The 60,948-nt window shown below is 45.8% G+C and overlaps 4 protein-coding genes across 4 annotated transcripts; all 4 read left to right on the forward strand.

The window, feature by feature from the left end:
- Nucleotides 1-4,910: 4,910 nt before the first annotated feature.
- LOC133442082 (P2Y purinoceptor 14-like) lies at nucleotides 4,911-27,113 on the forward strand. Its single transcript, XM_061719995.1, has 3 exons — nucleotides 4,911-4,965; nucleotides 25,940-26,255; nucleotides 26,346-27,113. Exons 2-3 carry the CDS (start codon nucleotides 25,942-25,944, stop codon nucleotides 27,004-27,006), a joined length of 975 nt encoding a protein of 324 aa, XP_061575979.1. The 5' UTR covers nucleotides 4,911-4,965; nucleotides 25,940-25,941; the 3' UTR covers nucleotides 27,007-27,113.
- A 5,338-nt stretch (nucleotides 27,114-32,451) lies between these two features.
- On the forward strand, nucleotides 32,452-34,466 carry LOC133442582 (uncharacterized protein K02A2.6-like). Its single transcript, XM_061720590.1, has 3 exons — nucleotides 32,452-32,711; nucleotides 33,060-33,971; nucleotides 34,079-34,466. The coding sequence occupies exons 1-3, from the start codon at nucleotides 32,452-32,454 to the stop codon at nucleotides 34,464-34,466; spliced, it is 1,560 nt and encodes a 519-aa protein (XP_061576574.1).
- Nucleotides 34,467-39,897: 5,431 nt separating this feature from the next.
- Nucleotides 39,898-51,923, forward strand: LOC133442079 (P2Y purinoceptor 14-like). Its single transcript, XM_061719993.1, has 2 exons — nucleotides 39,898-39,931; nucleotides 50,566-51,923. The coding sequence occupies exon 2, from the start codon at nucleotides 50,568-50,570 to the stop codon at nucleotides 51,633-51,635; it is 1,068 nt and encodes a 355-aa protein (XP_061575977.1). The 5' UTR covers nucleotides 39,898-39,931; nucleotides 50,566-50,567; the 3' UTR covers nucleotides 51,636-51,923.
- A 7,568-nt stretch (nucleotides 51,924-59,491) lies between these two features.
- Nucleotides 59,492-60,490, forward strand: LOC133442584 (P2Y purinoceptor 14-like). Its single transcript, XM_061720591.1, has one exon. It carries the CDS (start codon nucleotides 59,492-59,494, stop codon nucleotides 60,488-60,490), a length of 999 nt encoding a protein of 332 aa, XP_061576575.1.
- Nucleotides 60,491-60,948: the final 458 nt, after the last annotated feature.

Consider the following 60,948-nt stretch of genomic DNA (forward strand, 5'->3'; position numbering starts at 1 on the left):
GCTCCACCAGCTCCTGTTCCACCAGCTCCTGCTCCACCAGCTCCTGCTCCACCACCTTCTGCTCCACCAGCTCCTGCTCCAGCACCTCCTGTTCCACCACCTCCTGCTCCACCAGCTCCTGCTCCAGCACCTTCTGCTCCACCACCTTCTGCTCCACCAGCTCCTGCTCCAGCACCTCCTGCTCCACCACCTCCTGTTCCACCACCTCCTGCTCCACCAGCTCCTGCTCCACCACCTCCTGCTCCAGCAGCTCCTGCTCCACCACCTCCTGCTCCAGCAGATCCTCCACTTCCAAACACCAGCAACTGGGTTCTGCTGCTTCTACTGGGATAAAGACCCGATGGACCTCAGATTAAAGGAAGGACTGAAGAAATGTGGAGGAAGAAAAGCTGTTCACAGGTCAGTGGGTGCTGCACCCATCAGTCTGGAGGTCTGGAATGCAAAACCACAGACAGGTTTTGCATTTCTACGGAAATGCAAAAAAGTGTTTCCAGAGAGAGAGAGAGAGAGAGAGAGAGAGAGAGAGAGAGAGAGAGAGAGAGAGAGAGAGAGAATTTGCAATAAAGACCTTCACAGTATTTTTGGACGAATCAGTCTGGAGGTCAGTGGGTGCTGCACCCGTCAGTCTGGAGGTCAGTGGGTGCTGCACCCGTCAGTCTGGAGGTCAGTGGGTGCTGCACCCGTCAGTCGAGAGGTCAGTGGGTGCTGCACCCATCAGTCTGGAGACGTCAGCAAACCTGGAGCTTATTCAATTCAATTCAATTCAATTTTATTTTATATAGCGTCTAATACAACAAAAGTTGTCTCTAGGATCTTTCCCGAGAACCAGAACATAAACCCCCGAGCAATTATTACATTAACAATGGCAGGTAAAAACTCCCCTAGTGGGAGAAAAGCCTTAAGCCAAACAGTGTCAAGGAAAAACTCCCCATTTAGGATGGAAGAAACCTGGACTAGGACCAGGATCATAAGGGGGGACCCTCCTGCCGAGGGCCAGACTGGGGGGTCGGGGACGTCAACAGCACACAGCAGGCAGGTGGAAGCAGCAACTTATCATTTCTTCAATCATGAAGATCATGAGCTGGAAACAAGAGAGAGGTAGAGTATGATCACATGACTTTTGTCATGTTTTATTTATGTTGGTCTGTGGTTGGTCTGTGGTCTTGCATTTCTACGGAAATGCAAAAAAGTGTTTCCAGAGAAAGAGAGAGAGAGAGAGAGAGAGAGAGAGAGAGAGAGAGAGAGAGAGAGAGAGAGAGAGAGAGAGAGAGAGAGAGAGAGAGAGAGAGAGAGAGAGAAAGAGAGAGAGAGAAAGAGAGAGATTGATTTTTCAAAATACCTTTATTAACTATGTGCAAAAACAAATCAATTCACATCAATAAAAAAGAATAGCATTAACAGATCAGACCAGCTGCTCTGAGAATGAGTTGGTTCTCCTGAACATAACACAACACACCACCAAACCCCCATGTCAGTGTGAAGCACTCCAGATCCTGCATTTCCTTATAATAGTTAAAGTCAATCAGGATTCTGGCTTTTATCATCCTGCTTAGTAATAAAACCACATCAGAGTCCACACTGTCCTCCACCTTCCTCTTCCTGCTAACGTAGACGCCCATCTTTGCTTGGCCCAGAATAAGGTTCATCAACTGATATCTGTGTTTGCGAGTCTTGTTATAAATAAAACCAAAGATGAATGTCCTTATAGAGAAAAACCTCTCCTGCCTTCCTGAACAAACAGTCCAACAACGAGAAAAGAGGAGTGAGACGATGGCATTCTGCAAAACAATGAAAAACAGTCTCTACTGCCTGGCAGAAAGGACAGGTGTTTGGTACAGTTGAGTTCAGGATGGAGACCAAACGCGTTGACGGCCAGAATCCCGTGCAGGGCCCTCCACTGCAGATCAGCCACCCTCTTAGAGAGTGGAGGTTTGATTTGATTTGATTTTTATTTTGTACATGTAAAAAACAACAATTCAAGAGAAGATAAGAAAACAAAACCGCAAAACAAAGAATTTCTCACTTTAAAACTTCATATCTTCATTTACATGTGCAAAAAAGAGTAGGAAGAAGTGTAAACTTATTTAATCCTACCCTGTGGCAGGGTAGAGGAGCAGCCACTCCGATTGGGCACACCTGTGCTCAATCGGTCTCTCCACCCTGCCTGCCTTCATAAGGAGCAGCTGCACACCAGCAAGAGGGCTGCTGGGAGACGGTGCTGCTGGTGCACGTGTGGCTGTGTGATTGAATGAAGAGTTCCTGCACCAAACCCTGTGTCCTCTGTCCTGTCGGTCGGCCCCAGTGGCAACGAGCTTGCTACACTGGCGCCCAACTTGGAGGAACAGGGGGATCTGGCGCTGGAGGCGCTGGCGGACCAGCTGCTGGAGCAGTGCTCTGTCGTGGAGGAGTCTGGGAGACCCGGTGACCAGGAGTCTGGGAGACCCGGTGACCAGGAGTCTGGGAGACCTGGTGACCAGGAGCCTGGGAGACCCGGTGACCAGGAGCCTGACCCGGTGACCAGGAGCCTGGGAGACCCGGTGACCAGGAGTCTGGGAGACCAGGTGACCAGGAGTCTGGGAGACCCGGTGACCAGGAGTCTGGGAGACCTGGTGACCAGGAGCCTGGGAGACCCGGTGACCAGGAGTCTGGGAGACCTGGTGATCAGGAGTCTGGGAGACCCGGTGACCAGGAGTCTGGGACACCCGGTGACCAGGAGCTTGGGAGACCCGGTGACCAGGAGCCTGGGAGACCCGGTGACCAGGAGTCTGGGAGACCCGGTGACTAGGAGCCTGGGAGACCCGGTGACCAGGAGCCTGGGGGCTCAGATGGCGGTCCCTGGCTTCCTCTCCCGCTCCGAGGGAGGGGGGGAAGTTGGCTAGGCCGGATGGTCCCCGGCCTGAGTCGGACGATGGGGGTGTGTGGCAGGGTGGAGGAGCAGCCACTCAGCCGATTGGGCACACCTGTGCTCAATTGGTCTCTCCACCCTGCCTGCCTTCATAAGGAGCAGCTGCACACCAGCAAGAGGGCTGCTGGGAGAAGGTTCTGCTGGTGCACGTGTGGCTGTGTGATTGAATAAAGAGTTCCTGCACCAAACCCTGTGTCCTCTGTCCTGTCGGTCGGCCCCAGTGGCAACGAGCTTGCTACATACCCCCTTTCACTAATCATTTAACCCATATGTATAAATACTCACACACTGTACTCACACACTTACCTATACATACATACACACACATGCCCATATAAATATTTATATAAATATACTTATTTACACCATACTGTCTCTATTAACTGCATCTGCTCTATATCTATGTATCTACTTACACGCGTATTCGCACACACACACATATATATATACTTTACATATATATATATATATATATATATATATATATATATATATATATATATATATATATGTAAACACATATAACACATATTACAAATCTACCCATCACCCAATAGTGTTATATCAGGCCCCTAAAAGCTGCTACACCCCTTCCTCTTTGTACCTTGTGAAAATCCTGTTTTTATATTTGTTTTTAAACTGGTTAATGTTTGGACATTGTTTTAATTCTGAATCCAATTGTAAAGAATTGTAAAGACTCCTCCATTCAGGCCGGGCCTCCTCGCCCAAAGCCGGATGAGTCCGATGCTGCAGTTTCTTTCTGTTCAGACATTTCACCATCAGACAAATCAACAAGTATAAGTCACGTACAGAAAAAAAAAAGATAGAAACCGAGGTCAATCACTCACCACACTCACCCCACACTCAAACACGCACATGCACACGGAGAGAGAGAGAGAGAGAGTTTAGTTTAGTTTATTGGTCCTTTCAATTTCCACAAACCCAAAGTACAGCTGTAATTCGTCAGTGTTATACAAAACAAATATATATATAATTTTTGGTATATATTTGTATATGTATATATACATACATATATATACATATACATATATATATATATATATATATATATATATATATATATATATATATATATATATATATATAAACTTAAGCTTATGACGCCTACCCTTTTCACAAGAAAAAGTATTAGCTTTTATAAACTAGTGCAATGTCATTAATAAATATCATTCCATACAGTATACATGTATACATACACACACATACATACGCACATAAATACATACACACATACATACACATGTCCCTAGGTACATGCCTATGTGTATTATCCCTTTTGTTTTATATGTATTAATCATTTTGTATTTCTAGGTGCTTTTGAACTGTAACAACATGCTCCACATTTCCATATCTATATCTCAGCTGTTCCACAGATTAACTCCTGTCACTGAGATCGTCGTTGTTTAACGTTGGTTCTTGCCTTTGTTTTCCTGAACATTTATGTTCCTCTTAGTTCATATTTATAACTCTGCTTTGGAAAAGCTTCAGAATGCTGTCAGGAAGTATTTGATTGTTGATTTTAAACGTAAATTGCGCTGTTTTAAGGTCTACCATTTAAGCACATTTGTATTTACGAATAAGAGAGAGAGAGAGAGAGAGATAAAGAGAGATAAATGGAGAGACAGAGAGAGCATCATGGTGAACAGCAGAGAGAGAGAAAGAGAAAGAGAGAGAGACAGAGAGAGAGAGAGAACAGAGAGAGAGAGAGACAGACGGACAAAGATAAAGAGAGAGAGACAGAGAGAGAGAGGGACACATGTAAACGAGGAACCGTCAGAGAGGAAACCAGACCAGCTCCTGATCCGAGTCCATCTGCAACAGCAGCTGCTGCAGGATTCCAGCTGACAGCAACATCTGGAGACTCCGTCTGCAGCAACATCTGGAGGCTCCGTCTGCAGCAACATCTGGAGGCTCCGTCTGCAGCAACATCTGGAGGCTCCGTCTGCAGGAACATCTGGAGGCTCCGTCTGCAGGAACATCTGGAGGTTCCGTCTGCTGCAACATCTGGAGGCTCCGTCTGCAGCAGCTGGTGCTTGGTGGTGAGTACAGATGTTCGTTGAGAAATGCTCATCCCTGCAGCTGCAGGACACCTGACACAGGGCACGCCAACCAAGCGTCCAATCAGAGCAACCAACACCAGAGAAGAAGAGTTCAACTAAACTTTTTAACTACCGTATTTTCTGGACTATAAGCCGCTACTTTTTTCATAGGTTTTCAACCATGCAGCTTATACAAAGGTGCAGCTATTCTGTGGATTTTTCTTCCACCGCTCGGGGCGCTCTAACCGGAATTAGAATCAAAACTAAGACAAAATAAATGCAAAGAAGAATACGCTACTTCTTCTTTAGCAGATAGAAGTAGGTAGAAGCAGATTTCAAACAGATAAATAAATAAATAAATACCGGTTATTTTCTCTTGGTTCTGTCCCGTTTTAATCAGCAAAGTTGCTGCCGTGTTAAAAGACACTGTTAGGAAAGGATCTATTTAGGTACAAACATGTACATCATTTACAGTTCAAAATCCTTCTGTACATGTAGTAAATATCTAATCTAACAACATAAATATCTGCGGCATGCATATCTTTTTTTTTTTTTAAATAGAGCGGATCCAGCTTGTATGCAGGTGCAGCTTGTATATCTTTTTTTAATTATTTTTTTAAAAATAGAGCGGATGTGGCTTATATGCATGTGTGGCTTATAGTCCAGAAAATATGGTATTAGTCTAAAGTTGTTCATCTTTGATGTCGACCAAACAAACAGATCCAAGCAGCCGAGTGTTTGAAGTAGTTAGTTAGGACTGTTAATTTAGTTTAAAAAGTTAAAAAAAAAAACATCAAATCAACATAAACTGACACAGCTGAATCTAAAATCAGCGGTTAAAATCCTGAGCGGACAGCAGAACCTTTGAGCAACAGAGTCATGGACTCGTCTCCTCTTTGGACCCTTGGACCACACCCGGCCATCACGGCACCTGTAGTGTGATTTACAGCAGAAATATCAGGACTAGGACTTAACACGCTTACCGTGTCTTGGTAACCATGGTTACCTTTCAAAACCATGACAACTCTACAAGTGGAGGTGTTATAGTCCCATGTCAGGTAAAAAGATACGAAGCAACACATTTCTGCACAGTTAGGAGCATCCTTTAGTTGACTGGGCGACGTCTATCATTCTAATTAGTGCGAAGGCCCTATTGTATCTGTAAGAATTTTTTTTCCGACGGAATGAGGGCCTTTTTGCCCCCCTAAACGTGCCCCTAAAAGTCATCAAATTTTGCACGCAAGCCAGGCCTGGTGAAAAATGTGATATTTAATGGTTTGCATTAATGGCCAGCCAAAAGTTGTTCAGCCAAAATGGCTCTGTAGCGCCCCCTTGAAAATGTATACAATTATACAATCGAACCCGTCTCCCCAGATTGACATAGAAAAATGAAATTCGCTACTCATGTACAACACGTCAAGACGCACCAAAAAGTCCCTTACACCAATACCCTAACACAAACAGGAAATCGGCCATCTTGAATCAAATGGATGATTGTTCGCCATTGTCACACAACATATTTGAACGAACTAGTCCTAGGGATTTTATCACACCAACTTCAAATTCGCTCAGAATCATCTTCAGACATTGGAGACAAAAAGTTATCAAAATCGTTTTCCTACGTTATTCCTGGTTGCCGGGACGAAGCGGCAAATTTCCATGTCTTGCCATGAAAAAGGAAGCTGCTATAACTTCGGCATACTTTGTCCAATCTGCACCAAATTTCTCATGCTTCATAAGTGACCCGCCCTGAACACACCTGCACTACCATATTGACTCAGAATCATAGTGTCCCCTACTGGCAACAGGAACTTATTACACATCATATTTTTCGTGCAAATATAAGACATAAAGAGTCATGGATGGTGTCATCGGACTCAGTTTTGAATCCTTGAGCATAATTGGTGTGAATTAGCCCCGCCCCTTCCGATTGGTCGATATTTGATAGTTCCTATTTTCTGCCATAACTTTTGAATGGTTTGATATAAAGAGTGGAGTCATCGGACTTAGTTTTGAATCCTTGACCTTTATTGGTGCAGCTTTAATTTGTTTTTGTGTTTACATTTCTTTTATTGTTGTCATTTTTTACGTTCATCTGAGCCTTCTGTTTTAATTAATATTTTGCTTTACTCCGTATTTTATCGTCAGGCACTTTGTGATTTTTGTCTTCGAATTAGATTAATTGATTGATTGAATGGTTTTTTTCATTGGTGGGAGCACAACCAATGACTAGCTGTCATCACTTTAGCTACATACCATTGTATTGTCCTCTGAGCTGTAATAAAAGGCCTAAAAGAAACAAAACCAAACAAAGCTTCATATTTAAAAGAGAATATATTTTATTGTGCTGTAGCATCCATTTTTTGATTTGTATTGGAGTTAGACAGCAAGGTAGCAAGACAGAAAGGTAGTGATACGGGAAGGTAGTGATACAGGAAGGTAGTGATACAGGAAGGTAGTGAGACAGGAAGGAAATGGGACAGGAAGTCAGCAAGATGGGAAAGTAGTGAGACAGGAAGGTAGTGATACAGGAAGGTAGCAAGACAGGAAGGTAGTGATACAGGAAGGTAGTAAGATAGGAAGGTAGTGAGACAGGAAGGAAATGGGACAGGAAGGCAGCAAGATGGGAAAGTAGTGAGACAGGACGGTAGTAAGACAGGAATGTAGTAATAATAATAATAATAATGAATTAAATTTATAATGCACTTTCCATTCGGAAATCTCAAAGTGCTTACAAAAAAAAAAAAAAAAAAAATCATTTATCAAAGCTGGCATATGCTTTGTTAAAAAGGTGAGTTTTAAGTCCTCTCTTGAAAGTGTCAACTGTCTGTGGTTCTCTCAGGTGGGTGGGGAGGGTGTTCCACAGTTTAGGGGCAACGGAGCAGAAGGCCCGGTCACCCATAGTGACTAGCTTGGTTTTGGTGGGTTTGAGGAGGTGGTTGTTAGCTGAGCGGGTGCGGGTGGGGGGCTGAGGATGAATCAGCTCCTTGAGGTAAGGGGGAGCGTTGCCGTGGATGCATTGGTAGGTGAGTAGGGAGATCTTGAATTCAGTCCGGGAGGAGATGGGGAGCCAGTGCAGTGAGTGGAGGATGGGAGTGATGTGGTCATATTTGCGCACTCTCATCAGGATCCTAGCAGCACTGTTCTGTATGTATTGGAGCTTTTGAAGGCTCTTGCTTGGGATCCCGATGAGAAGTGCATTGCAGTAGTCTAGCCTGGAGGAGACGAAGGCGTGGACCAGTTTTTCTGCATCTTTCGGGGACAGTATGGGGCGGAGTTTGGCGATGTTTTTGAGGTGGAAGAAGGAAGTTTGACGGAGGTGATTGATGTGGGCCTCATAGTTGAGGTGGGGGTCCATTCTGACACCCAGGTTGGTGATGACGGATGACAGAGGGATATCCTGGCCAGAAAAGGTGATGCATGTGATGGGAGATGACTTGACCTGGTGTGGGGTGCCGATGAGCATGGCTTCTGTTTTGCTGCTGTTGATCTGTAAAAAGTGTTGTTTCATCCACGCCTTGATCTCCTCCAGGCAGATGGTGAGTGTGGATGAAGTTGACTGTGCAGAAGATGGGTCCAGTTTTAAGTAAAGCTGTGTGTCATCAGCATAGCAGTGGAAGGCCAAGCCGTGCCTGCTGATGACACTGCCGAGGGGGAGCATGTACAGGGTGAAGAGGGTGGGGCAGAGTACAGATCCTTGAGGGACACCGCAGGTGATGGGCTGGGTTTGGGATTTAACGCCTCCCAAGGAGATGCACTCGGTTCTTTCTGTGAGGTATGATCTGAACCAGTCCAGGGCGGTATTGCGGAGTCCAATGGTGGAGTGGAGGCGGTGTAGCAGGATGGAGTGGTCGACGGTGTCAAATGCGGCTGTGAGATCCAGGAGGATGAGGAGGGAGGGGGAGCCGCCATCAGCTGCCATTAGAAGGTCATTGGTGACCCTGACCAGTGCTGTTTCAGTACTGTGGGCGGAGCGGAAACCAGACTGGAATTTTTCAGCCAGGTTATTGCCGTTCAGGTGATGTTGTAGTTGAGTGGCAACTACTTTCTCCAGGACCTTGGAGAGGAACGGGAGGTTGGAGATGGGTCTGTAGTTGGCATGAAGTTCTGGGTCTAGGGTGGGTTTTTTGAGAAGTGGGGTGATGATGGCCGTTTTCAGAGCTGGGGGAACGTGGCCGGACTGAAGGGAGAGGTTAATTGCTTCTGTGATCAGGGGGCTTATGGCTTTGATGTGCAGTTTGACCAGGGATGTGGGAAGGGGGTCCAGGGAACAGGTGGAGGGCTTCATGCGGCCGATGGTGTCTTCAACCTCTTGCTGCGTGGTGGGAGAAAAGCAGCATAGAGGCTGGGAAGGCCCAGGCTGTGGGCTGGCTGTTGGGGCAGAAGAAGTAGGCGGGGCGGAAAGGGAGGAACGAATATTGTCAACTTTTGCTCTGAAAAACGTTAGGAATTTGTCACACTGTTCAGTTGTGGCTGCTCTGTTTGAGGGGGTTTGTGGTTTTAGGAAGTGGTCTATGGTTGAAAAGAGCTGTTTTGAGTTGCCAGGGTTGTTATTGATGATGTTGGAGTAGAAATCAGTCCGTGTCTTTCTGAGGGCCTCGGAGTATGCCTTTTGATGGTCCCTGTAGGCCAATTTGTGTACCGTTAGTCCAGAAGTAATGTGACGCCGTTCGAGGACACGCCTAGCCGCCTTCATTTTTCGTAGCTCGCTGTTGAACCATGGAGCTGAACGGGAAAATCTGACAGTTCTGCTTTGAAGTGGGGCATGTGTGTCAAGGAGACTGCTCAGTGATGAGTTGTAGAATTCCACCGACTCAGTGGTTGATGAATGGGTGGTAGAGGAGAGATGGTTGAGGTCTGCAGTCAGGGCGTCTGGGTTTATGTTTTTTAAGCTTCTGAAGATAATTTGACGTTTGGGTTTAGTGTGGGAGGAGGGAAATGGCAGGATGAAGGAAATGGCCTTGTGATCGGACACTCCCATTTCATATGCGACCAGATTGCTGACCGGAGCAGTGTCAGCGATGACCAAATCAAGTGTGTGGCCCTTCCTGTGTGTGGGGACATGGACATGCTGTGAGAGGTTGAGGGAGTTGATGAGTTGCAGGAATTCAGATGCAAAAGGGCAGGAGGGGTTGTCGACGTGGATGTTGGCATCTCCAAGGATTATTATGTTTGAGGATGAGGTGCAGAGTGATGTGAGAAGATCGTGGATTTCAGAAATGAAGACAGAATTTGGTTTCAGTTTGGGTGGCCGGTAGATAAGCAGTATTGTCATTTGGAAAGGTGGTTTAGAATGAACAGCAAGGCATTCAAAAGAGGATGGGGGGGTGAGGGGGAGGGGTGATATTTCCAGCTCATTTTTGTGAAAAATGGCAAGGCCACCACCCCGACCAGTACTGCGGGCTTTTTGTATATAGCAGTAACCTGGTGGACAGGCTGCATTAAGGCTTGAAAAAACCCCAGGCTGGTGCCAGGTTTCAGTGAGACACATGACATCCAAGCCCTTATCCAGAATATGTTCGTTGATGAGAGGAGCTTTGAGAGTGAGGGATTGAGCATTAAAAAGCTCTATTTTGACTGTTGGTAGAGTGGTATGTCTCTGAATGGGAATGAGTACATGGAAATCCACTCCACGTTTTCCATGCTGCCGCCCGGGCTGTAGCGTTCTTGCGGTGTTTCCAAGGCTACAAGCTCTGAAGGCGGCAGTGTTCTGATGACGTAGAACAGATGCGACGGGGCGCTCAGCTGAGCGGGTGCATGGAAAGTTATGGCCGGGCTGGGAGTAAACAGAGTTATGACGGGAACTTCTGTGGATGTAACGTGGTCTGCGAAGAAGTCCTAGATGTTTGATGACTGAAACACACGTTGGAATTGTGTGGTTGTTCAGCTGTAGGAGGCGTGAGATGGAGTAATGCAGCAGCATCGTTGCAGGGAGTTGGAAGCCCTGGATGTTGTTAGCCGGTAGCACTCGGGGCTAACTGAGGAGGATTGTTGCGGTCCGAGGCAGACGTAGCCCGGCCGCTTTAGCCTCACAGTCACAGTAGCCTACAATGCCAGCTCGACTCTCCGCTTTAGGGCAGGACCCGGATAAATGCTTATTCACCGGGGGCCCGAGGGCTGGCAGCTGGCGGCGGAGGTTTGTTGTGGTTTCCTCGCTCCGGGGCAGAACCCGGCGAGACCGCTTCAGCCTCACAACGATGCTGAAGATCCGACAGCTGGGCCAGGTGGAGAGTTTGGAGGTAATCCGATGCTCCAGGGGGTGAAAAACTGGAGCCAGCCAGATGTCAGAGGTAGGCAAGCCGTCCGGGTTGTAATAACAGCAATTTGGCTTGCTGTTGGTCGTAAAGTTGACGAACAGACAAGAGAAAAACAAGAAAAAAGCTAAGACTAAAAGACTGACTTTAAAACTAACGTTGACACTGGTTTTAAAAGTAGAAAAATAGGTAAAAATAGGTAAAAGCTGCGTAGTTCTGACGGAGAAGCGGCAAACAATCAGTGCCAGCGTCCTCTCACGCCCGGTCTCACTCAGTATCAATGTAGTGATACAGGAAGGTAATAAGACAGGAAGGTAGTGATACAGGAAGGTAGTGATACAGGAAAGTAGTGATACAGGAAGGTAGTGATACAGGAAAGTAGTGATACAGGAAAGTAGTGATACAGGAAGGTAGTGATACAGGAAGGTAGTGATACAGGAAGGTAGTGATACAGGAAGGTAGTGATACAGGAAAGTAGTGATACAGGAAGGTAGCAAGACAGGAAGGTAGTGATACAGGAAGATAGTAAGATAGGAAGGTAGTGAGACAGGAAGGAAATGGGACAGGAAGGCAGCAAGATGGGGAAGTAGTGAGACAGGACGGTAGTAAGACAGGAATGTAGTGATACAGGAAGGTAATAAGACAGGAAGGTAGTGATACAGGAAAGTAGTGATACAGGAAGGTAGTGATACAGGAAAGTAGTGATACAGGAAAGTAGTGATACAGGAAGGTAGTGATACAGGAAAGTAGTGATACAGGAAAGTAGTGATACAGGAAGGTAGTGATACAGGAAAGTAGTGATACAGGAAGGTAGTGATACAGGAAAGTAGTGATACAGGAAGGTAGTGATACAGGAAGGTAGTGATACAGGAAGGTAGTGATACAGGAAAGTAGTGATACAGGAAAGTAGTGATACAGGAAGGTAGTGATACAGGAAGGTAGTGATACAGGAAGGTAGTAAGACAGGAAGGTAGTAAGACAGGAAGGTAGTAAGACAGGAAGGAAGCGAGACAGGAAGGCAGCAAGATGGGAAAGTAGTGAGACAGGACGGTAGTAAGACAGGAAGGTAGTGATACAGGAAGGAACTGTGACAGGAAGGTAGTGAGACAGGAAGGTACTGATAAAGGAAGGTAGTAAGACAGGAAAGTAGTAAGACAGGACGGTAGTGATATAGGAAGCAACTGTGACAGGAAGGTAGTGATACAGGAAAGTAGTGATACAGGAAGGTAGTGATACAGGAAGGAATTGTGACAGGAAGGTAGTAAGACTGTGTGGCAGGGTGGAGGATTGGGCGTGGTCTGCGGGGCTGATTGGGCACACCTGTGCCCAATCGATCTCTCTACCCTGCCTGGCTATTTGAACAGCGGCTGCACACCAGCAAGCGGTTCTGCTGCTTGAGGAATGACACAGAGCTACCCTGTGTGCTTATTCACGTCTGTGTCTGAGGGAAATAAAGAACCACAATTTCTCCACTAAACCCTGTGTTCTCTGTCCTGTCGGTTGACCCCAGGTAGCCATCGCTTGCTACAGACTTTTTTCCTGGCATTATCATGATATCAGCAAGCCAACTGGCTTGCTGATTGGGTAACGTATTGCGTCACGCATCGCGTCACTTCCTGGTGTTTGCGGTCTGTGCTGCTGCCGTCTCACAGCGTTTGCAGGCTCAGATCTCTCCCGACTTTTTATCTAAAACTTAGACTGTTTTCTGGTAAAATAGCACTATATCTGGTACATTACTGTCTTTATTTCAACACTCGCTCATTTTCTCTTCCGTAACTTTCACTGTCACCAATCACCGATACATTTTCTGTCCGTTAGCCTCCGTTAGCATCTTAGCATGGCCGCTCCGGCTCCCACCGCTTCACCTCTTTGCTGCTCAGTGTGTGAAATGTTTAGTTATGCCTCCTTTAGTGAAGACGGTAAGTGCTTAAAGTGTAGCTTATTTGCAGGGCTGGAGGCGAGGCTCAGTCAGTTAGAGGTCCGGTTTGGCCAACTAGACCATAGTCCGATAGAATCCTCTGCGGACCGGCCCGTAGCAGCTGAGCGTAACCGCTCCCCTGCAGCTCCCCGGCAGCCGGCCAGGCAGGGCAGCTGGGTGACGGTTCGGAGGAAGGGTAGTCTTAAAGGGCTCACAGAACACCACCACCCGCTTCATGTGTCTAACCGTTTTTCCCCACTCAGCGACACATCTGTTGAGAAACAGACCCTGGTGATTGGAGACTCTATTGTGAGACATGTGAAACCGACTCCAGAGACCTTAGTTAGGTGTATCCCGGGGGCCAGAGCGGGCGACATAGAAGCAAATTTGAAGCTACTGGCAAAGGGTAATCGTAAATATGGTAAAGTTATCATCAATGTCGGAGCTAATGACTCCCGTCTTCGCCAGTCGGAAGTAACCAGAATGAATATTGTCTCGGTGTGTAACTACGCCAAAACCATGTCGGACTCCGTAGGTTTTTCTGGCCCTCTCCCCAATCTGACCAGCGATGACATGTTTAGTCGCATGCTCTCGCTCCGCCGCTGGTTGTCTCAGTGGTGTTCAGAAAACGACGTGGACTTTATTGACAACTGGGAGACATTCTGGGGAAAGCCCGGTCTGATTAGAAGGGACGGCATTCATCCCACCCGGGATGGTGCAGCTCTTATGTCTAGAAATCTGGCCAATGTTATTAGACACTCCCCCTGACAATGCAGGGTCCAGGCCAGGATGCAGAGCTGTAGTTTAACAGGGCTGGAGGCGAGGCTTAGTCAGTTAGAGGTCCGGTTTGGCCAACTAGACCATAGTCCGATAGAATCCTCTGCGGACCGGCCCGTAGCAGCTGAGCGTAACCGCTCCCCTGCAGCTCCCCGGCAGCCGGCCAGGCAGGGCAGCTGGGTGACGGTTCGGAGGAAGGGTAGTCTTAAAGGGCTCACAGAACACCACCACCCGCTTCATGTGTCTAACCGTTTTTCCCCACTCAGCGTCACATCTGTTGCTTCTCAAGGACCAACGCCTGCCAACAAAACTGTAGGATTGCATTATGTAATTAACGACTCTAAAACTGTAGGATTACATGATATTGGCGACTCTGGCCAGGTGCCTAGCAAAATAGAAGTGGTTGCAGTTCCCCGCCCTCCAAAAGTTCACCAGGTGCAGCGTTATAGAGGCGTTAACCAAGATAACCTTGTAAAAATTAAAACCAATGCACATTTGGTACCAATTACAGACCGAAAAATTAGATGCGGACTACTAAATATACGATCATTAAGCTCTAAGTCTCTGTTAGTAAATGATATAATTACAGAGAGCAGGAGTGATATTTTCTGCTTAACAGAAACATGGTTACAGGAGGAAGAGTATGTTAGTTTGAATGAATCAACTCCGCCCGGCTACTTTAATCATCACATTCCTAGAAGCACGGGCCGAGGCGGAGGAGTCGCAGCAATTTATAACTCCGGTCTCCAAACAAAAATTGAACCTAAGTGCAACTATAATACATTTGAAAGCCTCATGCTTGGTCTGAAATTTCCGAGCCGGAAATCAGAGAAGCCAGTTGTGTTAGTGGTAGTGTACCGGCCCCCTGCTGGTGCGTATCTGGAGTTTTTGTCTGAATTTTCAGATTTCCTTTCTGGATTATTGATCAGCACAGATAAATTCATCATAGTGGGTGATTTTAACATTCATATGGATGTTGAAAGCGATAATCTTAAATTAGCCTTCGATTCTCTTCTAGAATCAATGGGTATCTCACAAAAAGTGGATAAACCGACGCACTGTTTTAATCATACTCTCGATCTCGTTCTCACCTACGGTGTTGAAACTGATGGTCTGTTGGTGTCACCTGTAAACTCCCTTTTATCCGACCATTACTTAATAACGTTTGAATTTAATTTTGTTGATGTTGAAGTGCAAAATAGGAGGTATTACTTTAGCAGATGTTTGTCTGATGAAGTTATTGTTAAATTTAGGGAGGCCATTGCTTATCTTACGACAGTGCGAAATAGTGATGTAGTCGAGGCCAGTGACCTGGGTTCTACCTCTGCAGATGTTGATTTCCTTGCTAGTAACACTGCTGATTTGTTGCATTCAGCTTTAGATGAAGTTGCTCCTTTGAAAAGGAGGGTTTCTAGCCACAGGAGCTTAACTCCCTGGTATAATTCAGATATCCGCATGTTGAAACAAAACGTGCGTAAAATGGAAAGGAAGTGGTACTCTTGTAGGTCTGTAGACTCTCATCGTGAATGGAAAGATACTCTGATAGTATATAAAAAAGCCATTCGCAAAGCCAGAACAGCTTATTATTCAACATTGATAGAGGATAACAAAAGTAACCCACGTTTTCTGTTCAGCACTGTAGCCAGGCTGACAAAGAGTCACAACTCTGTTGAGCCGTGCATTCCTGCAGCTCTCAGTAGTGAGGACTTTATGGGCTTCTTCAACAGTAAAATCGCGAGAATTAGAGAAGAAATCAACCAGCCGGTTGTAGGTGTTTCTTCAGCTTTAGCGACTTCCCTAGGCTCTGACTTGTCTCTAGACTGTTTTGATCCTATAGACCTCCCTGAGCTGACTTCACTCGTTAATAGAGCTAAGTCAACCACATGTATGTTAGACCCCATCCCGACTCGACTATTCAAACATATTTTTTCTCTTATTGGTACGACAATACTGGACCAAATTAACTTATCCCTAAGTTTAGGATATGTACCACAGGTTTTCAAAGTCGCAGTAATTAAACCTTTACTTAAAAAACCTTCTCTTGACCCAGACACCTTAGCTAATTATAGACCAATTTCCAACCTTCCATTTTTGTCTAAAATTCTGGAAAAGGCAGTTTCAAGCCAATTATGTGACTATTTGTATAGAAATGATCTGTTTGAAGTCTTTCAGTCAGGGTTCAGAATGCATCATAGCACAGAGACAGCACTTGTTCGAGTCACGAATGACCTCCTTATGGCCTCAGATAAGGGATTAGTGTCCATACTGGTTCTACTGGACCTCAGTGCTGCTTTTGACACTATAGATCATGGCATTTTACTGCACAGGTTAGAGCATGTTGTTGGGATTAAAGGGACAGCTCTATGTTGGTTTAAATCATACCTATCTGACAGGTTCCAGTTTGTTCATGTACATGAGGTTTCTTCAGAACAGTCAAGGGTCTGTTATGGTGTTCCGCAGGGTTCAGTGCTAGGGCCAATCTTGTTCAGTTTATACATGCAGCCGTTGGGAAGTATAATCCAGAATCACGGCATACACTTTCATTGTTATGCTGATGATACGCAGCTCTATTTGTCTATGAAGCCGGATGAAACAGAACCGTTAGTTAAACTTCAGGCATGTCTTAGGGACATCAAGGACTGGATGTCCAGAAATTTCCTGCTTCTAAATTCAGATAAAACAGAGGTTATCATTCTTGGTCCAGAGCATCTTAGGAAGGGATTAGCTGGTGTTGCGATGGCTTCCAGTGCAACTGTGAGAAATCTTGGTGTTATTTTCGATCAGGATTTGTCGTTTAAACCATATGTCAATCAGGTTTGTAAAATAGCCTTTTTCCATCTCCGTAATATTGCAAAGATTAGGAAAATCCTCTCACAGAGTGATGCAGAAAAACTAGTTCATGCGTTTGTATCTTCTAGACTAGATTACTGTAATGTGTTGTTAGCAGGATGTCCAAGTAATTTGCTGAATAGGCTCCAGCTGATCCAAAATGCAGCAGCACGAGTACTGACAGGAATTAGCAGGAGAGACCACATCTCTCCAGTGTTAGCGTCGCTCCATTGGTTACCCGTAAAATTCAGAATCCAATTTAAAATTGTATTACTTGCGTATAAAGCCCAAAACTTCTGCTATCAGGCGCCACTACTATGGAACCAACTTCCAATCTGGGTTAAGGGGGCTGACACCTACTCCACCTTTAAAACTAAACTTAAAACATTTCTGTTTAGTAAAGCCTATAGTTAGTGTTTAGTAAACCTCTAGCTGGTGTTGGTAAATCTCTAGGTAGTGTAAACTTTAGTGTGTCAGAGTCGCTCCTGTGGTTTCTTGTGCTGGCCCCCCCTTCTCCTCCCTTTTCTCTCTTTTGTCCATGTTGCAGCATCCTTTGCCGGACACCGGAACCTGCAGGTGGTCGTGGGTGGCTTGTAGCTTGCATTACGGAGCACAAGTCTTTCCCCGACCCTGCACCCCAACCTGGGACTTGCTGATTGGGCCGGAGCTTCGGGAGCTGCGTGCTGGCCTGCGGTCCCCACCCCTGGTCATCCCGTTGCTGGCCCCCCCTTCTCCTCCCTTTTCTCTCTTTTGTCCTGCAGGTGGCCGTGGGTGGCTTGTAGCTTGCATTACGGAGCACAAGTCTTTTCCTGACCCTGCACCCCAACCTGGGACTTGCTGATTGGGCCGGAGCTTCGGGAGCTGTGTGCTGGCCTGCGGTCCCCACCCCCGGTCATCCCGTTGCTGCTTCCACCTGCCTGCTGTGCTGTTGCCGTCCCTGACCCACCAGTCTGGCCCTCGGCAGGAGGGTCCCCCCTGATGAGCCTGGTCCTGCTCAAGGTTTCTTCCCTCCTAAAGGGGAGTTTTTCCTTGCCACTGTTTGGCTTAAGGTTTTTCTCCCACTAGGGGAGTTTTTACCTGCCATTGTTTATGTAATAACTGCTCGGGGGTCATGTTCTGGGTATGGGTCTCTGTAAAGCGTCTAGAGACAACTCTGTTGTATTAGACGCTATATAAATAAAATTGAATTGAATTGAATTGAAAATTGAATTGAAGGTAGTAAGACAGGAAAGTAGTGATACAGGAAGGTAGCGAGACAGGAAGGCAGCAAGATAGGAAAGTAGTGAGGGAAACAGCTAATATTAATTAGCATCAAAGGTTAACATGAGTTAAGTCAGCTAAACTTAAATGCAAGTTGTGTCTGCGATTAATATGAGGCCGTGTTCAAGCTGACTTCCTGTGTGTTCTGCGTATCTGCAACATTTCTTTGAACAGTGTGAAGAAAAAGAGGCGTTTGTCCACCGAACTCCATCTCATCACCAATCTTTTCACATGGCCAGCTGTGACATACAGAGGCTCTGTTTATCTGACTCATGACTTGCAAATGTTCACATTATCTGCACATATTTCACAGCTGCAAGTACTCTTCCTGAGAACTATGTAAATATCAGAGGATCATTGCATAACTCCCTTCTGTGAAGTGCAAAAGCAGACATTATTGTAGATCAGAATCTCTTTTTTTCTCTATTTTAATCCAAAGTAAATATAGTTTAAATATTCACTTGCATAAACTCTCAGTATTCCTGATCACAGTAAAGCTTGAGTCAAGAAAACTGGACTTCCTTTTCCTTGGCTGACAAATACATTTCGCCATCCATACAAAAGACATCATCATTTCAAGCGGATGGGGAGTTTTGAATCCTCCAATCAGTCTTGTGGGTTGTTAGAGGTTTTTCTTTACTATCAGTTGTTAATCTGGTTTTGGTCACATGAATCATGGTGTCAGTAGTTGGAACACTTCCTGAAAAGGAGATTCAAAGCTGCACTGTAAGTGTTGGAAAGGGGAAATCTGAGGCCACGCCCTCTTTTTAAAGTTGTTCAATCCTGTTTGACATATTTGGCTTATCTGAAAGAGCAGTTGTTTGAATGCTACTACTCCTACTATTGTCATTTAGCAAACACTTTTATCCAAAAGCTAAGAGAACAACACAAGCAAAAACGTAATAAAGTCTTGAATTCACCATAATATCATCTTGTCATAAGTGCATGCAGCTTTCTCAGTGCTGAGTCATGCAAAGAGCTGGACAAATCTTCTAACTCATTCTGATGAGCAGAGAAGTTTACTAGATGCAGAAGTTCTCCTTAAATAGTATTTAGCTTGCTGTTTAAAGTAGGTACAGACCCTTCGTTCCACCACCGGGGGACAACAGAGGACCGACTGCTCCGCCCCCTCCGCCCCCTCCACCCCCTCCGCATGTCTGCACATTTTACAGAAAATCGTGTCGTTGTTTAAACTGTATTCCAACCAAGAAAAACTGTCCATACCACTTTGATGAGAAGCATCTTGATTTTCCATCCTTGACTGCGCTTGGAAATGCCCCCAAACTTGGCTATGAAGGTGGTTCCTCAATTGCGGATAAATGGAGGGGGACTGCAGGTTGACCGGGAGAGAGTGCTGGTGCCGGTGAGCCAGTAGCAGGGCTAACCTCCTCTAGCGGCAGGGCTAACCTCCTCTAGCGGCAGGGCTAACCTCCTCTAGCAGGGCTAACCTCCTCTAGCAGCAGGGATAACCTCCTCTAGCAGGGCTAACCTCCTCTAGCGGCAGGGCTAACCTCCTCTAGCGGCAGGGCTAACCTCCTCTAGCAGCAGGGCTAACCTCCTCTAGCAGGGCTATCCTCCTCTAGCGGCAAGGCTAACCTCCTCTAGCGGCAGGGCTAACCTCCTCTAGCGGCAGGGCTAACCTCCTCTAGCGGCAGGGCTAACCTCCTCTAGTAGCAGGGCTAACCTCCTCTAGCGGCAGGGCTAACCTCCTATAGCAGCAGGGCTAACCTCCTCTAGCGGCAGGGCTAACCTCCTCTAGCGGCAGGGCTAACCTCCTCTAGCAGCAGGGCTAACCTCCTCTAGCGGCAGGGCTAACCTCCTCTAGCAGGGCTAACCTCCTCTAGCGGCAGAGTTAACCTCCTCTAGCGGCAGGGCTAACCTCCTCTCGCAGCAGGGCTAACCTCCTCTAGCAGCAGGGCTAACCTCCTCTAGCGGCAGAGCTAACCTCCTCTAGCGGCAGGGCTAACCTCCTCTCGCAGCAGGGCTAACCTCCTCTAGCAGTGCTAACCTCCTCTAATGGCAGGGCTAACCTCCTCTAGGGGCAGGGCTAACCTCCTCTAGGGGCAGGGCTAACCTCCTCTAGCAGCAGGGCTAACCTCCTCTAGCAGGGCTATCCTCCTCTAGCGGCAGGGCTAACCTCCTCTAGCAGGGCTATCCTCCTCCAGCGGCAGGGCTAACCTCCTCTAGCAGGGCTAACCTCCTCTAGCAGCAGGGCTAACCTCCTCTAGCAGGGCTAACCTCCTCTAGCGGCAGGGCTAACCTCCTCTAGCAGGGCTAACCTCCTCTAGCAGCAGGGCTAACCTCCTCTAGCAGGGCTAACCTCCTCTAGCGGCAGGGCTAACCTCCTCTAGCGGCAGGGCTAACCTCCTCTAGCAGCAGGGCTAACCTTCTCTAGCAGCAGGGTTAACCTCCTCTAGCGGCAGGGCTAACCTCCTCTAGCGGCAGGGCTAACCTCCTCTAGCGGAAGGGCTAACCTCCTCTAGCGGCAGGGCTAACCTCCTCTAGCAGCAGGGCTAACCTCCTCTAGCGGCAGGGCTAACCTCCTCTAGCGGCAGGGCTAACCTCCTCTAGCAGGGCTAACCTCCTCTAGCAGCAGAGCTAACCTCCTCTAATGGCAGGGCTAACCTCCTCTAGGGGCAGGGCTAACCTCCTCTAGGGGCAGGGCTAACCTCCTCTAGCAGCAGGGCTAACCTCCTCTATTAGGGCTATCCTCCTCTAGCGGCAGGGCTAGCCTCCTCTAATGGCAGGGCTAACCTCCTCTAGCGGCAGGGCTAACCTCCTCTAGCGGCAGGGCTAACCTCCTCTAGCAAGGCTATCCTCCTCTAGCGGCAGGGCTAACCTCCTCTAGCAGGGCTAACCTCCTCTAGCAGCAGGGCTAACCTCCTCTAGCAGGGCTAACCTCCTCTAGCGGCAGGGCTAACCTCCTCTAGCGGCAGGGCTAACCTCCTCTAGCAGCAGGGCTAACCTTCTCTAGCAGCAGGGTTAACCTCCTCTAGCAGGGCTAACCTCCTCTAGCAGCAGGGCTAACCTCCTCTAGCAGGGCTAACCTCCTCTAGCGGCAGGGCTAACCTCATCTAGCGGCAGGGCTAACCTCCTCTAGCAGCAGGGCTAACCTCCTCTAGCAGCAGGGCTAACCTCCTCTAGCGGCAGAGCTAACCTCCTCTAGCGGCAGGGCTAACCTCCTCTCGCAGCAGGGCTAACCTCCTCTAGCGGAAGGGCTAACCTCCTGTAGCAGCAGGGCTGACCTCCTCTCGCTGTGCTAACCTCCTCTAATGGCAGGGCTAACCTCCTCTAGCGGCTGGGCTAACCTCCTCTAGGGGCAGGGCTAACCTCCTCTAGCAGCAGGGCTAACCTCCTCTAGCAGGGCTATCCTCCTCTAGCAGAAGGGCTAACCTCCTATAGCGGCAGGGCTAACCTCCTCTAGCGGCAGGGCTAACCTCCTCTAGGGGCAGGGCTAACCTCCTCTAGCAGCAGGGCTGACCTCCTCTAGCAGGGCTATCCTCCTCTAGCGGCAGGGCTAGCCTCCTCTAATGGCAGGGCTAACCTCCTCTAGCGGCAGGGCTAACCTCCTCTAGCGGCAGGGCTAACCTCCTCTAGCAGGGCTAACCTCCTCTAGCGGCAGGGCTAACCTCCTCTAGCGGCAGGGCTAACCTCCTCTAGCAGCAGGGCTAACCTCCTCTAGCAGGGCTAACCTCCTCTAGCGGCAGGGCTAACCTCCTCTAGCGGCAGGGCTAACCTCCTCTAGCAGCAGGGCTAACCTCCTCTAGCAGCAGGGCTAACCTCTTCTAGCAGGGCTATCCTCCTCTAGCGGCAAGGCTAACCTCCTCTAGCGGCAGGGCTTACCTCCTCTAGCGGCAGGGCTAACCTCCTCTAGCGGCAGGGCTAACCTCCTCTAGTAGCAGGGCTAACCTCCTCTAGTGGCAGGGCTAACCTCCTATAGCAGCAGGGCTAACTTCCTCTAGCGGCAAGGCTAACCTCCTCTAGTAGCAGGACTAACCTCCTCTAGCGGCAGGGCTAACCTCCTCTAGTAGCAGGGCTAACCTCCTCTAGCGGCAGAGCTAACCTCCTCTAGCAGCAGGGCTAACCTCCTCTAGCAGCAGGGCTAACCTCCTCTAGCGGCAGGGCTAACCTCCTCTAGTAGCAGGGCTAACCTCCTCTAGCGGCAGGGCTAACCTCCTCTAGCAGCAGGGCTAACCTCCTCTAGCGGCAGGGCTAATCTCCTCTAGCAGCAGGGCTAACCTCCTCTAGCGGCAGGGCTAACCTCCTCTAGCGGAAGGGCTAACCTCCTCTAGCGGCAGGGCTAACCTCCTCTAGCAGCAGGGCTAACCTCCTCTAGCGGCAGGGCTAACCTCCTCTAGTAGCAGGGCTAACCTCCTCTAGCGGCAGGGCTAACCTCCTCTAGCAGCAGGGCTAACCTCCTCTAGCGGCAGGGCTAATCTCCTCTAGCGGCAGGGCTAACCTCCTCTAGCGGCAGGGCTAACCTCCTCTAGCGGAAGGGCTAACCTCCTCTAGCGGCAGGGCTAACCTCCTCTAGCAGGGTTAACCTCCTCTAGCGGCAGGGCTAACCTCCTCTAGCGGCAGGGCTAACCTCCTCTAGCGGCAGGGCTAACCTCCTCTAGCAGCAGGGCTAACCTCCTCTAGCAGGGTTAACCTCCTCTAGCGGCAGGGCTAACCTCCTCTAGCAGCAGGGCTAACCTCCTCTAGCGGCAGGGCTAACCTCCTCTAGCGGCAGGGATAACTTCCTCTAGCGGCAGGGCTAACTTCCTCTAGCGACAGGGCTAACCTCCTCTAGCAGCAGGGCTAACTTCCTCTAGCGGAAGGGCTAACCTCCTCTAGCGGCAGGGCTAGCCTCCTCTAGCAGGGCTAACCTCCTCTAGCAGCAGGGCTAACCTCCTCTAGCAGGGCTAATCTCCTCTAGCAGGGCTAACCTCCTCTAGCAGCAGGGCTAACCTCCTCTAGCGGAAGGGCTAACCTCCTCTAGCAGCAGGGCTAACCTCCTCTAGCGGCAGGGCTAGCCTCCTCTAGCAGGGCTAACCTCCTCTAGCAGGGCTAACCTCCTCTAGCAGCAGGGCTAACCTCCTCTAGTGGCAGGGCTAACTTCCTCTAGCGGAAGGGCTAACCTCCTCTAGCGGCAGGGCTAACCTCCCCTAGCAGCAGGGCTAACCTCCTCTAGCGGAAGGGCTAACCTCCTCTAGCAGCAGGGCTAACCTCCTCCAGCAGCAGGGCTAACCTCCTCTAGCGGCAGGGCTAGTCTCCTTTGGGGCTGAAGAAGTGGGCTGGGCGGACTCCGAGGCACCGGCAGTGGCGTGTCTTTTTCAAGTTTTTGTTTTTTTAAATAACTAATCAATGAACTCTGTTTAGCCATTGTTGTGGCGATAAAGTTGTCTGCAACGCCGGCTAGCATGCTGGCTAAAGGCAGCTCAATTTGTCGGAACCAGAGCAATCAATTATGTCCCGAGGTTCCCTGTAACTTTTTTCAAAAGTTCCGTTTTAATCAGAAGAAAAAAAATAAAGGCTGAACACAAGTCAAAAACAAATCACGTTTATATTTATACCTTTTCTCATATAATTTTGTATGTATTTTGATCAAAGTTGGCTGGGAGGGCCAGTAAGTAATGTGGGTTGGCCGGTGCCACCCAGGCCCATTACTGGCTACGCGCCTGGTGCAGAGAGATTAGCAGCGCAGTGACATTAGCTCTCTTGGGTTGGTTGAACACGTGGGGTCCGTTTCACAAAGCAGGTTCAACAAACTCTGAGTCTAATCCTGAACTCTTAGTTGATCTACTCTGAGATCGGAAACTCCGAGTTTTCGGTTCCAGAACAGCGGATTTTAGGTAATTTACTCAACTCTAAGTAGTTTCACCTGGAGTTAAGCGCAAGCGTGAGGGAAATAAAAAGCCATCATCAGTAGAGCGCTGATACAAGGATTCACCATGGCAACCGGCGACACAAAAGAGCGACATACATTTTCTTTTTTTTCTTTTTAACTTTATTTATCTTTTCAATTTACAAAATCCCTTTGAGGAAACATTAGTTTGCATCTCAAGATCCACATACTTCACGCCACTGGAGTTAGAAGTGTTAATACGTGCGTTTGGCGAGTATGAGAGCATATTTTGGGAAAACAAAATGAAATTTTATTGTCATTTAGATCAGGGCCGTCAATTGGGTACGGCAGCTGCCACACCTCGGCTTCAGGGGAAAATGTAAATGTTTTTTTTTTAATACATTTATGGAATTACTCTGTATCTATTTGTATTGATTTATTCTATTAATTCATACATATAAAATAACTACAAATGCATATCAGAACAACATGATGGATTTCAGTAGGTATTATCTATCCCAACACTTGTATACCCCCCTCATATGTCGAAATGTGAGGTCCCAGCGTCCCTGACGCCAGTGGTAGTTACTAATCTCGTTTTTAGTGCGCTCGGCAGTGTTACTAACTTACAAAAATGAAAAGGAAGCAGACAACCACGCAATAAAAAAAAAGAAAGAAGGCAAGTGATGGGTCCAGTCTAGAGGATATTAACGAGGCTGTTAGCCACTGATGGATTAATTATGCAAGTTCATCTCAAAGTAAGATATAAATCCTCTTATACATCTTTTTAAGGGAAATATTTGACTTTTTTTTTAATCTCCCTCTCCTTTTTGCATTTGGACTTTAACTGTTTGAAGTTAAACTGGGATGTCCCTGTGATATTGTTCCACTGACATAGTGAATAAAGTGAACGAGTTAAATTGCGTTTGTCAGATACGCTTTTTCCGCTCTCTAACTCTGCCGCTTGCTGTCCGTGGTGCAGAAAACGGATGCAATTGCGTAAAGACCCATTGGCTGAATTGACGCCACTGAGGGAGGAGACGGAGAGAAACTCCAGGTTCAATATAAACCTGGTCCCGACCAGGTTAGATTCAGAGAGTCTGTTACTACAGTAACTGACCGAGAGCTTAAGTTACCTCTCTTTGTGAAACAGGCTAGAGTTACCTCTCTTTCTCTGGTTTGAGTTACCTCCCTTTGTGAAACGGAAAACTCAGAGTTTCCCTCATTTCAGGGTTAACAGACTCAGAGTTTTCACTAAACCTGCTTTGTGAAACGGACCCCAGATGTGCTGCTGCATTCTGGATCATCTGCAAAGGTTTAACTGAGCACGCGGGGAGGCCGACCAACAAGGAATTACAGTATTCAATGCGTGACACAACCAGAGCCTTAACCAAGAGCTGTGTTGTATGTTCTGTCAGGTAGGGTCTGATTTTCCTGATGTTGTAAAGAGCAAATCGGCAAAACTGGGAAACCGAGGCAACATGGTCCTTAAAGGTCAGCTGGATGTCTAACATGACACCAATATTCCTAGCAGAAAATGTGGACACAAGTGTGGTGGAATCCAGCTGCTTATCTGAGGAGGTGAGGAACGACTGGCTGGACAGACAGTAAGCTCAGTTTTGGACCGATTTAGCTGAAGGTCCTTCATCCATGCAGAGATATATACGAAAGACAGGCCAATATTCACATTGAGACGACCGTGTCACCAGGTGGGAAGGAAAGGAAGAGCAGGGTGTCATCAGCATAGCAGCGGTAGGAGAACCCAAGAGAGCTGATAATTTCAGCTAGTGAAGTGGTGTATAGTGAAAAGAGAAGAGGGCCCAGCACCTATCTCTGTGGCACCCCTGCTGCCAACTCATTCGATCTGTACACTCGACCTAGCCATGACACTCTTCCTGTGGGGAATGAAAAAAAAAAGAAGAAAAAAGGCATTGGATGAGAAAATAGAAAACTGAATCTGAGAGGTACAGGTGGGCCAAGGAGACTTTGGTTGTTGATGGGGACAAAAACCCAGGTGTGGGAGGAGTTCAGTGAAGCCTCTATCCAAAATAATCAGGTTCAAATGATGGATGGATGAACTCTCTGACTCTGTTGTGTCTCTGTTTCCAGGGATGGATCACCCTAACGCCACCAACGTCTCCACCAGCCAATCAGATTTCAGCAGCATCTTTACCAACCGGGTCCTTCCCTGCTTCTACTGCGTCGTCTTCGTGGTGGGCGTTCCTCTGAATGTCATGGCTGCCTGGATCTTCTTCAGGGTACCTGGAGTCTCAGGTTTCGTGGTCTACCTGAAGAACATGGTGGTGGCGGACCTCCTCATGCTGTCAACCGTCCCCTTCAGGGTTGCACATGATCTGAACCTCGGCATTGGGCATATCCGTGTGATCACCTGCCGCTACACCGCCGTGCTCTTCTACTTCTCCATGTACGTAGGAATCCACTTCATCTGTGTTATCAGCCTCGAGCGATACGTCAAGGTTGTCCACCCCTCTTTGTCCTCCACCTCCTCCTGCAGGTTTATGTTTGGTGGGGTGTCCTCACTCCACCTCCTCCAGAAACCCAGATTTGCTCGCTTGTTGTCACTTTTCAGCTGGGGGCTCTTCTTCTTCCTCGCCCTGCCCAACGTCATCCTGACGAGCAAAACCGCTAACGAGCAAAGCTCCAGGGACTGTATGCAGCTGAAGACGCCGCTGGGCATCAAGTGGCACAAGGTGTCTGTCTTCTCTAACTTGTCTGTGTTCTGGTTGACCCTGGTCATCGTTGTCTTCTGCTACACCTCCATCGCCTATCAGGTGTACAAGTCGTACCGACGCGTTGGCCGTGACAGCAGTGACGTCCGCCGCAAGTCCAACCGCGGCATCTTCAGCATCCTGGCGGTGTTCTTCATCTGCTTCGTGCCGTTTCACATCTGCCGGGTGCCTTTCACTCAGAGCCAGACGACGTCGTCGGACTTCAGCAGGAACATCGAGTTTGCGTTGAAACAGCTGAAGGAGGGGACGATCTTCCTGTCGTCACTTAACGTCTGCCTCGACCCCGTCATCTACTTCCTGATGTGTCGAAGTTTCAGAAAGTTGCTGTTCAGGAAACTGTCAATGAAGCACAGGAGGAGATCGCAAACCAACGCTCAGAGTCTGAGTAACATCAACAGGGAAAGGTCGACTGATACACTAGACTAATAGAGGAAGCGAGGGAATAGTTCAAAATCAAGATTTTGGAACAGAATATTTATGAACAACAACAACCGGAACTGTTTTTTCTTGGCTTGGATGTTTCCGATGGATTAAACCCACATTGTTTATGTAAAATTGTATTCGCTCTCTGAAATAGACAGAAGTTAAACTGGGCTGCATGTTTCACCCAGAGACATCCACAGACTGTACAGGAAGAACTGGACTGTGGTCCTTTACCTGTCTGCATGTTCTCCCTGGGTCTGGGTGGGTTTCCTCCAGGTAGTCTGGTTTCCTCCCACCCAGGAAACATGTTGTTTAGACTAACTGGTAATACTAAATTCTGAAAGTGTCTTGGGCAGTCCTTGAACGAAAAAAGGTCTAAAAAGAGTCCATCTGAATGTTAAGTTAATGAAAAAGTTAATCAAAAAAATTGAAATATGTCGAGTCGGTGTTTGCTGGTTACCAAGCCACAATGTTTGGCGGTCAACTAGCCACGATATTTGGTAGTTACCAAACCAATAATTAGCACAACAAGCCATATTATCTTGTGAGAGCGAGTCTCTCTACTACAAGGCTACCTTGATGACAACTGTTACGAACTGAACAAACTAAGAGGTTCAGGAGCAACAATAGTAGAAATTTCCCGGGAAGGGAAAAAGATGACGGCTGGGAGTTTAAACAAAATTCAGGGATTTTATTAATAAACAAGGACTCAAAAATTGTTAAACACAAAATAATCCTCCAAAAACCGAGGACAACAAGGACTAACCATTTAACAAAAAAAAATCCACTCAAAAGGAGGGACAACCAAGCACGATCGGGGAAACTCAAGAATAACACCGGTCCCTAGGAACCAAATTAACCTTGCTATACACTTGTAGGATACACCTAAATCAGAAAAACACTGGCAGGACACAAGGTGGTGAGACAGCGGTTCTGGGGAGCACTGAAGCTCCACGGACACCGAACACAGCACACAGCAGACACCACGGTCCACACAGGACAGCCACCCGGCAGCTCCAGTCCACTCTCCTTTGTAGCAGTCTCCTGATTGTCACACCTGCGAACCCTCCTGATTGTAGATGGGCCACAGCTGCAAGGCACCGTCCCAGCAAAGAAAACACCCACCCACCCACACACACACACACACTACGGCACGTAACAATAACACAGACTGCAGCTGTCACTCCTCAAGCCACACCCCCAAATATGCAGACATTTATACACTTCCTGATGAAGTTGTCATGGATGTGAAAATCCAGCAGTGGAGACCAAAATCATCCTTTGTTTATATTTTGTGATTTTTACCAGAATGTAAATATGTTTATTTCTGCTTTAAAAAAAAAAATGTGATGAAGGACATTCACCCCATGAACGGACGCAGCATCAGTCACATGGCCCATTGGTTTCTGAGGACAGGTTTTCCTTCGTACTGAAGCCATGTTGCCCCGGAAGCGGACAAAAACATGCAAGTCAATCAAAGTTAGCAGTGGCTACCGGCTGTTTACCGGGTTCACATGCTGGTTTGATGATGAAATCAAGAACTTCAAATAACAGTGAGAAGTGACGACAGATTCACCTCTTCCATTCAACCAGACACGTTGTCCTGATCTGGAATCAGTAACACGTCTTTTTTATATGATTCATATGATGATGAAATTAAGCTATTTCCTCCAGTTGTGTCCTTTACTCACCAGTGGTTTGGATTCTTTCACTTTTGTGTCTCTGCTGCCATCTAGTGGTTCAATATCTGCTCCTTCATAGTTAATCACACGTGTAGAAACTTGAAAACCAGGTGATGTAACAGATTCTACAAGTTATAAAAGGAAAATACAATAAAAGCTATCCATAAAAAGGGTTTTCTTGTATTCTTTTAATGAACAATCGAAGGCAAACTTGAAAAAATGCAGACCAAACTTTCAGTCCGTCTGTACTGGCACCGGATATCCCCAGTACCCAGGGGTGAAAGTAGGATAAAGTTCTTGTAGGAACTAATCCCCCTCTGAAGGATTTGTTCACAATAGGTAAACAAGACTAGTTTTAGTATGCGTAAGCATACTAAAACTAGTCTTGTTTACCTAATTCAGAGTAGGCCTAACTGTAAAAAGGCTATTTTCAAGGTATATATATATTCTGATTATGTTCACGGTATATTCCCATGTGTTCTGCCACCAGGAGGCCGTGTGGGCTGCCTGTTACATTGCAGCAGTGTAAATGTAACGTTATGCCGCTGTAGTGTAGTATGCTCGTCTGAGGGACAAACTGGCAACGTTAGATAAAGGGAAACGTTTGTTCTAGTTAACATTTGATTCGTTTCTGCTCCTGTTGTGAGCATCAGTAAGCTGCAGAGGTGTCAAAAGTATTCACATTCATTACTCAGGTAGAAGTATAAGTTTACTCAAGTAAAAGTATAAAAGTACTGGTTTCAAAACTACTTAAAGTATAAAAGTAAAAGTAATGTAAGGGGGAAAAAAGCCATTAAGGACAAAAGCCATTGAAAATGAATGCATCTTAGTATAATGCAAATATATTAAAGAACCATATATGTGTACTATTGAGCATTAACATGTGTTTCAGAGAGCAGCAGATATGATGACTAGTTGCCTATAAGTATTGTAATGGTGCAAAAAGTCAAACTTCAGAGGCATGTTTTCATTTATCCTAACCTTTATTGGAATGTACATCCAAGTTTAGTTGCAGGAATCTGAGGGCGACAGATGTAAGAACAAAACTGGATAAGAACATCTGAAACAACCCCAACCAAATTCACTCTATCCGGATGGAGCAATTTAACTGGATAGTTTTTTTTAAAGGCCGAAATGAAATAGAGTAACAAGGCTGTTTTTAAAATGTAAGGAGTAAAAAGTACAGATAATTGCATGAAAATGTAAGGAGTAAAAGTAAAAAGTCGTCTGAAAAATAATTACTCCAGTGAAGTATAGATAACCAAAATTTCTACTTAAGTAAGGTAACGAAGTATTTGTACTTCGTTACTTGACACCTCTGGTAAGCTGGGAATAACAGGTGGAGCATCTGTCCTCTTTTCTCTCCTTCCACTCTGCTCAAAACGCCTTCCTGTGCCATCCGGGTCTATATTTCTTTCCGGATCCCCGTTCCGGACCGATCCGGCTTACTTTCACCCCTGCCAGTACCTGAGGTGTATAAAGTACTTGAAAAAAGTAACTAAGTAAAAGTAGAAATACCATAACTGAAAAAAGACTTTGGTAAAAGTTAAAGTCACCCATAAGAAAATTACTTGAGTAAAAGTCTTAAAGTAGCTCACATTAAATGTACTTAAGTATCAAAAGTATCTTGTGAGAAAATATACTCAAATATCAAAAGTTAAAGTACAAGTATTTTATAGTACGCATGAAAGAAGCAACGCAACCAAAAAGGATCCTTCCCTTGTTTTTTTTTATTTCACTTTCAGGTGAATGAGTGTGTTTATATGGGAAGTTTAATTCCTCTTTAATTCCGAATTCGGAAGTAAGTGGCTGGTTTATTCCGATTTTAAATCTGAATAGAATAATTCCGTGATCATGTCTACACTCATTCCGCTTTAAATTAATTCTGGTTTTTCTTTCTGCTCGTTCTCTCGCCCGTCTGTCTCCATGACGCTTATATTCCACTGGGCTTGTTTTCCAAACAAAGTTTCAAGATCTCGCAGTAAACACTGGTCAAGAGCAGAGACTATTTACTTAATAAATAGCTTGGAGGACCTGGAAATAATTAAAAGAACAGATGGCAGGAAACATCTGGTCCTCCATATTGTTGCTAATCGAGTAAGTTGTTTTCTTCTGGTAGACGTCATTTCCGGTAGACGTAACTTCCGGTAAACGTCTTTACGTAATACGTAAAGACGTCCGCCCTCCTATCCAATCAGAACCTTCCCTACCCCTAGAACTTAAGCGGAATTGGATAAAGCTGATCAAACGTGTTTTCCATATAAACCTCAATTCGGAATTACTATTTCCATGTAAACTCGAAGGAAAATAGTTTAATTCTGAATTATTTAATTCCGAATAATTAATTCCGAATTAAAAAACATCAATTAACCGTGGCCATTGAAATGTGGTATAGAATACAACACCAAAAATAAACTGTCTTTCTTGCAAAATGTAACATAGGCACCACTTTTTAACATTTTAACTATGTTGGGGGGATTCCTTATTAGCTTTAATTCACTTACTTCAACGTGCTTCTTCAGGTTGGATGCCGCGCATCCCGCAGTCAACGTTAATTTTGCGGTAGTAGTACCGTATGTAGTTCTTCTCGTCCTCTCGGACCCACGCATTCCAGATAATTCTTTGATTATTTTAATTTGTAACGAGTAATGAAGTGGCAAATGTCAAAGTAACCAAGTAAAACTAAATGTTTTAACTTTTAAAGGTAGTGAAGTAAAAGTAAAAGTCCTGATAAAAATACAAAAAAAAACGCAAGTAAAGAACAAATCCTCAATAGTCCTCCTTAAATAGTGTAACGAATTACATCTACTTCGTTACTATACACCACTGGCTAGTACCCCATAATCTCTGGAGACCCTCCACGTTGGGGGGGGTCATGGTTGGACTGGCTCGGCAAACTCTTCTCCTCCAACGACCCCAGCGAGGTTATAGAGCGGAACCACATGGTTCCTCCTACAGTTCAGGGGTCCGTTTCACAAAGCAAGTTTAGTGAAAACTCTGAGTCTGTTAATCCTGAAATGAGGGAAACTCGGAGTTTTCCGTTTCACAAAGAGAGGTAACGCAAACCAGAGAAAGAGAGGTAACTATAGCCTGTTTCACAAAGAGAGGTAACTTAAGCTCTGGGTCAGTTACTGTGATATTCTGTGTCTTGTGTTCATGTCATAACCTCACCTGCCCACTAGAGGCAGCACTCCCTCTCTCTCTTCCTATATAGGTGTTGACCTTTGTCTGAACCCGCCCCTGTGAGCAGCCATTTTGGGACTGCTGTTTGGAATGTTTGCTCTCCCTGATTTGAGATAAAAGAATTAACCTGCCTTGGTCTTTGTCATCTTTCCTTGGATGTTTCATTGGCGACGAGGATAAACTTTGGAGCGGGAGAGAAGCGAGTATGGCCACTATAGGCACTGTCGGGCCATTTGACAGCCAATCTCAAACATGGGAAGAGTATTGTGAAGTCTTGGAGTTTTTCTTCACAGCTAATGAGATCACTGATGCTGGTAAGAGGAAAGCCGTTTTACTCAGTTGTTGTGGCCCAGCAACATACAGTCTATTGAAGAGTTTGGTGAGCCCGGCTACACCTGGAGAAAAAAACTTTGCATTTTTGGTCACTACCTTAAAGGAACATTTCAACCCTAAGCCCAGTGAGATTGTGCAAAGGTTCAAGTTTAATACCCGGACACGCCGTCCAGGGGAGTCCATTGCAGAATATGTGGCTGATCTCAGGAAGCTTGCACGGGACTGTAATTATGGAGACACTTTACTACAGATGTTGAGAGATCGGCTGGTCTGTGGTGTGAATGATGACAGTATTCAGAGGAAACTGCTGTCCCACCGGGAGCTGGACTTCAAAAAGGCCTGGGAGATCGCCCAGTCCATGGAGACGGCTGATAAGGACGTGCGGGACATCCAGGCCCTGTGGAGGGAGGAAGCTGGAGCAGCAGGCCGAGCCAAGCCTGGGGAAGTGGTCTACCAGGTTTCGGAGCAGCGAGCCCACGTCTCACCAGCTCCGGGGCCCCAATGCTTCAGGTGCAAGGGGCGGCACTCACCCTCCGACTGTCGTTTTGCCGCAGAGACATGCCATGGCTGTGGAAAAAAAGGGCATCTAATTCGGGCCTGTAGATCCAAAGGAAAGCCCACCCCAGGTCAGTCAGGTCCCCAGGGCAAGGCAGTGGGGGGGAGGTCCCGTAGAGCACATCTATTGCGAGATGGGGGTAGTAGTAGCTCTGAATCAGAGCAGGATATGTCGTCCATGCATGCTTTATGTATGGTAGGACAGAACAATCAGAAGGTGCCCCCTATCCTACAGTCAGTGTTTATCAATGGAAAAGAAGTCCATTTTGAGGTTGATACGGGCTGTAGTGTTACCATTGTCAGTCAAAAGCAGTATGTTAAGCTGAGAAATCTGGCTATTATGCCCAAGTTAGACACCTGCCCCATAAAGCTGAAGACTTACACCGGTGAGCGGCTTCAGGTTAAAGGCATGGCCCGGGTCACTGTAACTCACCAGAATGTTTCTCGAGAGCTACCAGTTATCGTGGTGGCTGGCTCCGGTCCCAATCTCCTAGGGCGGAGTTGGCTCCAAGCATTAGCCATGGAGGTCCACTCCATTCATCAGGTGGAGTCTGCACCCAACAACCCCCCGAAACCTGGCACCACCAGGTTAGAGGAAGTACTGATGAAGCATGATGCAGTGTTCAAAGATGAGCTTGGAACTCTGAAGGGCATCAAAGCGACTATCCATGTGGATGCGGAGGCTAAGCCGAAGTTCTTCAAACCAAGGTCAGTCCCCTATGCTGTCAGACCCTTAGTGGAAGCTGAATTGGATAGGCTTCTTGAAGATAAGATTATTGAACCGGTGACTCACTCAGAATGGGCTGCACCTATAGTGCCCATACTCAAGCCTTGTGGGGGGGTCAGAATATGTGGGGACTATAAAGTGACTGTTAATCAGGCCTCCAGTGTAGAGCAATACCCCATTCCTAGAGTGGAAGATATATTCGCCAAGCTCTCTGGAGGAGAACAGTTTTCTAAGCTTGACATGAGCCACGCTTATTTACAGGTGGTGTTAGATGAGAGCTCCCAGCAGTATGTCACGATAAACACCCATAGAGGCCTATATACCTATAAGCGGTTGCCTTTTGGTGTATCATCTAGTCCTGCTATTTTTCAGAGGATTATGGAGGGGATCCTCCGGGGAATCCCTCACTGCAGTGTGTTTTTGGATGATATTCTTCTGAGTGGTCCAACAGAGACAGAGCATCTGAAAACCCTGGAGGAGGTGCTACTGTAACTAATGTAATTATTGATGCTCACTCTAAGTGGATAGAGGCCTATCCTCTCCACTCATCAACCACGGCTGCCACCATTGAATGTCTAAGAGACTGTTTCAGCAGATTTGGACTGCCTGAGATGGTGGTCTCTGATAATGCGACTTGCTACACAAGTAGAGACTTTCAGGAGTTTATGGTCCGGAATGGTATCCAGCATGTCACCACTGCCCCCTGGCACCCGGCCTCTAACGGCCTGGCCGAGAGGGCGGTCCAAACACTAAAATCCCTCCTGAAGAAGAGCTCAGGCGGTTCAGTGGAGACAAAGCTGTCACGTGCTCTGTTCAGTTACAGGATCACCCCCCAGTCTACTACGGGCAAATCTCCTGCAGAGCTGATGATGAATGGGAAGCTGAGGTCTACACTGGACCTTCTGCACCCAGACCTCCAGTCTCGAGTGCAACACAAGCAGTGGAAGCAGAAGGAACAGCATGATCACCATACCAAAAGTTAGAACCAGGACACACGGGGAGGCGGCATTCAGTTTTTATGGTCCCCGATTGTGGAACAGCCTCCCGGAGAACCTCAGGGCCGCAGAGACTGTTGATGTTTTTAAAAAGAGGCTCAAGACCCATCTCTTTAATCAGGCTGTTAACTGACTCATTTAACTCTTATACATTTCTTATGCTCACCCTTATTTTTATTGAATCTTACTGCTCTGTTTTGCATAGTCTCATTACAGGCAAAGCAATATATGTTAATCCTTTATTTGTTATAATTTTGATGATTGAATTGTTTAATGATTTCATAATATATTCTAATTTTTTTAGATTTTTTATTTGAGGTTTTCATAAACTGTGAGCCATAGGCTAATCATCAAAATTATAACAAATAAAGGCTTGAAATATCTCACTTTGCATGTAGTGGGAAATAATATTTGTTTCACCTTAAGTTGAATTTACTACGAATGAAGTTTTGCAATATATTCACATTTTTCGACCTCCACCTGTATATTATTACATAAATAAATAAGAGCATAATATGTGTCTGTATTGGTTCAATACGGAACGCAACTTTTAATTCTCAATTACGGAACAATTCCGTATTTCAAGGGACGGGTGGCGTCCTACATAAACCTGTCCAAGCCATAAAAGGAGTTCCACAGGATTGCAGGTGAATGATGTAGAGATCTGTTAAATTAATTTTATATTATATTCTGTGCTGCGGTGTTACTCTTTTTTCGAAAAACATGTTCAAATTCGCCGTATGCGCGCATTAAAATCTCTAATTCCATTCGGGTGAAAAAGGACACGGCGTGAAGTATGTGGATCTTCAGATGCAAACTAACGTTTCCTCAAAGGGATTTTGTAAAAAAAAAAAAAGAAAAGAAAAAGTATGTGGATCTTTTGTGTCGCCGGTTGCCATGGTGAATCATTTACAATTAATGCTGGCTTTTGATAGTTGTGGCGCGCGCGCTTAACTCCAGGTGAAACTACTTAGAGTTGAGTAAATTAACTCAAATCCGCTGTTCTGGAACTGAAAACTCAGAGTTTCCGATCTCGGAGTAGATCAACTAAGAGTTCAGGATTAGACTCAGAGTTTGTTGAACCTGCTTTGTGAAACGGACCCCAGGTCCAGCAGCTAATCGGACCCTCCTGTGCAGCATCCCTGCTTTAAACTATAACACACCAGCTGGTTCAGACATGACCTGACCTCAAACCTCCACGTCACGCTTCCTCAGGGCGAGCCGTAAAAGTGTTGCAGGGGCAGAATGCATGCTGGGAAGCCTCATTTCATGTTTAGGAGCTTTCATCTCTCGTCTCTTGCAAACAAACACAAGAAAGGAAGAAAATGGCCGCGGCGATGTTAACTTCAGTGGTTATTTTGGAGACAGGAAGTGGCGGAGGGCGGTTCACGAGGCTAAAAGTGGAAAGATGGGAGTTAAAAACAGGCAGAGGATCAGTCTGAAACACATCCTGTTATCTGCCGAGACACCTGCCGCTGCAACATCCTTGAAGCCTCCTGACGGAGACCCGGAGCTCACGAGAACACATACATCTGAATACGTTTTAAACAGCCCGGTTGTAAAAGGGTCACTTACAAGTCACTTTCCAGCCAGACACACCCACAATCATCACCATTTAAATGTCTTAAAAATAATTCTTAATCTTTTTCTTCTCAGAGTTCCTGGAAAGATATAAACTATCGATGGTTCATCTGCAGAGGAGGATCAAGGTAGTCATGGGCCCCTAGGCTATTTTTTCTCTGGGGCCCCCCTTATGCAGTATGTTCTCCCAGAAAAAAGTAATTTTGTGCCACGTGTAACAGTGCACATGGCAGTAGCACTCATTTACTATAACAGCCTTTAGTTGTAACAAAAATACTACAGAAAGCCATTTAAAGTACATCTGCAAGCTTAACAAGTGTTAAGCTTTCTGAACCAAGACACATCTGCAGCAGCAGCACAGACCGCACACACACACACACACACACACACACACACACACACACACACACACCACCCTGTTCTATAGCAGAACACACTCTCACAGAGGCACAAATCAAGCAGTGGGGCAGAGGAATACCATTTCAACAAAAACTGTAATACAGCAGCAGCAGTGTGTGTGTGTGTGTGTGTGTGTGTGTGTGTGTGTGTGTGTGTGTGTGTGTGTGTGTGTGTGTGTGTGTGTGTGTGTGTGTGTGTGTGTGTGTGTGTGTGTGTGTGTGTGTGTGTGTGTGTGTGTGTGTGAGACAGCAATGTAACAGAACTGCAGCCCAGTAAATAAACACAACTTACTTTCACAGGTCTCTCTTTCTTGTTTTCCTGGATGAGAAGTCTTTCATGAGGCTGGTAAAATCCAGTTGTCTAAGAATATCACTCTCAATGCTCATCAAAGACGGTGATTGAGTCTTTTTTGGCCCAATGTGGATCTCAGTTTATTCTTCACAAGTCCAAGTTTTGAAAATGAACCATCCCCACTGGCATTGGTAACAGGTAAAGTAAAAAAGAGTCAGTGCTATATCAACATTAGGAAACACTGACTGTAGTCTCCGTCCTCTGAACCTGTCACGGCCCGGTTCAGTTGTCTCATCTGCTTGTTTTTTTCTTGTTGTCATTGACACCCACCAGACTTAAAGGAGCTGTATGTAAGAGCAATAATAAAACGAATCATAAAATGACCCCGATATGTCAACAGACATTTAAAAATCATGTTCATTTCAAATACTTATGTCACTGACAACAGCACTCAAGCCAGGATATTCCAGTTTAAAAAGAGGAGTTGCAGCCCTCAACTGATGTTGATGTTGTCATTTTTTGTTTTGGCCTGAAGCTCCACCCTCCACCTATCTCCCAATCACAAAGTCAGTATTGTTTCGGCATCCGGGTTGCCAGCTCGGCTCTAATTATCGCAGCCATGGCAGTCTACGTTCCTGCTGCTTTCTGCAGCCTACCTGGCAACCTCTGGTCGGGGGGAGGAGGGGGAGGGTACAGGCCGCTCAACAATATTTTGAAAGTGACTGCAGTACCAGTTTTGGCCATTTCTTACAGACGGCTCCTTTAAAATACCCTGTTAGCTTTGGAATCTTCATTAATAATTGCTTGTCGCTTTTTTCTTTCTCCCGCTGCACTTTACGTTTCTGAGCGCCACTGAGTTTCTTGTCGGACATTTTGCCGCTGTAAAGCCTGATTTATGGTTCCGCGTAAAAACGACGGCGTAGGCTACGGCGTAAGGTACGCGTCGACGCGCGCCGTACGGTGCGCGACCCGCGTACCCTACGCCGTAGGCTCTGCGATGGTGTAACGTGGAACCATAAATCAGCCTTCAGATTGACAGGCGACAGCATTGTGACGGATGAACGACAAATCAAATGAGCTGATTGGATAGAAGTGACGCATGTTTGCCCAATCAGTGCTTTTTTGCTTGTTTATTACCCCACGGACCAATAGAGTTCACCTTTTTTTATACCATTGTAGTGTATTTACATTTATAAAAAATATCTTGACCAATCCAAGGGCCCCCTCCACACGTGGGGCCCCTAGGCTGCAGCCTAGGGAAGCCTGTGCATTAATCTGCGCATGTTCATCTGGTTCTCTTGAGCTCGTACCAAATTCACATGGCAGTAAACGATTTGTCAAAGATTTGAATTTCAGCAGTTGATAAACCGTGCTGAGTGGAGTCTAATCAGCACATTGGATCTCATCGTAGATGTAAAAAAACAACTGGACAACCCCCCCGTGACCTTGTGTTTAAAACCTTTTTTTATATTGCTTCGCACGGCGCCAAGTTGGACACCATGCTGGACGTCATTCTGGACGTCATGCTGGACGCCATGGTGGGCGCCATGCTGGACGCCTTGTTGGGCGAAAGGCTGGACGCCATGTTAGGCACCATGCTGGACGCCATGCTGGGTGCCATGCTGGGTGCCATGTTGGATGCCATGTTGGATGCCATGTTGGGCACCATGTTGGACGTCATGCTAGACGCCATGTTGGATGCCATGTTGGATGCCATGTTGGGCACCATGTTGGACGTCATGCTAGACGCCATGTTGGGTGCCATGTTGGATGCCATTCGGGGTGCCATACTGGATGCCATGTTATGCGCGAGGCTGTGGTTGACCACGTCAGGTGACTGACCACCGGGTTCCTGACCAAGCTTTGCAACTCTTGGCTGCCAGACTAATGGCACTTTTCCACTAGTATCGGCTCAGCCCGGTACGGCTCGGCGCGGCTTTACACGGCCCCACACGTGTGTTTTCGCACTGCCAGGGGAGAAGTGGCCAGGTTGTGGTGAAGCTGCTGTGACGTACTCGATTGCGCAACACCTTTGTTCATGTCGGCGCTGATCAGAAATCAGCTGGAGCCGGGAGCGGCTGAGAAAAAAACAGCCCGTCTACATCGCTTTTTTAATTTTTTCTCGACAGCCACCAGGTTTATGAACATCTGCACCTCAGAGTTGGATCACCAAACAGACGTTTTGCGCTTCATAATAAAATCGCCGCGAGTCCCCTCGCGCTGACTCCCGCTTCCTGATTCAAACGTCTGACGGCCCCGCCCCCCGACCAATCAGAGGCGCGGAGGGTGGTGACGTCCCCACCCCCCGACCAATCGGTGGCGAGGAGGTGGTGACGTCAGAAATAGTCCCTGCTCAGCCCGCTTTCAGAACCTCACTGAAATGGTTACAGAAAAAAGTATCGACTTGGAGCGGCTCTACCCGTCTCAGCCCTAGTGCGAAAGCGCAAAACGGGTAGAACCGAGCTAAGGTGATACTAATGCAAAAGCGCCATAAGGGTCCTTAAGTGGTCCAAGTTGGAGGTGTCTTCTGGGTAGCCATCTTTTACCCGTAGCTGAGGAAAGCTACCAAAGATGTCGCACCCATCCACCAGTCAGTTCAGTTGGACAGGGCTAATCCCCGCTAGCAGCAGGCCGAGTCAACCACCGGTCCCAGCTCTGCTAGTCCTCGTTTCACCTCCCGCAGCACTCGTTTTAGAAATCAACACTTAAAATGAGGATGCTCGGACAGATTTGATAAGAATGAGGGCATAGTAGTATTCATTAGCATCATAGCTTAGCAAAAACTAAGTTAGCCATGCTAAAATGGGCGTGTCCCCAGGCTGCAACATCCTGCCATGCAGTATGTGTGATGTCACAGAGGGATTGTCCAGTTACAGTCTTCAGGTATATTAGATTTTTAGAGTTACTTCAAACACTTTAATATCTCCCTTCAAGCAGAAAACTTTTTTTTTTATCTTTTAGAATAAATTTATCTTATACAATATTTCCTCTTTAACATGGTATTGGATGGAGAGAGAGCAGAGGAGTGAGCAGTGGAGAGAGAGTACAGGGGGCGGTGAAGGAGGAACTGTCAGAATCACAGGAAACAGGCGAATCTGCAACTACTCATGAGGCTCCGGTCAGCGGCTCACAAGGAGCTGAGGATCTGGATGGACGGCTGAATCCAGCGCCGGCTGTTTGTGGTGAGTACGGACGCTTGTGGGTTCACAGTGCTGCTTAGACGCTTCAGAGGAAGTAGGAAACATGACAACCGTGACGGCCAGGGACGTGGCAGACGACTGCAGCACTTAGTCTGATCAAAAACAATCAGTCAAGTTTTTATGGATCTCGCAGATGGAAAACTGGAATCAGGTGAAGGAAGAAGCTGGATTAAAAACACAAGACAGAGCTTTTCTGGAGCTACAAACATCCATCCCTTCACCCATCCATCCATCCATCCATCCATCCATCCATCCATCCATCCATCCATACATACATACATACATACATCCCTTCACCCATTCCTTCATCCATCCATCCATACATCCATACATCCATCCATCCATCATCCATCCATCCATCCATACATCCATCCATCCATCATCCATCCATCCATCCATCCATCATCCATACATCCATCCATCCATCATCCATACATCCATCCATCCATCCATCCATCCATCCATCCATCCATCCATCCTACACAAACGGATGCTCAAAAGAAGAAATCAAATTTTCTATTAACTTTCACTGCAGAGAAGTTTTGTAAAGACTGAAAAATGTAATTTTCTAAACCAACATTGTGAAATGTTCACAGTCTAAGAATGAACCTCAAGATGTGATGAGAGGACGGACGAAAACGTGTGGGTTACAATCAGCAGATAACTGGAGCTGATTCACATCCGACCCAGATAAAGTTAACTTGGTCTCTCGTGGCGAAGGACGGGAGACGTGTGTCGGTGAAGGTGTTGTTGGTGTCATGTTTAGTTCTTGTTTACATGAAAAGAACAATAAAAATCTAATTAGAAATGTACGCTTCATGTAGAAGCGTAAATATGAACCTTGGCCCCCATGTGACCACAAGTGGTATTGCAACATAAACCAGGCAAAAATCTGGTTTTCAGAACTGGAGTCAGATATGAAAACATAAATAAAGACCTGACGGAACATAACAGGACTGAGATGGATGAGAAGTTTTATATCTGGTTTCTGCTGATTTCAGCTGCATATGAAGCCCAGAAGAAGCAGCTCAGCCTCCAGTAGTTTAATTGTACCGTCTTATTTGCTCAGGAGTCAATATAAGTAATATAAGTTGTAAAAACAATATCCCATGCACACTCACACACACTTATTTTTGTCTTTATTCTTTATATATTGCATTATTAGTTTGCTATCACTTTTTTGTAGTTATACCTTTCGTTTTTATATGTTAATTTTGTGTTCTTTATAACACATGAAATTTTAATAACTTCGGCGGAGGTTTCAAATAACCCCATTGGGTTTTTTGCCTCTTCCTGCACCGTATTTATATTTGATATTTCCTGTATATTTTTAAAACTGTGCAAAACAATAAACTAAACTAAACTAAACTAAACTAAACTAATTGTTTAATTGTTTAATTAGGATCCCCATTAGCTACAGCATGACTGCAGCTATTCTTCCTGGGGTCCGCCAACATTAAGAAATAGATAGATGTTCCATAAAATGAAGACAGCGAAATGAGAACATAACACAAAACAAAAACACTGCACAGTTAGGGTTAGTAGCAGTCCACAATTTCATTTCATTTGTAGTCTAGAACTTCACAACTGATCTAATACATAAAAAAAGAAAGAAAATATTCATAACAGTCATAACCAACTATGTTTCAATTTACAGTATGTCAGACCATCAGTCTCAGCAAACTGCTCGTTTAAGTGTAGTCCAGCAGTAATGACGGACCTCAACTTTCTTTAAAATATAACCTTTAGATTAAGTTATTTTGATTCCCTGCTGACAGTCGACGCATCGATACGGACAAAGAAACAGCACAGAAAGTCCTGTCGTTCAGGTGAATTTGAATATTACTGAACCAACAGTTGTCCTTCGGTCAGAGATGCGTGTCGGCTGTCGGAGCACATGTGACCTCTGCGGTTTCAGACTTACAGTAGATAGCACCACAGAAGAAGAACAGGTCTGTGGGTGCCGGTCCGGCCGGTTGGGCCGGTTCTTGGCTTCACTACTAACCAACTCTTCCTGTTCACGCCTCACAACAATTCTCTCCTCCTCGTGACCAGAGACCTCCAACGCTGCAGCCCAGATGTTGTACATTTCCTAGTCTGCTGTGAGACGGCGTTGGATTATCAAGACGGCGTTGGATTATCAAGTCAAGGACAGAGTGGTTGTTGTCTTTAAAGAAACAAACCCTCGACCTTCAATAAATAATGAATTTTATTAAAAATCAGCTTGTAAAAACATCTAACTATTGTGGTTCAACAGGATCGTTTAAAACCAGAACTAATGAAAGTGTTCGGAACAAATGAGTTGGTGCTCCTAGCAGAGATGTAAATAACGTTTCCATGGCGACGAGTTAGACTAAAGTGTCCTGTAATGGACATCTCAGGTGTCTTCTGTCAGTCTGACCTTTTGAAGGGTTAAAAGTCCCTCTGCTGGTTGGTATCAGGGTGTCCACCACCCTGGACCTGGACCAGAGAAACCAGAGGAGACGGTTGTCTGAGGACACCAGAAGAACCTTCTCGACCAGCATGTTGAAGACTAGAAGACCGTCTCCGAGCAGCTGGATGTCCCTGACTACAGTAGGATGTTTCATTCAGAGGTTCAGGCTCCAAAGGACTGAGGACAACCTTCGTGGACGTGGACACAAGAGGACAAACAAATGGAAATCAAAGAGTCCAGAACAACTTCTAAGACCGGAGATATACTTGCAGTTCAGAACGTGTACGCATCATGGCCGCCACGCGTATCCTGCGTTCATTTGACGCGTCGATGTGCACGTTCTCAAAAAAACACTGAACGCATACGCAACCTGCAGTTCTGGCTGTGGCCACGAGTGGCGCTGGTCCCGGTCTGATACCGGCCGGTCCCGGTCTGATACCGGCCGGTCCCGGTCTGATACCGGCCGGTCCCGGTCTGATACCGGCCGGTCCCGGTCTGATACCGGCCGGTCCCGGTCAGATACCGGCTGGTCCCAGTCAGATACCAGCTGGCCACAAGTGACGGCGCGGAGGTCGCTGGCGCCGTTTCCTTTGCCGAGATCGCAACCAAAGCAATGTTATAATCTCCTACATCATCCAATATTGTCATTTAAACTTGTATGTTGTTCTAATCTGCTACTGCTACTACCGCTGCTACTACCGCTACTACCGCTACTACTAAATATTTAATTACTTTTCCAACTGTTGCTCTGCTTACTGCCCCATATCGGTCACCGCCGGTACGATGCGCTCTCCTCACATACAACGCGAGCGACGTTGCGGTTGGTGGTGCACACGAACGGACGCGAACGCAAGCACCAACAGCAAGTATATCTCGGCTCTAAAGAGGTTCAAGGTGACCTCCATGGTCCAGGTCCATCAGAGTCAGATCATCAAAGGGGGACCACCAAGGAGGACTCTACTGTTGGAACCAAGGTGGACCACCAAGGAGGACTCTACCGTTGGAACCAAGGTGGACCACCGAGGAGGATTCTACTGTTGGAACCAAGGTGGACCACCGAAGAGGACTCTACTGTTGGAACCAAGGTGGACCACCAAGGAGGACTCTACCGTTGGAACCAAGGTGGACCACCGAGGAGGACTCCACCGTTGGAACCAAGGTGGACCACCAAGGAGGACTCTACCGTTGGAACCAAGGTGGACCACCAAGGAGGACTCTACCATTGGAACCAAGGTGGACCACCAAGGAGGACTCTACCGTTGGAACCAAGGTGGAAAACCAAGGAGGACTCTACTGTTGGAACCAAGGTTGACCATCGAGGAGGACTCTACTGTTGGAACCAAGGTTGACCACCGAGGAGGACTCTACTGTTGGAACCAAGCTGGACCACCAAGGAGTACTCTACTGTTGGAACCAAGGTGGACCACCAAGGAGTACTCTACTGTTGGAACCAAGGTGGACCACCAAGGAGGACTTTACTGTTGGAACCAAGGTGGACCACCGAGGTGGACTCTACTGTTGGAACCAAGGTGGATCACCAAGGAGGACTTTACTGTTGGAACCAAGGTGGACCACCGAGGAGGACTCTACCGTTGGAACCAAGGTGGACCACTAAGAAGGACTGGAACTACGTGGCAGCAGTGATCACAGAGCTCCGCTCGGGCCGTGTTAGAGAGGTCTGATGTAGATTGGAGTTCGTCAGTAACATACCACGAGTCTATCTGAGTGAAGTTTGTGCTTTGAGGCTCACGTGGAATTTTCAAGGATGAGAAACGTAAAAATATATTTTTAAGATTACAAGATGAAGGATTTACAAGATAAACAGCAGCAAAAATAAAGTGTACAAAACATAAACCAGATGACAAAGAATGTAAACTCTGAGGGAGCTGCACTCAGCAGTCTGACGGCCCGAGGACAGAACCGGCAGGACCGGCAGGACCTGCAAAACCTGCAACACCTGCAGAACCTGCAAAACCTGTAGGACCTGCTGAACCTGCAAAACCTGCAGGACCTGCGGAACCTGCAAAACTTGCAGAACCTGCAAAACCTGCAGGACCTGCGGAACCTGCAAAACCTGCAGAACCTGCAGAACCTGCAGGACCTGCAGAACCTGCAGGACCTGCAGGACCTGCAGAACCTGCTGAACCTGCAGAACCTGCTGAACCTGCAGGACCTGCTGAACCTGCAGGACCTGCTGAACCTGCAGAACCTGCTGAACCTGCAGGACCTGCTGAACCTGCAGAGCCTGTTGAACCTGCAGGGCCTGCAGAACCTGCTGAACCTGCAGAACCTGCTGAACCTGCTGAACCTGCAGAACCTGCAGGACCTGCTGAACCTGCAGGACCTGCTGAACCTGCAGGACCTGCTGAACCTGCAGAACCTGCTGAACCTGCAGGACCTGCAGAACCTGCTGAACCTGCAGAACCTGCTGAACCTGCAGAACCTGCTGAACCTGCAGGACCTGCAGAACCTGCTGAACCTGCAGGACCTGCAGGACCTGCTGAACCTGCAGAACCTGCTGAACCTGCAGGACCTGCTGAACCTGCAGAACCTGCTGAACCTGCAGGACCTGCTGAACCTGCAGGACCTGCTGGACCTGCAGAACCTGCAGGACCTGCTGAACCTGCAGAACCTGCAGAACCTGCAGGACCTGCAGGACCTGCTAAACCTGCAGGACCGGCAGAACCTGCTGAACCTAGAGGACCTGCAGAACCTACAGAAGCTGCAGAACCTGCAGAACCTGCAGGACCTGCAGGACCTGCAGGACCTGCTGGGTGAGTGCTCCTGGACTGTCCTCCTGGTGGTCGTCAGCTCTGGGCCGGTGAGGCGCTGATATGGTTTCACCGACCGCTACAGGGCGCTGCCTTTGGGGATGTTGCATCTATAAAAGTATCCGGAACCAGAAGAACCAGAAGAACCAGAAGAACCAGTAGAACAGGAAGAACCAGTATAACAGGAAGAACCAGTAGTACCGGAAGAACCAGTAGAACCAGTAGAACCCGACCATCCCTCCGTGAAGTCACTCAACAACTTTTCTCCAGAGGGATGCAACTGTTAAAGTCGTGGTCGTGTCCCGGAGCTCAGTTCGGCCCGTATCTGGTGACGTAGTTCTGATCCAGACGTAACGAGGAGCTGGAGCCACCAACCATGCCGCCACACTGGATGTTTAATTACCTTAACTTGCGTTTATTTGAGATTCAGGCACGTGTTTTAGGGATAAAAACGGAGTGAACGGAGACCAAAGGATCAAACCTGAGGACTTTTGCTTTTTTGTTTCAAAAAATGAAGCCAAAAGGTTCTATAGAAGAAAGCAGAAGCTTTGTGGTCGGTTGATAAACACCTGAGTCTGGTTTTTCAGACGTCGGTCCTCGGTGGTTCCAGCAGCGATGGACGGTGCGATCCGACTCGGATGGACCTCGACCTTGAGGTCACCTTGAATCCCTTTGGGAGACATAGTAGGGGGTTCAGTAATCAGCGGTCCAGGGTCCAGTCCTGTTCTGTTCTCCTGCAGACGTCATGCACAGATGCCTGCATGTTGTACGATGATGAAGCTCATTCGACACCAAGAGGTTTTCATCTGTCGAACAGAGGGTCTGCATTGACGTCACTTCCCCACTGGAACAGCACACTCACTCGCACTGAGTGGCAAAACATCAACAAAAACAGCTGCAACTAGTGGAGAAGACGGGATAACAGCCGATTATGGACTTAAATTAAAGGGTTTCCTGATATTTATATGTACTTAATTTCTACGCCGGAGGAAATACACGAAGCAAAGCTTGAAGGCATATAAAAGTCTTGACGCTTGGTCCTACTTCAAGGCAGGATTTGTTGGCAAAATTAAAGTAATGAGGACACCGAACTTTATGATTTGACCGTTTTAACGTTAGCTACCCAAAAATCCAACATTACCTGATACAAAATGGGAACCGCAAATCCACGTTTCGGTGCCTGGAATCCAGTTGTTTCTGTGAATTGCAGCGATCCATTTGTCTCTCTTAAGCTTATTTTTCGGCCGTCTGTAAAACGATAACTCCGATTTCTTGCTAAATCTATGAGTACAGTCGATCGCACAACAGCTCTTTCCCATTTTAGATGTTTTCCAGTTGCTCAAACTGAAAGTTTACGCTGCCACTCAGTCTTTCTGCCACTCAGTCTTTCTGACACTCAGTCTTTCTGACACTCAGTCTTTCTGACACTCAGTCTTTCTGACCCGCTGTGAAGTCGCATCTGTGACATCATGCGCATTCCCTCTATATACATGTACAAATAGATAATCAAAAGATTCAGCAAGTAAAAACTGTGAAGCTTCTTGGACTTTGGCTGGACTGTACATTTTCATGATCTGATCACATCAACAAAGTTGTTGCCAAAATGGGCAGAGCTGTTGCCGTAGCGTGTAAATGTGCACCAATTCTCAACACTACGGCTGGGGATTGATTCAAATGTCAAGAATCGATTCTATTCCGATATCGATTTGGGTTAGTGTTATTAAAACAGTTTTTTGAGCTGTTGCATGAATTAAATGACTGTTTATTTATGCAACATATTAATACTAGTATTATATTGAGATCCAACAGCCAGTATTGTCAGCTAATGATGGTGTAAGGACCAATCAGCTCCCAGAATGCTGATAGAACTGCTTTCAGAAACATTGTGGTGCAGAATTACCAAACAGATCCAGGGCAGCAAATAGAGTCGTATGAAATCGGTTTTATTTATTCCCACATTCCGTTTTAATTTTTTCCATTTTCCTATTTCGGTTTTTAACTTTTGAGAATTTGGTTTTTAGCATTCTATGCAATTGTAACCCCAAGACAGTATATAAAGTAATGAAATATAGACAATTTATGCAATTATAACTGAAAGCTTTAATGTTTTCATACCTTTTAACATAAAGGCAAAAACATGGCACCAGTTATTCTCGTGTCCAACAAACATTCTTTTTTGGGCCTAAACAAAAAAATACTAAAAGTTGTAATGATGGAGAAAAAAAAAAAAAAAATCGATCTTTAGACATACAAATTGATTTTTAGGAATTAATATAAGAATCGATTTAGAATCGGAAAATCTATTTTTTCAACACAGGCCTACTCAACACACAGTTGTTTCGTCAAGTTGTTAGTTCATTGGTTTTGTGTCAGTTGGATTACTGTTCAGTTGTTTGGTCTGCTGCATCCAACAGTCTTCCTGCTTGTTCTGATTGGATAGGGGGGCGGACCGGAAGTTACGTCTACCGGAAAAAAAACAAACTTAGCCGCTACAACTTTGAAAAGCTCACAATTTTGATGTTTCCTGCCATCTGTTCTTTTAATTATTTCCAGGTCCTCCAAGCTATTTATTAAATAAATGGTCTCTGCTCTTGACCAGCGTTTACTGCGTGCTGCCATCTTGAAACTTTGTTGGGAAAACCCAAAGCCCAGCGTGGAATATAAGCGTCATGGCGACAGACGGGCAAGGGAACGAGCAGAAAGAAAGACCGGAATTAATTTAAAGAGGAATGAGTGTAGACATGATCACGGAATTATTCTATTCGGATTTAAAATTGGAATAAACCAGCCACTTACTTCGGAATTAAGTTTAATTCGGAATGGCCATTTTCATTCAGAATTAGGTGTTTACATGGTCAGTTTTTCTTCAAATATTTATTTAGACAGGACAATGCATATTACTACAACACTACATTAAGCAGTGTAAATACACCGGGTTTAGCAGAAATGCTAGTTTCCACCTGCAGTCCCCACAAACAACCATACACACTCACACTCACACCTACGGGCAATTTAGAATGATCAATTAACCTAGCATGCATGTTTTTGGACTGTGGGAGGAAACCGGAGTACCCGGAGGAAACCCACGCAAGCACGGGGAGAACATGCAAACTCCACACAGAAAGACCCTGCCGGGCCTGGGAGTCAAACCAGGAACCTTCTTGCTGTGAGGCAACAGTGCTAACCACTAAGCCACCGTGCTGCCCATTCTCATTTTAAATTGGATTTAATTTCAATTCTGAATTACAGAGGAATTAAACTTCCCATGTAAACGCACTGAGTGTTGCAGAAATGCATGAACGTCTCTCCTGGCCGAGGGTTGAGGGTACGATATCTACTTAGCCTATGTACTGAAATATTTCCATAGATGTATTAACACTCAGACTCCTAAATTGCCATCAGCTGTCAGCTTCTTTGTTTTGAACTCGTGTCACAATAAAGCCAGAAGAACAATCGCCCCCCCGGCAGGCGTCCACTCGGAGGCTTAAAATAACCCGGAGGACAGGAAGGGAAGAAGGCCGGCGGCAGTCGGCCTCCACGTTTTCACCCGGATGAACGGTGTGGGAGGGAAGAGCGTGTGAAGAGCAGCACAAACACAAGTTCAAGATGCTCTTTGTTTGTGCACGTGGCCCTGAGTAAACAGGGCCGGTTTATGGACCTTAAAGGCCTTTCTTCGTCCCAGCAGCAGATGGGGAAACGGGCACAGAGATTTATTTTTCTGGATGTGAAGAGAGAACAACTAAAGCTGGATTTAGAGTCCCAGCGCGAGAACGTACGGCGGACGCTTATTTCAGCGCCCTACACACACAATAATTCTTCTTTCCAGAGACCAGAACACGAGCCCCGAGCAATATTACATAAACATAACATAAACAATAGCAGGTAAAAACTCCCCTAGTGGGAGAAAAACCTGGTCGGTTAGCACGTGGCTAACTTTGCTGCCTCTTGTAGGGTTGCCAACCGTCCCTTGAAAAACGAAATTGTCCCGTATTTATAAACTAAAGTAGCGTCCCGTATTGAGCTGAAAAGGGATGCACTTTGTCCCGTATTACTGTGAGAGTCAAAAAATAGTCATAAAATGCCAATGGAAAATGGCCTTGAGCTGTTGAGTTTCCTGTTTTACTACAACTGTAGCCTACAGTCATGGCCTTTGAGGCACAAATATATTTACAAGTTTTCTACAGACTTTCTGTTTGCACTTTTGTTATCGCACTAAAAATGTGCACTATAACAAAATGGATGTTCTGCTTTCTTTCTAATGTTTTATATTAATTTATACAATTTTAAGTTAAGCAGGACAGGTTTCTGTTTAAGAAAGATACTTATTTTATTCAGTTCATTTTGTTATTTTGTATTAAAGGGGACCTAATTATGGCATTTAATGTATATTTTAAACAGGCCTTGAATGAAAAATCATTCCACAATTTAGTGCCCCTAAATCTCATCTTGTCTTGGTGTTGATCTTGGTCTTGTCTTGGTCTTGGTCTTGGTCTTGGTCTTGTCTTGTCACTCTCTGGTCTTGGTAGTGTCTTGGTCTTGATTTGGTCTTGACTCAGCCTTTCTTGACTTGGTCTTGGTCTTGATACTCATTGGTCTTGGTAGTGTTGAGCTCATGCTAAGCTAATATTCTAACTAGCGTTACTTAACACTCATTTTCATGATTCATCCCGCTCTCTGCGCTTAAACAGCTAACCAGAGGAGGACGGTAAAGACCACGTCCCTTATAACATTTATATTTTTGGATTTATATAATTTTATCATTGAAATACACCATTTAATGAGCATTTTTAGTTCAAAAGTAACTTTGGAGGGGTCCAGTAGGTGGGGACCAGGCGTAGCTGAGCTTGGTCTTGTCTTGGTCTTGGAGCTGAACTAGTCTTGGTCTTGGTCTTGATACTCTCTGGTCTTGGTAGTGTTTTGGTCTTGTCTTGGTCTTGACTCGGTCTTGACTCGGTCTTGACTTGGTCTTGTCTTGGTCTTGTCTTGGTCTTGTCTTGACTTGGTCTTGATTTGGCTCGACTTGGTCTTATCTTGACTTGGTCTTGACTTGGTCTTGACTTGGTCTTGTCTTGTTATTGTCTTGACTCAGTCTTGAGACCAAGCGTAGCTGAGCAGCCCCACCTTAAGGCTCCTGGCTGGGTCCAACCAGATGATGTTCTCCCAGACGGGTTCTAGCTGGTAGTTTCGGCACCAGCCGATCCCCGCCTTACCCCCAGACTCTTCCGGGCTGACTAACTGGATTGCTAACCAATAGTCCTCTAGATACCTTTACGTGGGACTGAGCTCCTGAAACAGAACCTTGGGCAGATGCCTATAAGTCCTGCAGGTCCATGCAGGTCCATGTTTTGATATAATTGGGTAATGTTGGGAATTACAATCTTGATGATGTTCTGTTATTTTTGTGTTTCCAGGGATGGATCGCCTTAACTCCACCCAAGTCTCCAACAACCAGTCAGACTTCAGCAGCATCTTCATCAAGCAGGTCCTTCCGTCCTTGTACTGCATCATCTTCGTGGTGGGCGTTCCCCTCAACGGCATGGCCGCCTGGATCTTCTTCAGGGTACCTGGGGACTCGGGTTTGGTGGTCTACCTGAAGAACATGGTGGTGGCCGACCTCCTCATGATGTCCACCCTCCCCTTCAAGGTGGCCCACGACCTGGACTTCGGTACCTGGCATATCCGAGTGATCACCTGCCGCTACACCGCCGTGCTCTTCTACTCGTCCATGTACACAGGAATCGTCTTCATTGGTTTTATTGGCCTGGAGCGCTACGTCAAGGTTGTCCACCCCTCTTCGTCCTCCACCTCGTCCCGCAGGTTCATGTTTGGTGGGGTTTCCTCACTGCACCTCCTGCAGAGCCCCCGATTCGCCCGGGTGTTGGCCCTTTTCACCTGGGGGCTCCTGATCCTCATCGTCCTGCCCAACGTCATCCTGACGAGCCGAACGGCCGATGAGCAAAGCTCCAGGAAATGCATGCAGCTGAAGACGCCGCTGGGCCTCAAGTGGCACAAGGTGTCCATCTACTTCAACGTGTCCCTGTTCTGGTTGACGCTGATCATCCTGGCCTTCTGCTACACCTCCATCGCCTGCCAAGTGTACAAGTCATACCGACGCGTTCGCCGCGACAAGGGCCACATCTGCCGCAAGTCCAACCGCAGCATCTTCAGCATCCTGGCAGTGTTCTTTATTTGCTTCGTGCCGTACCATGTCTGCCGAGTGCCGTACACCCTGAGCCAGATGCCGGCGTCGGTTTTCGGTGGGCACACCCGTTTCCTGCTGTTCCAGCTGAAGGAGGCAACGCTTTTCCTGTCCGCGCTCAATGTCTGCCTCGACCCCGTAGTCTACTTCCTCATGTGCCGGACCTTCAGAGAGTCGCTGCTCAGGAAACTGTCAGGAAAACAGAGGAGGAGATCGCTGGCCAACGGACAGAGTCTGAGCAACGTCTACCGCGAGAGGACGGACGAGACGAGAGACAAGTAGAGTTGAAAGTTACCAAGATTGACTTTTTACGAACCATACCAATAATCAGAAGTATACAGAAGAGTATTAGGGCCATGCAGGAGAAAAAATATTTGAGAGGGGAAGATTTATTTTTATTGTGCACTTCGAGAAAAAAGTCAATGTCAAGAAAAAAGCCGAAATGTCGAGATAAAAGTCGAAATGTCGAGATTGATGTTGAAATACAATTTCGAGAATAAAGTCGAAATTTTGACTTTTTTCTCGACATTTCGACTTTTTTCTCGAAATTGTACATCATTATTCTCAAAATTTTGCCTTTTTCCCTCAACATTTAAATTTTTTTCTCGAAATTGTACTTCAACATTCATTTCGACATTTCAACTTTTTTTCCGACATTTCAACTTTTTTCTCAACATTTCGACTTTTTTCTCGAAGTGCATAATGAAGAAAAAAATCTTCCTCCTCTAAAATATTGTTTTTATTTTTCTCCTGCCTGGCTCTAATACTCTTCCGTAGAAGTATGATACATCCATTAGATCAGTTTCCATACACATAGTCATCCCAGTACCTGCCTCCTTGTCTAATTTTAGGTTTTAACATTTAAAAAAATCCTTAGATGGTTTCCTGTACGAGTGTTTAAGTGTCTTGGGTGGTTGTAGAGGAGTTTTGGTCAAGGTTTTTGGACCCTGACTTCACTCTGAAGGTCCACCACAGCATTTGAACCAGGTTCAGGTCTGGAATGGACCTGGTCATGCCAAATCCTTGATTGTTAATAAAGGTTATTCTATTCTATTCTTTCATTTTCAGTCTTTCTAATGTAGATCTGCTGCTGTTTTGGGCATCATTGTCCTGTCACATGATGCACATCACCTACAGCAAGGTAAGGCCTGACCCTCAAATGCAGATGGGTATCAGTTCCTCAGGGACCAGAACTCAGACACCTACAGCTTTCAGCTCCACAGAAAAACACTGGAAGACCCTGAACTCGTGGTCCTCACTGTAGGTGGCCGAAAATGTACCCAATTAAAACTAAACAACACTAACAGACCTCGCCACCAGGGGGTGCCAGAGCAGCACTAAAGGAAACAGGGGGAGCTCCGAAAACCCCAAAACATGATTTTGAGCCTCCGTGGCCCAGAATTGGACCTCCACCGATTTTTTTTGAAACTCTGTACCCTGAAAGGTGAGGTCACAGGAGTGATCAGGAGTGAGTCAAGTTTTTGCCATTGTCAAAATGAACGTTCCGTGACCCCTAGCTGATTAAGCCTTTTTGAGGTCTTTTCGATGTGAATTTTGACACCAAAATCGTAAGGTGGGATGTCCTCAATGTACTTAACAAAACAAATCCAGTCCCGAGAGTTTACGAGGCCCCCCTGATGAGTCAGCAGAGCTTTTCAACAATAACCGATCAATCCAGACGGGAATCAGGAAAAGCGGGACTGTAGCTGCAGAAAACGACGCCTCGTATGGGAGTGCCCGCTGGTTCGATACTGGCCTCCTGTGCACGGTTTACTGGGTTCACCTACGTGGCTCCAATAGTGGCCTCCGTGTATACCCATGGATATGTACTTGACCCCCCCCCCCCCCCCCCCCCGTTTTATTGAGGATCCATCCTGTAGAGACTGAAGACGGCAAGGTATTCCAGAATGGATTTCGTACCAACAGCAATAAGAGAAAGGCGTACGTAAGAGGAGGAATGTATTGTAAAGAATTGTAAAGACCTATTGTAAAGACCTATTGTAAAGGCCTATTTTAAAATGTCAGCTTTCATATGTGGAAATGTGTTAGGAAGGACTGCTGACCTGTCCAGGGTTCCCCCTTTCTCTCACCTGTAATGAGCTGGACCCCCATGACCCTGTACAGCAGGGGCGTGAAACTCCAGCCCTCCAGGGCCGCCGTCCTGCAGGTTTTGGATGTTGCTTTGCATCAACAGACCGGATTCTTATTCCTCATCAGCTCATCAAAGTCTGGATAACTCTGTTGATGACACAGTTACCTGTATCGCGGTGTATCATTGTGTATCACGGTGGATACAGTGTATCCTGGTGTATCATGGTGTGTCGCGATGTTTCACGATGTATCACGGTGTATTGTGGTGTATCGCGATGTTTCATGTTGTAGCGTGATGTTTCACGTTGTATCGCGATGTTTCACGGTGTATCATAGTGTATTGTGTTGTATATGGTGTATTGCGATTTTTCACGGTGTATCGCGATGTTTCACGGTGTATTGCGGTGAATTGCTGTGTATCATGCTGTGTGGCGGTGAGTTGCGGTGTATCGCTGTGTATCACGGTGTATCATAGTGTATCGCGATGTTTCACGGTGTATCATGATGTATTGTGATGTTTCACGGTGTATCATGGTGTATCGTGATGTTTCACGGTGTATCATGATGTATTGTGATGTTTCACGGTGTATCATGGTGTATCGTGATGTTTCACGGTGTATCACGGTGTATCGCGTATCACGTAGCTACCACCACCGGTGAGAATGTGTATGATTGAATAATGATCTCTGTAAAGCGCTCTGGGTGCCTTGAGGGGCGCTGTATAAAACTAAGCCATTATTATTCACAGTGTATTGTGGTGAGTCGCAATGTTTGACAATGTACCGCGGCGTAACATAGTGTATCTCGGTGTATCATGGTTTATCGGTGTGTATCACGGCCTATCGGGCGTATCGTGCAACTCTGCAGCAGGGTAGCATCTGAGACATGCAGGATGCAAACCTTACGTGCAATCGTTAGTAAAGCTTCGACAGGGTTGACTTTTGTTCTCACGACTCTCAGAAATACTGTTCGTCCTCACAAGCACCACAGAGCTTTGTTTCTTTCACGGTTCAGTTCCCGGTCCTTTTCACAGGAACCAGTACAAGAGAACACATCTCTGAGTCATGTGTGGTTGTCATTAGTGACATCCATGAGTGGGCGGTTGTTAAAAATGGAAATCACAAAAAGCTGCAGCTCGTTGACCTCCATTAAAGAATCAAACAACCCACAACTGCCTCCAAAAAACCCTGAAACTGACAACAATAATAAAAGAAATGATTTACTCCTGAAAATAAACATTTTTAATCGTTAAAATCAACATCATTTTACAGCGAAATTATTTGGAGTTCGGGTGTTATGGTACAATCTCATCTCCTCCTACAAGAACAGCAACTGGAAAACATTAGTTCAACCACACATATGCAGCTCCACCCCCACCCACTCTGCGTCACTGGTCCTTCCTCTTTAACCTCCCATGAGCGCTGAACTTTGCTGATGAGAATCTCTCTTATTTACATTCTCATAGCCAACGAAATACCGGATTAACTTCAACCTGCAACGAAGCTGAGGAGTTTCTCTCTGACCGACGCAGGTGAGTCCCACAGGTAACTGCCCACCGTACGTCCAGGTTGCTCTGGCAAAACTCTTCAGGGGAGAAGATCTGCATCTCAGATCTGATGCTCGTGTTAGTTTCCTGAAATACGACAATCAGTTGATCAGAAATGTGTTTCTAACCCTTTGATGCACATCAGTGGGTACAATAGATTCAGGGACAAATGTGATATTTGGATATAGTTTAAGGAGCGACTGAGCCTTTGAGGTCCCGTGAGACAAATATCCACAAGAGAGGAAAATGAAACCGGTTCTGAGGTGAAATTAAATTAAACAGTGCAGTACATACCAAATATTTAAAAAAATATTGAAGAATAAGATGCTCATTAAGTATGATTGTATTGTATGAGTGTTTATGTAAGTGTCAGAACTTAAATAGTTAATAGGTTTATACAGTATATTGAATGTTTTCAATATACAAAAAGTATATGAAATGTTTTTCTTTTAATTGATTTACTGCTCTGTATTGGTATGTAGGAGCTGACAGAAATTAATTTTAAAAGGGTAATAAGCTAAGCTTCAGCCTACACCTTTTCGGTTTTGTTTATATATTCTGGTCTAATGCAATATTAGCATTAACTTCATGTTTATTTGTTGTTTTTTTTCTTTCATTTCTTTTGTATTTGAATTCTTAATTTGGAAATGACCGAAAAAATAAACAAATACAAATAATAAACAAATAAGTTGGTTTGAGTTGAATTCTTTGCTTTCTGAACAGATCTGATTTAGAAATAAAGAAAATAAGATTTACCATCTAATGTTGCCATAACAACAAAAGTATGTTACCTTAGCCAAACTAAACATGCTAATGTTACCCATGAACGCAGGATACCGGAGTGGTGGAGGCCCGGGTTAACCCACGACTGCCCTCGGCATTGCTGACATGTCCGTCGGGCCGTCGTGGAGGGGGTGGAAACTAATGGATGGAGGAGGGGTTATCTTGAACATAGACATATATACACAGACACCCCATCGAGCGCTGAGCTGTACGTCAACGTCGCCGCCATATTGGATGTGGCAAGACTGCGCTGTAAACTAATACAAGTAAATGGACTTATTTTCATAAAGCGTCTTTCTACAAAGAAATGTACGTTTTACGTCTCATTTATTCATTCACACACGCACTAATATACTTGGGAAACAGTTAGGCAGCAAACATAATATATTTAATTTTCTCAGACGGCAAAAATAAGAACTTTATAGATCCCACATAGGAGTAATTCATGTTATATCAGCTCACAAAAAATAAAGAAAAATCACAAAAATAAGAAAAATAGAGAAACATATTTTCTCATCAACAAAGCATATTTTACATAAACATATTTTACATTTTTAAAGTAACAAAATAACATATTTAAACAATTTTTCAGATTTTTTCAGTTATTTTATTGTCTGAAAAATGGTTCAAATATGTCATTTTGTTATTTGAAAAATTTTGAATTTGTTTTGTTGATGAAAAAAATATTTTTCTCTATTTTTCTTATTTTTGTGAGGGGGGGGGTATATATTGTTTTTCGGCACTACCTTGTTCTCTATAGCTGATATAACATGAATTATTCCTATGTGGGATAAATAGATTTCTTATTTTTGCCATCTGAGAAATGTAATATATTATATTTGGTGCCTAACTGTTTCCCAAGTATATTAGTGCGTGTGTGAATGAATAAATGAGACGTAAAACGTAAATTTCTTTGTAGAAAGGCGCTTTATGAAAATAAGTCCATTTACTTGTATTAGTTTGCACATCCAATATGGCGGCGACGTTGACGTATCGCAGCAGCGGGCAAGACCACTCGATGGGGCGTCTACGTATATATGTCTATGATCTTGAAGGTGGAGCTTGTTAGGGATGTTCTGGAGGTGGACAAGTGTCAGAGACGAGTCTGAAGATAGAAAGTGTGATGTTCAGTGATGTGGGCGGTTCTGCTCCACAGGTGGGATGTGAGTTAGAAGAGGAGGAGGAACTCTGGAGGGAGGATGGAGGGGATGAGGAAGTGTTGGACAGGTTCGGTGTGGGATGGAGACAGATGTGGTGAATAGTTTCATCCAGAAGAGGCAGGAACACAGAGGCTTATCAGAGCGGAGGTAGCAGACCCCAGGTGGAGCACATCTGGACAAGAGGACCTAACCTGAGGCTCTGGGGGGTTAGGAGGTACCACAGGGGTCCGTCCTAGGTCCGCTGCTTTTTAGTTTATTTATAAAAGATCTGCCAAGCTGCTGTCACTTCGAATGTCACCTGTCAAATGTATGCTGATGATACTGTTCTGTATGTCCACGCAAAAGACAAAAAAAATGCTGCAAAAGAACTGACAGATGCTGTCAAATGTGTACACCTGGCTTGAGAAATCCAAAATGCACTTAAAAGTATCTAAGACTGTATGCATGTACTTCTCAAAAAGGGCAAACACAAGGTAAACAAATTGAGGTGGTGCAAGACTTTAAATACCTAAGCATCACTCTTGACCCTCAACTCCTTTTCAAACACCAGATAAAAAAGACTGAACAGAATCAAGTTTAACCTGTCCAACTTCAGGTTTATAAGGAACAACCTAACTCCTGAGACAGCAAAATTATATTTTGATACCATGATCATTCCACACATGTCCTACTGCATAACAAGCCTGTAAGACAACACTAAAACACATTTAAATAGTCTATAAACAATAGGGGTGTAACGATACACTAATAACGATACAATATGATATTATAGCAATATTTTTTTAACCTTGAATGAGGAACATATGACTGGAAAAAATTGTCTTTTATTTGAAAGACACAAAATACAAAACAATACTGTGCATTTGCCCTATTGTTACAGTTTGTAATGCTTTATAACTGTTTAAGTTTTAAAGAGAAAGCCAGGCCAACCATTTTCCACAAACTGAACTAAAAGTAAATGTCAGGTTTGCATTATGCACCTTCAGTTTCATACAAGTACAAATATTTTGCCACAAACTGAATAGTTTATCTCATGTATGACTTGATTTTTTTCTTTTCCAGAAATGTATCAACTAAAATTAAATAAATAAATAAAAGTAAATAAATACATACAATTTTACATCATAAAACAGATTGATTCATGCTCACCTTATAAGTGTAAGATGAGATTTATTTTTGTTAAGAAGGTTATTTTGGTAATTCAGGGTTTATTATTTTATAAATATATTCTTTATATTCTGATGTAAATCAGGGACTATAATGACACTAGTCAGTTTATCTGTAGTGGTTAGTCTGTTTTAGATTGGGCGGATTGATACGCCACAGTACGGCACTAGGTGCTGTGTTGATGTTCTAAAATCCTACACTGTTGAGGAACATTAAAGTACACTGGAAGTCAGCAGAAGTTGTCCCCGTGTTTATCCTACTCACTAACCGAAAAAGGTTTAACTTAATAAAGGTAAGGCTTAACTCTACACCAGCCTTACATAAGTAAAAGTTCAGAGCTCAAAACCCTGCAAGAGTCCTGTGATCGGGACCAAAACGGTACTAGTTTCTTCTGAGTGAATGAAGATTTTGGTCCGCGGGTCGAGGCGCGGTCAGCACGCACGGTCGGATGCGCGTTACTAGTCAACACAATAGATTAATATTAATAACCCAATATCGCGATACAGTTTGTCACCTCCACAACACGTATTGTGACGTTTTTGTATCGCGAAATTTCGTGGCACGATATATTGTTACTCCCCTAATAAACAAGCCCTGAAAGTATTGGATAAAAAGTCCCAAACATACCATCACTGTCATATATTAACAAAAGCATGAGCGCTTAAACTGGGACAACATTGTAAAATATAATTACCCTATTTTGATCTATAAAATCTTTCATGGCCAGGCTTCTCCCCCACTACAAGAATCTGTGAAAGGAAATTCAAACAGATTAACCAGAGCTGGTGTTAGAGGCGACTGTATAGTTCCTGTTAGAAAAAGTGCTTTTAGTAGAGCAACTTTTTCGGTTCATGCCTCTCACGCCTGGAACGCAACACCAAGCATGATACATGAACTTCCCACTCTGACCTCCTTAACCAAACATTTTAAATCCTGGCTATTGGAGGAACAACACTGTTATCACAACCAGGCTTAAACTTGTGTAGTTTGTCTTCATGTTAATTATCTGCTTTAATTTGTACGTACTAGGGCAATGTGCAATGCAACACGCACTTTGTATGTCACACAACTTGGTTACTCTCAGTACCATAATATTACCATCGCTGGTATTTCATTATTGTAATATGCATTTTTTGTTCAAGTCACTTTAAACTCAAGTCACTTTAGATACAACCCATACTGCTTTTAAATACTGCTAAATCTATTTTGCTACTATGAATGTTTTATGTTTATTCCCCAGTTTGATTGTATTGTTTGACTGAATTGTTTTCTGTGGGGACTCCGGGTGGAAACTAGCTTCTCAGCAGTGTCGTCCAGGAGTTCACAGGTCGCAGGTGCCCAGGTTAGACGTGATGATGTCCTGACTGTGTCGTGTTTGTGTTTCTCCAGAGATGGATCACTTCAACTCCACGCGAGTCTCCAACGACTCAGACTTCAGCAGCATCTTTACAAAGCAGGTCCTTCCGTCTCTCTACTGCGTCATCTTCATGGTGGGCGTTCCTCTGAACCTTGTAGCCGCCTGGATCTTCTTCAGGGTACCCGGGGACTCGGGTCTGGTGGTCTACCTGAAGAACATGGTGGTGGCCGACCTCCTCATGATGTCCACCCTCCCCTTCAAGGTGGCACACGAGCTGGACCTCAGCCGGTGGAACCTCCATGTGATAAGATGCCGCTACACCGCCGTGCTCTTCTACTTCTCCATGTATGTTAGCATCCTCTTCATCGGTGTTATCAGCCTCGAGCGATACATCAAGGTCGTTCGCCCCTCTTCGTCCTCCACCTCCTCCCGCAGGTTCATGTTTGGTGGGGTTTCCTCACTGCATCTCCTGCAGAGCCCCAGATTTGCTCGTGTCTTGGCTTTTTTCATCTGGGGGCTCCTCTTCATCATCACCCTGCCCAACGTCATCCTGACGAGCCGACCGGCCGACGAGCAAAGCTCCAGGAAATGCATGCAGCTGAAGACGCCGCTGGGCCTCAAGTGGCACAAGGTGTCCATCTACTTCAACGTGTCCCTGTTCTGGTTGACGCTGATCATCCTGGCCTTCTGCTACACCTCCATCGCCTGCCAAGTGTACAAGTCATCCCAAAGGGTGCGCCGCGATAATGGTGACATCCGTCGCAAGTCCAACCGCAGCATCTTCAGCATCCTGGCGGTGTTCTTCGTCTGCTTCGTGCCGTACCACGTCTGCCGCGTGCCGTACACCCTGAGCCAGATGACACCGGGTTTCAGCTGGAACTCCCGTTTCCTGCTGTTCCAGCTGAAGGAGGCGACGCTGTTCCTGACATCACTCAACGTCTGTCTCGACCCCGTCATCTACTTCCTGATGTGTCGAAGTTTCAGACAATCGTTGCTCAGGAAACTGTCAGGAAAACGAAGAAGAGATCGATAGGGAGTGGACGGATGGGACACAAGACTAGACCAGGAAGCAAGGGAAGAGTTCAAGACCGAATCTATTCACTTGATCGGACTGATTTGGATGATATACGCAACCCTAAGATCGGTTGCCATGGATACATGTACAGTAATCCCTGGCTGTAACGCGGTTCACCTTTCACGTCTCGCTGCTTCACGGATTCGCATTGTGCATCGTGTTCTGCATTCTGATTGGTTAAACAGTCTACCCGCTTCTTCACTTCCTGTGTCAATAACGTCGCTTAGCAACAAGCTACGAACGGCCAATGAGCTCCAGCGAGCAGCTCAAGAACGGGACCCTTTGATGAATCGTTCATTACAGTTGTCAGATATATAATCGATGGTGGCATGTCGGTTTATAAGAATCTTTTTGCGCAAAAGAAAAAAAGAGTGACAAAAACTACCCAGAACTATGTTCTTCTTCTCTCGAGAAAA

The sequence above is a fragment of the Cololabis saira genome, chromosome 4 (genome assembly GCF_033807715.1).
Source record: "Cololabis saira isolate AMF1-May2022 chromosome 4, fColSai1.1, whole genome shotgun sequence".
Lineage (NCBI taxonomy): Eukaryota > Metazoa > Chordata > Actinopteri > Beloniformes > Belonidae > Cololabis > Cololabis saira.

Coding starts and splice junctions, on each gene's coding strand:
- LOC133442082 (XM_061719995.1), top strand. CDS start 25,942: ATGGATCACCCTAACGCCACCAACGTCTCCACCAGCCAATCAGATTTC. Junction 26,256..26,345: donor GTGCTCTTCTACTTCTCCAT/GTACGTAGGAAT, acceptor CTCCTCCTGCAG/GTTTATGTTTGGTGGGGTGT.
- LOC133442582 (XM_061720590.1), top strand. CDS start 32,452: ATGTTGAGAGATCGGCTGGTCTGTGGTGTGAATGATGACAGTATTCAG. Junction 32,712..33,059: donor CCGGGGCCCCAATGCTTCAG/GTGCAAGGGGCG, acceptor TACCATTGTCAG/TCAAAAGCAGTATGTTAAGC. Junction 33,972..34,078: donor ACCCTGGAGGAGGTGCTACT/GTAACTAATGTA, acceptor CTGTTTCAGCAG/ATTTGGACTGCCTGAGATGG.
- LOC133442079 (XM_061719993.1), top strand. CDS start 50,568: ATGGATCGCCTTAACTCCACCCAAGTCTCCAACAACCAGTCAGACTTC.
- LOC133442584 (XM_061720591.1), top strand. CDS start 59,492: ATGGATCACTTCAACTCCACGCGAGTCTCCAACGACTCAGACTTCAGC.